This window comes from Natrix helvetica (genome assembly GCF_964273705.1).
Source record: "Natrix helvetica genome assembly, chromosome: Z".
NCBI lineage: Eukaryota > Metazoa > Chordata > Lepidosauria > Squamata > Natricidae > Natrix > Natrix helvetica.
In genome coordinates, this window is record NC_138554.1 from 30,524,398 (window position 1) to 30,584,052 (window position 59,655).

The 59,655-nt window shown below is 38.0% G+C and overlaps 2 protein-coding genes across 2 annotated transcripts; one reads left to right on the forward strand and one right to left on the reverse strand.

Moving 5' to 3' along the window:
- Window positions 1-1,829: 1,829 nt before the first annotated feature.
- LOC309401370 (butyrophilin subfamily 3 member A3-like) lies at window positions 1,830-11,014 on the forward strand (the record flags this gene model as incomplete). Its single annotated transcript, XM_081970440.1, has 10 exons — window positions 1,830-2,076; window positions 3,720-3,818; window positions 4,525-4,551; window positions 4,987-5,013; window positions 5,891-5,917; window positions 6,691-6,717; window positions 7,588-7,614; window positions 8,466-8,486; window positions 8,596-8,622; window positions 10,223-11,014. 10 exons carry the CDS (start codon window positions 1,830-1,832, stop codon window positions 10,762-10,764), a joined length of 1,071 nt encoding a protein of 356 aa, XP_081826566.1. The 3' UTR covers window positions 10,765-11,014.
- Window positions 11,015-22,652: 11,638 nt separating this feature from the next.
- On the reverse strand, window positions 22,653-47,029 carry LOC309401371 (butyrophilin subfamily 2 member A1-like; the record flags this gene model as incomplete). Its single annotated transcript, XM_081970441.1, has 7 exons — window positions 22,653-23,167; window positions 23,607-23,633; window positions 32,993-33,019; window positions 40,229-40,255; window positions 42,351-42,461; window positions 43,519-43,803; window positions 46,921-47,029. The coding sequence occupies 7 exons, from the start codon at window positions 47,027-47,029 to the stop codon at window positions 22,653-22,655; spliced, it is 1,101 nt and encodes a 366-aa protein (XP_081826567.1).
- Window positions 47,030-59,655: the final 12,626 nt, after the last annotated feature.

The following is a 59,655-nucleotide window of genomic DNA, read 5'->3' on the forward strand; positions in this document are numbered from 1 at the left end:
ATAAGACGCACCTAGCTTTTGGGGAGGAAAATAAGAAAAAAATCTGCCACTGTGTCTGGCCTCAGCAATTTGCCCCCTTGTAGCAAATGGAAAACAGTCTGGTCAGCTTCAGCACAGTCTGGTTTAGCACGAGCAGCTAATTGGCGGTTGGACCATCTTCCGGAATACCACCTATCAGCTGTTCCAGGTTGCATAGATCACCATCACCCATTACTGCCTCCATGTGCCCCATTTTTGGCCTCAGTGCACTCTGTTTTTGGTCCATTCCAGGCAGCGGGATCACCACTGCCTATCCCGCCACGTGGAATGGACCAAAATGGGTCATGTGAAGGCCGAAAATGAGGCATGCGGAAGCCAAAAACAGGATGCATAGAGGGCAAAAATGGGATGTGTGGAGGTGGCAATAAGTGGTGATCACTGCAGCCTAGAACAGTTGATAGGCAGTATTCTGGGAGGCAGATCTAACCTCCAATCAGCTGCTCATGCTAAATCAGGCTGTGCTGAAGCTGACTAGGCTGTTTGCTATTTGCTGCAAGGAGGCAAATTGCTGGGAGGAAGAGGCCAAAGAGTGGGGGCAGGCAGGTGGGCAGGGTTTTGTCAACATTCACTCTATAAAACACACAGACATTTCCACCCACTTTTTGGGGGGTGGGGGGAGGGAAGTGTATCTTATACATCGAAAAATATGGTAAGTCTTTTTTGATTTAGTTAATGAGGATGCAATATCATTCATGATATTTATTTTGTGAACACACCCACATATTATTTTAAATTTCCAAATATGTTTATTACTTCAAAATATCATACCTCCTATACTTAAGAAACTTTTTTTTTACTCTGTGAAATACTTTGCCCTAAAATTGATATTAATAAAACTGATCCTATGAATACTTCTGCTCAGCAGCAAAAAACTGGGTCGGATTAAGCATTAAGCATTAGTAATTTTCAGTCTTTTCAGACCCTGTAGCCACTTTTTATCCCTTTCATATTGTCCCCATCCCCAAATTAATCTCGTTACAAAAATCTAACTTGCTGAAAAATTCAGTATCTTAGAAATCAAAATAGAGAGCTCTTTTAGAAGACCTATCAATGTTAATTCTTGTAACAATATCAGAAAGAATTCAGTTGCACAAATATTTATAAACTGCAGATTCACATCTGATGGTAAAGTGGTGTTGACAAAACTTTATATTTAAAAAAAATTTCTTTCCAATGTAATAATTGGAAAAATTGCTGACAGATTCCTCCTGATTTGTTTTCTAGTACAGATTAATATAACTCTTCTGTTTCAATGCTTTGTAAAGAAACCCTGCACTTTTACCCTACACTGTAATTTTAATTACTGTTTAGATTTATAATCTCTTTGACTCAAAGGTCCAAGTCCTGATGTCTTTATGGATGCAGCAGCAGTTTACACGGGGCTGTACAATTTCTACCTACTGGCCCTCTTCTATCTATTGTACTAATTTAATATACAAATTAGGTTCTTCTTACGTAGCTAATGTAGCTTAAAAAAAGACTGGATCTCTGCCAAGAATCTCCTGGATTCCTCAAGGGAATTGCTACTTTTGTCTTCACTAAATGTATGCTTCCATTACCTAATAAGTAAATTATGAATTATGACTCATGAAATACAAACATAGCTGTGTATAATTCAAATGATGCACATCAACAGAATTTATGAACATCTAATCAATATAAGAGATGAGATAGATAGATGAAGGATAGTTAGAAAGATAGAAAGATAGATGATGGATGGATGGAAGGATGGATCAATAGATTTCACATTAAATCAACTTCTGTCTTTAGGTTTCAGAAGCCCACTGATTATGCTTCAGCAATATGAGGGCAGTGGAATCAAACTCACCTGTAAAACTCAAGTAGAAGAGTCACCTGAGCTTTTTCAGATTTCATGGATGGACAGCAAAGGGCAGGAACTTGCTTCTGCTCCAGTTGTTCATAACAGCACCAATCTGGATATTCTTCTAGAGCCAGGTGCTGGCAATGCTATCTCCTGCAGGATTGTCAAGAAATCTTCAAATCTAGTATTGGGATCAACATCACTTATTATTGAAGGTGAATAAGAAACAGTGTTATATAAAAGTGAGATGTTATCTTATGAACATTTTTGCATTATTTCCTATTTGCTATGTGAGCTGCTTGGGGAGGGGGTAGCAGTAGATGTATTGTCCTACATCTGTATATTGAATATAGTTTTACAGTATTTATACTTAGAACCAGATCCATATGGATATGATTTTCCTACCTGGTGAAGCTTAATTGGAAAATACAATATCACTTTGTAAAATAGGAAATACTAATAAGAGGATCCATGTAATTTTCCCATCTTACATATTGACTCATGGTTTTTCTTCATAGCTAATGTGAAAGTGCTTGGGATTTTATTGTTCACAGTTCCTTAATATTAGCTACAACCTTAAAAATATTAATTCAGATGTTGAATTTATTTGACAGTTACATTTAGCTCGAATAAATACTCATCATTTTAGAGTTATACATAAATGATGGGTTGATTCTAGTTTTAATCATGCTTACACTAGATGAGAGCAAGTTTGGTGTAATGGTTAAGATATCAGGCTAGAAATGAGAGACAGTGACTTTTAGTCCCATCTTAGGCACAAAACTAATGGGCTAGTCACTCTCTCTTATCCCTTGGAAGGAGGAAATGGTACTGCTGAAAAACTGTGCCAAGAAAATTGCAGGGTTCAAGCAATTGCAGGAGTCAAAAACTGACTAGAAAACACAATAATCAGTATGTATATATTTATGTTGCAATAGAACTTAGACTTATATGTTGCTCCATAGTCATTGACATCTCTGAGTGATTTAAAAATATCAGCAAATTGCTCCCAACAATTTGAGCTCTTATTTTATCGACCTTGGAAGGATGGTAGGCTGAGTCAACTTTGAGCCAGTCAGAATTGAACTCTGGCAGGGGGCAGAGTTAGTCTGCAATACTGCATTCTAACCACTGCACCACCATGGATCTATACAGTATGTAAACACATAATAGCTAATATAAATCTCATTTATTCATTTATTTATTCAGTACATAAATTCAGTATGTGTTCTTTGCTTCCTTCTAGATACTATTTCAGCATCAATGAGTCTGCTACCACTGAAAGTGCCATACTATGAAATTTGGCTATGTTCCTAATCCAACCCATTAATCATGATATTTGTTCTGTTCCATGGAACAGACACTCTCTTTTACATCTATCATACATACAATTTAATGCTTGTATTATATAATTTTATAAACCCAGGTTTAGATACAATCAAATGGAAAGTTCTATAGGGATAGATAATAATCATTGTGTGGAGCCAATAGCACGCTTTCAAAATTCTCCATCATTTGCTATAGTCCTGCTTTCATTTTGCTTTTTGTCAACCCTAATTTAGTTCAGTTTTGTGATATTACAGATATCTGCCATTTACCAATTAATAAAAGGTAGGCATAAAATAATGAGAAAATGCTGAGATCAGAAAGGGGAAAGTATGTATAATTATTTGTATGAAGTGAAAGTGTAGATGGTCAAAATTCTTAGTTCCTGAGGTTGAGCAATCTCCAGAATGAAAACATCAAATCTCTTAATTGTCTCTAACTTTTATTTCTTTTGCTTTCCAGTTATGAAACAACTGAAAAAATCAAGACAATAAAAAAATCAAATTTAATGACAATTTCTTTCTACCTACAGATATCTTTTTCCCTGCCACCTCTGGATACATGGTTGCCTTTTTTCTGATTGTAATACTTAGCATTCTTATCATAATTGGCACTATGTATAAATTAAAAAGTAAGTATTATGATAAATAATACTAGATTATGACAAGAATAGAATAGAATATGACAAGTATGCAGACACATGGACATCTGCCTGGCCAAAAAATGAACCAAATCTAATGCCTTATTTTGAAATGAAAGTTTTAACCTAACTATTTAGCTGTATATAGGATATGGTTGTTTATCGTCAGTTTAAAAAAAGATGGGTATGATGCCTAGCAGTTAATATGCTGGGCTTGTTGACCAGAAGTTGGCAGTTCCAAACCCAAGCACTGCATGACTGAGTGAGCTCACATTCTTGCCCCAGCTGCTGCCAACCTTGCATGCAAATGCAAGTAGATAAATAGGTACCACTTTGGTGGATAGATAAAAGCATTCTGTAGCTTTGCATATAGTCATGCTGGCCACATCATCATGTAAGCATCTTCAGACAATGCTGAGTCCCTTAGCTAAGAAATGAAGATGAACACTGCCCCTGAGAATCAGACATGATTGGTCAGGGAAAACTACCTTTTTTAAAAAATAGAAAAAGAAAAGAAGAATTTTCAAAACTATACTAGAATTTGGAGACCACCTCTAAGCATTTTATACATATACCAAAAATACTTTGCATTTGTCAAAATACTTACCTGACATGGGGATTCATTATCTCGTGATGCTTAGAATGCTTTGTTCTATGCAGCATACATTTATATTAAAAGACCTGCTTTTTATTTTAGGAGACAAACTGAAGATTGCTCAGGCAGGTGAGTTGTAATATCATCTTTCGAAGAATGATAAATGGGATGACAATGGTATGGTAGGAAATAATGATAAAAGGTGGTGGTAATGGCTCTAGGAAAATTTGTTTACAGTGTCAGATGATCCATGATGGAGATTCTAAAATTCTGGGACAAGAAGCAATGGATGGAAACTAATCAAGGAGACAACCAACCTAGAAGCAAAGAGAAATTTCCTGACAGTCAGAACAATTAATCAGTAGAATGATTTGCCTTTAGAAGTTGTGGGTGCTCTAATAATGGAGGTTTTAAAAAGGAGATTGGACAGCCACTTGTCTGAAATAATGTAGGGTTTGCTTGAGCACTCCAAGGTCCTTTCCAACTCTCTTATTCTGCAGTTAAAGTGATTTAAAGAATATAAATAATCATGTCTTAATTGTTGTTCCTATCCTTCATATGCAGTAAATGAAAAGAAAGCTCTAGACGATGGTAACTATATATTTTTCTTTTCCTTCCTCCCCTTAGTCCCATTTATTATTGTTATGATCGCAATACAGATACATTACACTTGTAAAAACATGGGTGTTTATATAGGAGGGAGGGATGTTACACATGTCAAGATATCACTGCACAAACAGTTTAAATTGTGTAATTTGCATAATTTGTTCAATAATTACTAGCCCTTCAACAGTAAACTAGATTAGTACTGTCTCTACTGTAGAGCTGTAGTAACATAACTGTGGAAGTATGAATGTGCCTGCTCTCTCCTTCCCTTTATCTTTATGTGAATTAGGAACAGGCTTATCTGAGATGTTTACTTACGTTACTTTCTTGGCTTTGGTCCAAATCCCTTTTATGCAGCTATTGCCTTGCTTGCAGTGCTTTTTCTTATCCTTCAAGGCCAGTGGTTCTCAATCTTCCCAATGCCGCGGCCCTTTAATGCAGTTCCTCATGTTGTGGTGACCCCCAACCATAAAATTGGTGTCTCAGTTCCTAAGACCATCGAAAATATATGTTTTCCGATGGTCTTAGGTGACCCCTGTGAAAGGGTCGTTCAACCCCCAAAGGGGACCCAACCCACAGGTTGAGAACCACTGTTGAAGGCCATTTCCTTTACTCTCTACCATAATGTTGAGATACACATAAAGTTTGTCATGCCTTTTACAGGACTCTTATGCATGCAAATATCTTAATGAGGCTAAAGTTGTAGTATGGGGAGGAATACTCCTTCCCTAATATGATGAAATACATGTATCATCTGTTTTGAATATCCACCTCATATCAACTAGTATTTAGTGTATGTTTTGTAACTTCATGTGCATTTTCTCTTGTTATTAACGTATAGCATGTATCTTATTTCTTGTAGAAATATTAAACCTAAAAAATTTACGAGGTAAGAACATTCTTTTATTCTGAAGGTTGAGTAATCCAGTTTATTGGATAATGTATTGTAGAGTCTCATAGCAATATCATCCACTTTCTTTTGTCAGAAACTGAGCTAGAATAGGATATGCAAAACATTCATCATGGAGAGCCAAAAACCCAATTTTCCTATTTTGAAATTTTATTTTCAGCAATGGATAAATGGATATAGATAGAGGGGGCATTTTGTTTCAGGGATAATATTGTGTTAGCAAGCTAATAGTTAGTAGAATAATTGCAATATTAATTTACTCGGTTGCTAACATTAAGGTCCTTAAAGTTAATGAAAATTGAAGAAAGTTCTCAATGAGTGATACATGCTTTCTAACAATCAGAGTGGATAATTTTTTTTCAAGATCTTGTTTAATTATGTAATTGAAAGCTGGTTTGTTATAGAAAGCTAGTTTATTATAAGAAATGTAGATTGTGTGGTGGGTAACAGGGATATTACCCCAACTATACTTATGGATTTAGAATAAAAACAAAAAATGACTGAGAAACAGGTTTGATTTAATTTTCCGTTGTTCCATAATGGGTAACAGTCAAAATATTACATTTTAGATTACATTGGAACTATTTTGTTCAAAGTTTGAAGTAACATTTTAACATTGCTCCTCCCTAGGATGGAATTGAATTTTACATGGAGATTTGAATCATATGAAATTAGAACACTATCTGATAATTATTTATTTAACGAGTAATGCTATACCAGCAGGTGGCTAACTCTACTCTATTTTCTCCCAGAAAGTGAAAAAAACAAATGTGAAAAAGGTAATTTCATAGTTGCTTAGTATTTCTTATTTAATATATAAATCCCTTTCTTCTTTATTCCAATTTCAAAGCAATAGAATAGGAAGTAAGAATAGTAAGAATATAAATATAAATAATAAACCTAAATTAAATTATTAAATTATTTAATATTAAAAGTTGAGTGAAATTTGCTTGTTTTTATTATTGTATTAAATGGGAGGACATCTCTTTAGGGAGCATATTTTATATCCTTGGAACCAGCAAAGAAAAAAATATTCCCTGAGTAATCAATATTTCAACTTCTAGCAGTTGAAATATCTTCAGAAAGATCTCTCTTGTTGATTTGATGTTTTATAGCCTATGCCATTCAGGGTTTTAAATGTTAATGGTAACCTAGAAGAGCAAAGCTGAACAAACAAGTGTTGTCTCTTATTATTCCATGTTTCCTTTCTTTATTCTTGAAATCAATAAATAATCCATATGAACCTAACCAGCATTTGCCAGTGTTACCTCTCTATGAAGTGTCCTAATGCTGGAGTCCAAGCTGAAGTAAATCTAATCTGTTTTTTTTCTGCAAAGAATGATGGAAATTGCTGTATATCCATTGCTATGAGCTACCCGGCAAATCAAAATGCTAGTGGAGCAATGCTAGATTGAAGAAAAACCAGATTATGTCCATTCTGGGCCATCTCTGCATTCCACAGAGCTGCCAGGACTGTAGCAGTATTGCTAATAGAGAAACATGAAATTATCTAAATTCCATCAAATGCCTCATCTGAAACATTTTAATGAGTCTATCATCCCTTCTGGTATTTAGTGGAATTAATAAATTAAAATTGACATAAATGGGTTTCCTGTTTTTCATTGATTCTTCAATTTGTTTGTTTATAGAATTGAAAGAAGCAGAAGATAAACTTGGTAAGGGAACAAATTGTAATGTAACTTTCAGTTGTTGGCGAATGAAAGTATGAATGGAATTACAGTATATCCAGCTATTTTCAGACTTCATCTTAAATCATGCTTAACTTAGTTCCATTATAAATTTAAATTCTGTATGACATAAACAGCAATAATGCTTAGGAAAATGGTGAAATGAAACCCTAAATATATGCATATGTAAATAAGATAGTATCTTCATATGTATATGTTTGGATATATATGTATATGCCCATATTAATGGATATGTCTCAAAAGTTGATTGTAGGCATGATTTTTCCAAATTGTTTTTCCAAAAACATAAGTGAAGGCACTTGTTCACTTAGGACTAGTCTTAAACATCTGTGGTACAGATAGAAAAACATTCCTGTCTCTATAGTTGGATCTATTCAGAAGTTTTAGAATGCATATCAATATATCATATAATGATGTTTCATATAACAATCTCTACTCTTTTTGTCACTGAATGGAAAGTTTAGTGAGAGAGAATTGGCGAGTTCTTCAAATGCATTATCGCATGTTAATCCTTCCAAAGGTTTAACATACATACTTTACCCCTGTTCTTCCAAAACTAGAGGATTCTAAAAGTACAATTAAGGCTACATGATCATCATTGATTGAGAAAAATAAGAGTTTGTTTAACTGAATTCAGCAAAACTTCCTTTAGCCCTTCCTTTTTTTGCTCATGTTTAATTCTAAGTTCTTCATATTAGTTGCTATATCTTTAGTATTTTTGTCAGAATCTTTTAAAGTGTAATTACACTTTTTTTCTTTTTACAACCATTGTAATTATACTATTACAATCAATGTAATATTGGATTTTTCTTTTTCAGTAAAAGAATCAACAGAATTAGGTGAGTTATATAGATCCTACTTGGCTTCAGCAATATGTTTTCTTTGATAATAAAGAAGTCCTTGCAAATTTCATCATTCTTATTTGTTTGATTGATTTTTTTATTGCAGATTTCAGGAGGGCAGCATCCAAAGCAGGTATATTTATTTGTGAATATAAGCCATGAAGTAATTGAATATAATCAAAAATTATAAAGAATCTTTATTAAAAATGCATGTAGCAGCTAAGATGGAAAGAGCATATGAGAAATGAGGAAATTCATATAGCAGGATAAGGGAAAGAAAGAGAATATCATTCAAATGATTAGTAGTTACCCTATAATAGGCTGTTTGCAATATAGAAACTGTAATATTAAATACATCACATCTTATTTGGGTTTAATTCCAATAAGAAATTACACAATACTTTCATAAATCTCATAGAGACCTTGAGGATATAAAAAGTTCCAACCATTTATTTTAGCTCAGGACCTATTAAAGAAAAATAGAAAAATGTTTATTTGAAAAAGCTTAATATGCTTTCCATTCATAAAACTAATTGTTGAATCAAGGTGTTAATACTTAAGATTAGTTCACCCAGCTGATTTAATGAAATGGAGGTTCCAATATTACATTGAATTGGAACAGTGATCCTAGATTAAAATTATTTTCAAATAAAATATGTCTGAATAAGTTAAAAAAAGATTTTTTAATATTAAGAAATAATGAAATATTTTTATTTAAAATATTTTATGTATTTGGTAGATTATATGCAATTGTAGTGGAGATCCTATGAAGCAAGTAGGCTACATATTAATCACAGTTGTTGTAATTGGACAGTTAATTGAAACAGAGTAGGAAATAACCAGTATATAAATAAATATAAATATAATATAAAACTTTTACACTATGTTATTGCATCTTAAAGAATTCTGTATTAATTATGATAAAGTCATAGTAAATTTATGATATATGCAAACATTTGAGATATGCTAACAGCTGAAAATAACATATTAGTATTTTAAAATACTAAGATACTCCTAAAAATACAGCATTCTAAGTTAATCTGATTAATTGAATTTATAAAATGTTTTGTAAATGTATGGATTTCTAAGTTTTTATATATTAGAAAGAAAATTTAGCAAAATATATATTTACAGATTATTAGTGAAGCATAACAGATTATCATTATTGTTGTTCATATATTAACATTCCTGAGGTAAAAAACACAAAGGTAATTACAGGTGGGAGGAGGGTGGATGGGCCTATCATGTGCACAATGGTCAAATTGATTAATGGTACATAAAGGCAGATATCTCTTTAATGGTAATTTTTACACTCTGACAATGTTAGCAGAACATTGGGCGAACCAGTAGTAATGGTGGAAGGCTCCACCCACAGCGGATGTGCAGAAGCGTCACGCATGGGAGAGCATGTGTCGGAGCGTGCCCGAACCGGTAGTAAAAAAATTATCAACCCACCACTGGATGGATAGCTTTACAAATATGAAAAATTAAATAAACATTTACATGGGTCATTAAACTGAATATAAAACTCTTTTAATGACCTTGTATTTGGAACCATGCATGATTAATAATCATTTTCTGAAGAGAGAATGAAAAATACTGACACACTGTACAGTTTTAAACAGTTTACTAATCTGCAAAAATTCTTATGTGTAAATAATGTGTTACAGAATTATGTTAGTCTTTCTTTCTATCAGTGATATTATTAATATTATTGTTTTCCTATTTTCTAGTCAATATCACTTTGGATCCTAAATGCACACATACAGAGCTCACCATAAACAAAAATAAAATCAGATTCAATCCATCTGGTTCAGGATCAAGGGATCTTAAAGGCATTCCAATTGCTGTGGCAAATGAGGGGTTTGATAAAGATGAAAAGTATTGGGAGGTGGAAGTTGGACAAAAAACAGACTGGGAACTGGGAGTACTTTCTGAGGAGGCAAGAAACAAATTAGTACAAGAAAAGCTGGAAAAGCCACTGGAAGATGGATACGTGTCTATGAGATGGTTCAAAGGTCAATATTACTGTTTAGGAGGAAATAGTAAAATCTGCAGTGAACATGAAGAATGCAAAGTTGTAGGTGTTTACCTGTACATGAAAGGAGAAGAGCATACACTCTCATTTTTTGATGCTGAGCAAATGTATCCCATTCAGTCCATCCCTACCAGCTTTTCTGGGAAAATGTTTCCATTTTTCAATCCTGGGAAGGATGAAATGTATTTAGAAATTCGCCCAGTGAATATCCCTTCATATTTAGTATCCCTTGGATAATAAGCTTAAGAACCTTATGATGCTTGCTTGTTTTTATAGGGTTTTCTTTTTGGGTAGAGATTGATTTAAACCTGATATGGCCTTTCTTGATTTCTTTCTCCTACCCATAGCTGAAAGATGTTGAAATGTTTGATGCTTATGTTCTGATGCATGTAAAAATGGTCCCTAATGTTCCAGGCAACCAGTGAGGATTCTACATTAGAACTCATCTCTTATGATTGATAATGAAACTTATTAATTGAAGAAAACATACTGCTGTAGTTTTAATTAAATGTATTTATTTCAAAATATTGTGTGTGTGTGTGTCTGTTGCAAAATATTCTTCTAATTCAAATTATGGTATAAAGCATTCTGTCTATTCTGGAAGCTGTACGTCCCAAAACTTGGTTTCTAATATCAGTAGAATAGGATTGTAGGCAGATTTGAAATGAAATATGGAAATATACTACTTTAAAATAAAAGTTATAGAACCTTCTTTGAATGACCATAGTTAGACTTTACACAATCTGCATTCATCAGTAGCAAAAGAAAACATGGTTATTTTGTACACAATAAATATATTGATACTTTGATTGCCTTTCTGTCCTGTTTTCAATGGTGGATCCCAACTCGAATTTTTATAGGAATTCTATATTCATTGCTTTGTGAATATAGAAACTAGAGCTTGAATGTATAACCATTATGTCATTCTATGTTGTGATTAAAACCTATTTTGTTTTAATCAAAGACATTATGATCAGGGAAAAAAATACTCTGAATGTGATTTATAAATTGGAAATAGAAATGGATTTGTGAAGGGACTTTTCTTATGCTTGTGTTTTAAACATTTTCTCTCTGTCCTGCAAAAAACTGAGACTCTCCTTTGCAAAGCATCTTCCCTTAATAACACTAATTTTCCCTGTTTCATCAGGGAAGGGCAAAGATTGCCCATAGTGTAGTGGAACTTCTTGATTGTTGAACAAATAATGCAAATAAAAAAAAGAATTATCTGGAAATTAAAGTAAAAAAGAGATAGATTTGTTTGTGTTATGTGGGAGATGACCAAGTCCCGAAGAAGGTTACCTCAGGCAAGGTTGGAAGCTATTTAATTAAGCTAAAACTGCATTATGTTTTTTAAAAATGTATTTGCTGTATGTGTGTTATGTGAATTTGAAATTGATCTTGTTGCCTTCTATCAACCACTTCAGCTTGGCTGAGCTACAGACTCCAAAAGTTTTCGTTTTGCTTTCCCTTCTGTATTTAGCTGAGGGGCTGAAAATGTCCCCTTTAGTTCTCTGCTGGGTCCCCTTATAATGAAGGGATGGCAGCAGTAGCGGTGCCTAATCTTCCAGTCATCATTTCCAACACAGAAGCAGTTATCTCAGAACTGAAGGATTTCTGAGCATGCCATTTTCCTTTCTATACCTGGTTATGAGATGAGCTGCAATTGATTACTCAAATTATATTAGCAATAATACAGTATTTATTTTTTTATTTTATACATACAAATTTTATAGAGTCATGAAATGGAAAGTTAGATGAAAATGTGCAATGAAGACCAGTCATAAACCGTTCCGTTTCTTTCTAGGGTATGAGCAATAAGATTCAGGGGTCGGTTTCAACTGATACGGACTTTTATAGCCGTATCGGATGATGAAATTTAGCATGTCTTCCCGTACCCATTGTTCTGGAAGCCCGCTCGCTCCCCCCGCCCGGTCACCACACGATCTCTCTCTCTCTCTCTCTCTCTCTCTCTCTCTCTCTCTCTCTCTCTCTCTCTCTCCCCCTCCGTCTGTCCACACCATGCTTGCCCCACCCACCCACTTCCTATGCTGGAGTGGAGAACTTGGCGGTTGGACGACACACGTGTTTCCTTCTCTTTGACAGCTGTATCGTTTGCAATGGGGTGGGGTGGGGGGAGAAATCCATGCATTAAAGGGAGGAAAGGCTGTCCCTAGCAGAAGCTTGGCCTTCTTCCCCCTCCAACCCATGGATTTCTCCCCACCCCACTGCAAACGATACGGCTGTCAAAGCGAAGGAACGGTAGAAGCCCATGCTGGATCGGGCTTCAGTGCTGCTTTGGTCTGGGCTCCCGAAAAAGCCTTCCTTGGCCGCTTCCTTCTCTTTGACAAACAGCTTGCAAAACGGGGCACTTCTCAAAGAGAAGGAATTGGGAGTGGGGGTGAAGCCCATGCTAGATCAGGCTTCAGCGCTACTTTGGTCTGGGCTCCTGAAAAAGCCTCCCTCTGCTGCTTCCTTCTCTTTGACCGCTGTCAGTGGCAGATATGAGAGAAATGGTGTATGTGTGAGTGAGTGAGTGTGTGTGTGTGTGTGTGTGTGCGCGCGTGCCCCATCTCCCCCCTTCTGACAGAGCTGCAGTGTTGGTGCTCAGAGGTGAGGTGGCGTGTCCCCCCCGCCATTTTGGAAGAAAAGAAATCCCGTGCAGAAAGAGGAGGTGGGGTGGCGTAAAACAGCACTCCCTTAAACCAAAGGCTCTGAGTAACTGGAAAAGAAAGCTGTGCTTTTCAAGCGGTAGTTTTCAGTAGGTTCCAAGCACAGCTTTCTTTCCCAGTTACTCAGGCTTACTCAGATGGCGCTGCTTTTTGCCACCCCTCCTCCTCCTCCTGCAAGCGACAGGTGCCTCAGACTCGACGGGCATCTCATGGGAGACAGTGGCCATGATGACTTTATTCCCAAGTAGTTGCTGCCCCCGCTCCCTCCTAAGCCCTCCCAGGAGCTGAGCGGAGCAGGAATGCAAAATGTCTCTCCTTTCCAGTCATCGCTGCCCGTTGGCCCGATTCCCTGAGGCAATTTGTGGAGCTGCTAGCGCTCATGAATACGCGGGGGTGCTGTTTTCAGGCTTTCAATGCCTATGGCTATAGGTAGGGAGCAATGATGTGCAGTGAGGTTTATGGCTGGTGAGGCTGGTGATGTCATCAAACTGCATGGTTGCTCCGATCGCACGGGCACAGCCCGAGCGGAAAAGTTTCTCTTCTCAGAAATGTCTTCTCAGTGGAGCTCCTGAAAGGGACAGGCAGGCTGCCACAGTGTCACGATGTTAAAAAGTTTGCTAGGCCTGAACTGAATGAACTGACATTCAAGAGTTAAACTAAGAAAGCTTTATTGCGCAGGTCATAAAACAAAATGTTATCTGAAAGTGATTTATTGCGCACGCGTTACACATTCCAAATTCTTTTCTTCTTTGTTCGGCTGCCAAACAGAACTTGGCAACCGAAGCTTTCATTATCAAAATGTAACCATTAGTTATTTCTGTTTCATTTACTTTTATTAAAGTTTGTTTATTAATTAGAATACTTTTAAAGACTTTTATTTTTCTCAATATCTCAAAAGATATGCGGAAGGGAATCAGCCACGGTCCATTGATCTCAGATATCAGGCGTTTTTTTCCCCCTGAAAACTTGGTAGCAGAGGATGGTTTTGATGATACCAGCTGAGATGGTTACAATTTATGGTTGTATTTTCTCTTCGCGCTATCTAAAGATAACCGACTAAGCCTAATTAGCAATGTCGGGGAAAAAGAAAAAAAAAGAAAAGGAAAGATGGGGCGAGCACAGATGAATCAGCTTCCTCTGACAAGGAGGCTCCCTCGGACACAGAGAAGCAAAAACCTTCAAACGTATTCCAGGAGCAACAAAGTGCCGAGCCAGATATGGGGGAAGGAGCTACAGGACGCGACATCCACGAAACGAGGTCAGTGGTTCCTCCTTCTAAAATATCTCCAGGAGATTATGAATTTTTGGGGGCCAAGCCAAAACTTCCCACTCTGCCAGAGCCACTCCATTCCCAGACCCTCGCAGATTATCAAACAATTGATGAATGGCAACTGCCGGCACAAAAAAAATCCTCCCACGCAGAAAGCAGATTTTATGAAATCCCCCCAGATGATGAGCAAGAAATGCAAAGCTATCTTGATCAAATAGAACGTTTCGAAAGATATGCTAGGGAGGCGAGAATGTGCTTTGAGGAAATAAAGCAAAGTAGGAGGAGCTCCCCCACTCCCAAAATGTCTGAGGACGCCATCTTGTCTTCAAAACAACAGCCTAAGACACACCCCACAGAGTTCATTGGTCAATTAGAACAAAGAGACATGTACACGTCACCGAGGTCACGTGGTCCCTTTGAGTCAACTGAACTTCCGCATACGTATAGAAAGGTGAGGCAGCCAAAAAGTGAAGCTGCACTGCCATCTGCTGGCGGAGAAAAATTATTACAGCAAAAGATGAAGCAGTTGGACCAGATTTTTAGAGATCTGTCTATGAGTTTTACAGAAGCCCAAACTTTGCCCTCAAAGGTTAAGTCTTCAACACCCCCTGGCGGCGTTGAATCCTCCCTAGATGGAAAAAGGCAAAGCCAAAGGCGAATTCGAGGAAGCCAATTTGATGTTGCCACGCAAAGGCCAATGATGCAACCCCAGCATCCCCTGGTTCAACAACCAGATTTGCAACCAGAGCAACAAATTGTTCCTCAGCAGGTATTCACAGTCACCCCCTTGACTGGTGAGTCCAAATTAAAGGAGTCAGGAGAGAATTATAAAGCCTGGGTCAGTGAAATTGCTTCGAAGAGAAGGCACATATTCCATGGTTTTTAATCCTTCCCGTCAACCCTGGACACCTGCAATGAGAGACCTCGAAAACAGAGCAATCACGACTTTACTCATGTCAATGGAAATTGAGATCCAAGGTATCTTTCCACCTGATGCAACTGCCCAAGAAATATGGGCTATTTTGGAAGATTGCTACAGGCCCATTTCAATTGAATCCTCATGTTTGCTCATGTCTGAGTTCCATGGTTCGAAGTTGAAACCTGGTGAACGAATTGGTGGACATTTGACCAAACTGAAAAGAATGAGAAGTGAATTGAGACAAAATGGCCATGTAATCGATGATATCCAAATGGTTAGCATCATCATTAACTCATTGAATTATGAATGGAAAGATGCTGTTGCAAAGATTAACTACGTGCCTATTGCTCAACGCACAGTTAACCACGTTTGCAAACTTTTAGTGGAAGACGAAGCTATCAGGTTAGCTACACCACATCTGCAACGGCCTCCAGCATCAAAGGCTCCAGCCAGACGTCCCTTCCGAGGAAGAGGCTACGCTCCAAGGATGCCAAAGTGCTACACCTGCAACCGTGTGGGACATGACACCCGGGATTGTCCCCAACAAGTTCCAGCTCCCGCCACGTACCAGCCCAGAGGAACAGATTCCAGAGGCAGAGGTAGAGGCGGAAGACAAGGTCGTCGTGGTCCAAGGCGTGATCCACAAACTCCACTTGTGACACTGGCCATAACCAACGTTCCACAACCTGATCCAAAGTTCGACAGACGTCTTTTGTGGACTTTAGATAGTGGAGCAGCTGTGCACGTTACCCACAGAAGGGAACTTTTCACAGAGATGGGCGAACCAGAGCCCGAGTATCGAGAACTGTATTCCTTCACCAACCACACTTGCAAGGTTATGGGAAAAGGAACTGTTTACATTGAAGAACTCGATACACACATCCCTGATGTTTATTACATACCTTCAGCAACCAGTAATTTGCTTAGTCAAAGTCACTTGTCTAGAGATTTAAAGTTCCAGGTTCACCACCTCGAAAAAGCAAGTTACTTAGTTAAAGATGGTGATATTGTTGCTGAAACCATGCTGATTGGTGGTGTTTATTACTTAAAGCCAAAGCCTAAAGGGCAAGCACAGGCAAGTATGCAAACTCCAAAAAGGCACAACGCAAACCCAGAGAGAGTTGTCCCAGAGAGAGAAAACGTTACTGTGCCAAAGGCTCCTAAAGCCAACAAACAAAGAAAACAGAAACAGATTGCTCAGAGCAAGCCTGAGGGTCCTCATGAAACTGTTAATGTTGAGAATTCACTAACTGGTAAACCTTTGCATTCCAGGTGTATTCACAAGTGGCACAGAAGATTGGGACATGCCAGTTTCCGTGTTCTTAGAAAGATGCCGGAGTTCGCAAAAGGTTTGGATCTAAAGGGGTGTAAGGTGTTTTTGGATTGTGCCATTTGCAAAAAGGCTAAATCCAAGGCGGCTCCAATTCCAAAACACGCTACACGCCTGTCAACACACATTTTTGATTTGGTACACACTGACATAGTGGGTCCTTTCCCACCAACACTTGGTGGCAGAAAGTATTTTTTAACAATTGTAGATAATCATTCTAGATATGGATTTGTATATCCTATGAGAGAGAAATCTGAGACCTTTCAGATCTTTAAAGACTTTGCAGCGTTTGTTTCTACACAATACCAAGTTCGCATCGCCAGAATCCAGAGTGACCGTGGTGCAGAATTCATGTCTCAGCGTTTCCAGGACTGGATGCGTAAGAATGGAATTCTTCATCAGACATCTGCTCCATATACACCGGCTCATAACGGAGTCGTAGAAAGAAGACAAGGGGTTCTACAAACCATGATGCGTTGTCTTCTAGAAGATGCCAATCTCAGTAACGCATACTGGGGTGAAGCAATCAAGTATGCAAATTACATTGTCAACCGTACTTGGAGCAGTGTAATCAATCAAACTCCTTTCTACATGCTGTATGGCTACAAGCCTGATCTCAAGAACCTCCACATTTTTGGTTCATATGCTATGGTGAACACTCCCTTAAGTCAAAGAAGAAAGGGAGGTATAGTAGCAAAGAGACTAAGATTTATGGGTATTGATGATAATTCAAAATGGTACAAATTCATTGATACTAAACATGTGATTGTCATTTCACAATCTGCTAATTTTGAGGAAGACATTGACTGGTCCAGGATTCATTCCAATGATCCTGAAGTTTATTTTCCTAGAGATGGTGTTCCAGATGCCATGCAGCCTGATGACAATTCACAGGCAGATGTTCCTTCTACCAGTTCTTCACAACCTGATGTTCCGTCTTCGCAAGCCGCGGATGCTGATGCTAGCGACGAACGTGAGGACGAGGATGATGATGATGACGAAGAAGAAGACTGGTCTGTTGTTCCTAGACGCTCCAAGAGGGCCACAAAAGGAATCCCTCCACAACGTTATTCATGGCAACTGACAAAAACACCAGTACCTTTGATTTGCAACGTTACTCTTCCTCCAGAGACATTCACACAAATCAAACAGCTTCCTGATTCGGAACAAGACAAATGGTATGATGCAATGCAGGATGAAATGGACAGTTTAAAGAAACTTAATGTATTCACACCTGCAAAACCTCCAGCAAACAAGAAAGTCATTGGCACCCGATGGGTCTACAGAATCAAAAAAAACCCGAATGGTGAGTCTTTATACAAAGCCAGACTGGTAGCTCAGGGTTTCGCTCAACGTTATCCTGAGGACTACACAAACACTTACTCACCAACAGTCAGAACTGAAAGTGTAAAAATTGCCTTAACCATTGCAACTATTCTTGGTTTAGAAGTTTTTCAATTTGATGTGGACACAGCTTATCTGCATGCAGACCTAGATGAAGAGATCTACGTGAGAAGCCCTCCAGGATTCCGAAAGCAAGAAGGGGATACCTGGTTCCTGAACAAAAGTCTTTATGGTCTGAAACAGTCAGGTTTAATGTGGTATTTATGTCTTACTGACAAACTAAATTCAATGGGCTTTATTAAGTCCGAAACTGATGAATGCGTGTTCACAAAAAGATCTAACAATGCATATGAGATAATTCTTGTTTATGTTGATGATATTGTTTATATTGGTCCAAATAAGAAAATGAGTGAGATTTTTGCTAAAAGTTTGCAGAGATACTTCACACTAAAATCTTTAGGACACATTAGCACTTATTTAGGTGTTCAAATTGAAAAGACACAGAAGGGGTTTAGTCTTTCACAAGAGGAGAAAATTGACCACATTCTACATCATTGCAACATGAAAGATGCTAGCACAACAAAGACACCCATGCAAACAGATTTTCACAACTTAACACATGAACCAAGTCCTGAGTTCGAGGATCAAACACTTTATTGTTCAGTCATTGGTTCACTATTATACATTAGTAGTTGGACCAGACCTGACATCGCACTTAGTGTTAATCTTTTATCACGACACATAGGCAAGGCAACACAATTTCATTGGTCATGCATTAAGAAGTTGTTGAAATACCTAAAACACACTAAACACATGAAGTTATTGCTAGAACCAACACACACTGATCAACCAAAGTTGATTTGTTTTGCTGACGCCGACTGGGCGAGCGACAAGAAGTCGCGCAAAAGCACTTCTGGTTACATGATGTTCCTAAATGGTTGTCCTGTTTACTGGCAAGTGAGAAAACAGAGTTTTGTTTCATGTTCATCTACTGAAGCTGAATATGCTTGTGTTTCAGATGCTTGTAATTCTCTAACGTGGTTTGATGCTTTGATCACAGATATCTGGACACGTCCGATTCGACCAATCACCGTGATGGAAGATAATGTATCTGTTGTTTATATTTCTGAGTCACATTTCACAGGTTCTAGGTCCAGACACATTGACATTCGTTATCAAAACACAAAGCAATTAGTTAAGCAAGGTTTTGTTAAATTGCAATATGTTTCTACACATTATCAGATCGCTGACATGCTTAACAAACCACTTGCCGCAAATCAACACGAATATCTGCGAAAGAAGATGTGCCTTAATTGATGATTTGATGACGTCAGCCCAGACTAGCAAAAGAAGGGGTGTCACGATGTTAAAAAGTTTGCTAGGCATGAACTGACATTCAAGAGTTAAACTAAGAAAGCTTTATTGCGCAGGTCATAAAACAAAAAAGGTTCTTATCTGAAAGTGATTTATTGCGCATGCGGTTACACATTCCAAAATTCCTTTCTTCTTTGTTCGGCAGCCAAATTGGCAGACGTAGCTTTCATTATCAAAATGTAACCATTAGTTATTTCTGTTTTCATTTACTTTTATTATTTTATTATTAAAGTTTGTTTATTAATTAGAATACTTTTAAAGACTTTTATTTTTCTCAATATCTCAAAAGATATGCGGAAGGGAATCAGCCACGGTCCATTGATCTCAGATATCAGGCGTTTTTTCCCCTGACAACTTGGTAGCAGAGGATGGTTTTGATGATACCAGCTGAGATGGTTACAATTTATGGCTGTATTTTCTCTTCGCGCTATCTAAAGATAACCGACTAAGCCTAATTAGCAATGTCGGAGAAAAAGAAAAAAAAGAAAAGGAAAGATGGGGCGAGCACAGATGAATCAGCTTCCTCTGACAAGGAGGCTCCCTCGGACACAGAGAAGCAAAAACCTTCAAACGTATTCCAGGAGCAACAAAGTGCCGAGCCAGATATGGGGGAAGGAGCTACAGGACACGACATCCACGAAACGAGGTCAGTGGTTCCTCCTTCTAAAATATCTCCAGGAGATTATGAATTTTTGGGGGCCAAGCCAAAACTTCCCACTCTGCCAGAGCCACTCCATTCCCAGACCCTTGCAGATTATCAAACAATTGATGAATGGCAACTGCCGGCACAAAAAAAATCCTCCCACGCGGAAAGCAGATTTTATGAAATCCCCCCAGATGATGAGCAAGAAATGCAAAGCTATCTTGATCAAATAGAACGTTTCGAAAGATATGCTAGGGAGGCGAGAATGTGCTTTGAGGAAATAAAGCAAAGTAGGAGGAGCTCCCCCACTCCCAAAATGTCTGAGGACGCCATCTTGTCTTCAAAACAACAGCCTAAGACACACCCCACAGAGTTCATTGGTCAATTAGAACAAAGAGACATGTACACGTCACCGAGGTCACGTGGTCCCTTTGAGTCAACTGAACTTCCGCATACGTATAGAAAGGTGAGGCAGCCAAAAAGTGAAGCTGCACTGCCATCTGCTGGCAGAGAAAAATCATTACAGCAAAAGATGAAGCAGTTGGACCAGATTTTTAGAGATCTGTCTATGAGTTTTACAGAAGCCCAAACTTTGCCCTCAAAGGTTAAGTCTTCAACACCCCCTGGCGGCGTTGAATCCTCCCTAGATGGAAAAAGGCAAAGCCAAAGGCGAATTCGAGGAAGCCAATTTGATGTTGCCACGCAAAGGCCAATGATGCAACCCCAGCATCCCCTGGTTCAACAACCAGATTTGCAACCAGAGCAACAAATTGTTCCTCAGCAGGTATTCACAGTCACCCCCTTGACTGGTGAGTCCAAATTAAAGGAGTCAGGAGAGAATTATAAAGCCTGGGTCAGTGAAATTGCGCTCTTGCTTCGAAGAAAAGGCACATATTCCATGGTTTTTAATCCTCCCCGTCAACCCTGGACACCTGCAATGAGAGACCTCGAAAACAGAGCAATCACGACTTTACTCATGTCAATGGAAATTGAGATCCAAGGTATCTTTCCACCTGATGCAACTGCCCAAGAAATATGGGCTATTTTGGAAGATTGCTACAGGCCCGTTTCAATTGAATCCTCATGTTTGCTCATGTTTGACACACAGCTCCACTGAGAAGACATTTCTGAGAAGAGAAACTTCTCCTTTCTCCTCCTCCCCCACCACTCCCTTCTAGCACTGATGATGTTACCTAGGCATTTTTTGCATCAGGCAAGTCCGGGATCCTTGCAAGGGGAATGGGACCACGTGTGCAGGAGGCTCCTCAGTGCCAGCCTCAGATCAGCGTGAGCCGCTATCCCCTTCCCCTGCACATGTGGTCCCATTCCCCTCCTTCTTGAGCCAACATGAAGGGGACCGCGGCTGCGCTGATCTGAGGCTGGCGCTGAGGAGCCTCCTGCACATGTGGTCCCATTCCCTTGCAAAGATCCCGGGCTCGCCCGATGCAAAAAATGGCGAGATCGTCGCACTTGGGGCTGCTGCTGCAATGTCCAGGGAGGCTAAACCAAGCCGCGCGTCTCTCCCAGCCACTTTCGCGGCTTCCCGGAGTAATTTTTTTTAATTTTCATGATGAGAGCGGTGAGGCTCTGCCTCCCCTGCCTCCCCTGACTGCACATCACTGGTAGGGCGACCGGGGTGTCTTGGGAGTGAAGCCTTCAGTGCCAAGTGCCGATTCCCCCTTCTGCCCCCATGAAAATCACTCCCCATCCCACTCTCTCCAGTTAAATGTGCCTAGGGTGATAGGGTTATTTTAAAATGGATTGTGAGACTTACTTGCCAGCCTCCCAACTGGCAACACAGATTTTTTTGCCAACTGGAAGGTGTGTGTGTGTGTGAGAGGGGAGGTGGGGGAGAGAGAGAAAGAAAGAGAAAAAGTAAGAGAGAAATAAAAAGAAAGGAAGGAAGGAAGTTGGAGAGACACAAGAAAGAATGACTGAATGAAGGAATGAAGGAAGGAAGGAAGGAGGGAAGTGGGAGAGAGAGAGAGACAAGAAAGAAAGAAAGGAAAGAAGGAGGGAAAGAAAAAGAGGGATAGACCCAATAAAGAAAGAAAAAGAATGGAAGGAAAGAAAGAAAAAGGGAGAGAGAGACACACAAGAAAGAAAAAAGGAAGGAAGGAAGGAAAGAAAGAAAGAAAGAGAAAGGTTGCTAAGCAAGAGCATTGTTAAGTGAGTTTCACCACATTTTACAAGCTCGCCACTCCCACCCGGTCACATGACTGCCAAGGCACTCCCACCCGGTCACATGATCACCAAGCCACTCCCACAAAACAGGCCACACCTACAAAATAGGTTCTAAAAGTTTTGGAAACCCACCACTGGGCTGGAAGATCCCAAAAAGAGCTCTAGCTATCCTAAAAGGCTTCAGGGTATTACTGAACATATGAACACATAATGCAATACTTTTTTTTTTACCATAAATGAAGAAAATATCCACTTGGATGAATCTTTCTGGAAGTTTTGACACGGTACTAATTATTTCTGGTACTGTATGGAAACATACTTCTCAGAGAAATCTGATTAAGTTCTTATTTTAAAAAAAACTGAAAGAGAAATGGGATTTTCATATGGGTAATTTATAAAGGATTTTGCGCATACTCTAAGGTACACTTAACAAAATTTAAAAATGGGTACAATTTCTCAGTTGACCGAATGGTAATGGTGGTTATAAGAAATGGTGTCTGCGTGCAGGATCTATAGAAATACATTTTTCTGGATTCTTGATCCAGAAACAAGCCAATATTTGAATAAGGGAAACTCTTTTTTTCTATCTTTTCCTTATTTTGACTAGAAAACAAATCTCCTCTGACACTTCTTAGTGCCCAGTGTTCTTCTCCAAGTGGCACAGAAAATGTCTCCTTTCTGGCTCTATCCCTTTGAGCCTGAGTCAGCACCCCCAGCTCCCAGTCCAGCCTCTCTCCCACCTCTACCTCCCAGTAGTGCTTCCCAGAAACATAACCCTCTTTCCCCACCACCATTAGAGAACCCACAGCAGGTTTTGCTTCTCCAAAAGCCCCAAGAGTGGCTCTCTTGTTGTCATTGCTGATTCTGATGGATGGATGCTTGCAGTCTGAATCCAAATAAATGGCAACTACAAATAAAAAGGAGAAAACAGTGACAGAGAGAAATAGCTTTCATAAAAGTAGATACATTAGTTAGCTTCACCACAAGCGTTTGTTTTTATAAATGGCTTAATTGCATCTCTGATGCATTTTTTTTTGTTCACAACTACAAGCATCAAACGAGCTAATGCAGCAGCATTTTTTGAAGCGTTCCAAAACATAGTTAATCTTTAATGAAAAGCATGTATGATGCTTCTTATTAGTAAGATCATAATGCCACCAACTGTATCAAGACTTTCATGCACTAGTATTTTCACAGAAAGTAACTTGGATGTGATCAATCACATTTCCATTATTCTCTTCTGCTGGTAGAGAGATTGTAAATAGAGACAGATATTACTTTAGGATACATTTAATCAAGTCTCAATAAATCTGGATTTTATACCAGTATCTATGGCAACTTCTTACCTGCATGGTTCTGAGCTCTTCTAAGTACTATAAAAAGAAAAAGAAAACAAAATCAATAACTGGCAATAGTAAAGTATATAAACAATATTAAAATTTATTCTGCAGTAATGTGGCATTCAAATTCTTAAAAAAAGAAAGAAAGAAAAAAAGAAAGAAAGAAAAAGAAAATCTTAAAGAAAGGAAATGGCTTGAAAGAATAAATTCCAGACTGGCTTAAACCTCATCATAATTGTTGGACAATTTGACTTGATTAGAGATATTTCAGGAGGACTATGCTTTAATTCAAAACTGAGTTTTGACATTTTGGCAATCATTTTACGAACACTTCATGCCTCATAAAGTAATTAATTATAGTTGATCACACAGTCAGTCAGATGTTTAGATTGGATTTGATATTTTCGTGCAATATCTTAATCTTTCCTAAGGACATGGGATAGGTAGAGTTGTTTATGGTATGAAAGATATTGTCACAGGATGTAAACTGTGATTTTGCAATGCTTATGACTGTTTACTGTTTATTGGATTTATATGCCGCCCTTCTCCCAAAGGACTCAGGGTGGCGTACAATATTAAAAAAACCCACATATTACAAAAGTTAAAAAGAAATTAGATAAAGTATCCAACAAACCAATTAGTATAAACAATAACATTTTAAAAATTGGATTAAAATTAACAATTAAATCAAGCATTTATTTCATTTTGTTCAGGCCAGGCCGGCTTGTTGGACGTTCAAGTGGTGCTCCAAATATTTTGGGATTGCATTAAGGCACCTATTACTGTTGGTACCACCTTTGCTTTCTTTTGGCACAGTCATTCAATTCTATTTTCAGGTCTTTGCCTTTTGTGATTTCTCCAGTTCTTTCTTTTCTATTCCAGGTACTGCAATATCCATTATCCAGATTTGTTTCTCTTTCTTATCAACAGTTGTAAAAATCTTAAGTGTTATTTGGAAGGAGTTTGTCTGTTTGAATTCTAACGTTCCATGACTGTTTATTTATTTATTTATTTGTCACATTAGTTCTTGCTTGTAGGTATTTTGGGGCAGATATGAAATGCATCATTATTGCTACTTTGCCATGCCATGGTTATACTCATTATTATTACTATTAACTCAGCCTGCTTAGTGGCAATTACATTGGCCTAATATGCAATACAGCCCTGGTTTGATTCCCAGTAAGGGTATGGCTAGCTGATGAGAGCTAAATAGCTTGAAATAGATCTATACTAGTCTCCCTTTATTTATTTATCAGCACAAATACAACACAAATATAAAAAGGCAACATTAAAAATAAAAATATGGTTTTCTGCCTGGATGGTCCTCTGTGATGAGCTGAATGACAGAAAGGGGGAGTAGTGAGCTCCCTCCCATATTTGGGCATATCAGGGGTTGTAAAACAAATACATACCTATTTCCCTGGCCTAGCTGATAAGGAAGAGAGCCTGTGGCCTAGTGGCAATTACATCGGCCAAATATGCAATACAGCCCTGGTTCGAATCCCAGTAAGGGTATGGCTAGCTGATGAGAGCTAAATAGCTTGAAATAGATCTATACTAGTCTCCCTTTATTTATTTATCAGCACAAATACAACATATATATATGTTCCATCATGCTTGAAAGCAGTCACTATTGTCCCAATCCCGAAGAAAACAGCAATTAACTGCCTAAATGACTACAGGCCTATCACACTAATGTCTGTAGTAATGAAATGCTTTGAGATTGGTTCTTCAACACCTTAGGATATGCCTCCCACCAGACGTTTATAAACATCAGTTTGTCTACAGTGGAAATAGGTCAACAGATGATGCCATATTTACTGCTTTACATTCTGTAGCAAGTCATCTGAAGAAACCGGGAACTATGTCAGGATGCTTTTCATAGATTATAGGTCAATACCATTCTGCAGAGCATCTTTATTGAAAAACTGACTGACTTGGATTTTCCCTCTTCCATCTGCGACTGGATCAAAGACTTTCTGAGGGACTGGCCACAAACAGTGAGGGTTGGGTCTGTCATATCCACTGTCCTGAAGCTTAGCATTGGCCCCCTACAGGGCTGTGTGCTCAGTCCCTACCTGTATTCAATGTACATACATGATTGTGTATCATCTGAGCCATCCACTGTGATCATTAAGTTTGGAAATGATACCACCATATTGGGTCTTATTAGAGATGAAACAGCATAGAGGAGAGAGGTTCAAAAACTCTCCACATGGTGCTTGAATATCAGCAAGACCAAGGAGATGGTGTCAAACGTCTGGAAGAAGAGAGAGGAACCTGCTCGACTTTACATTGAGGGAGGATATGTGGAGAGAGTTTCCTTCTTTAAATTCCTGGAAGTCCATCTCAGTGAAAATTGTACCTGGAAAATCAATATGACCCAAATGGCCCAACCGAGACTCCACTTCCTTAGGGTCTTGCAAAAAATAAATAAATAAAGTGGAACCACAACTGATGACCACCTTTTACTGGTCCATAATAGAAAGCATCCTCACTTATTGCATTATGGTGTGGTATGCTGCCATGGATTGAAAGACATTACAGAGAGTGGTGAGTACAGCACAAAACCTGATACCACTAGACGACATTGCTAGGGCTCCCTGCCTTAGAAGAGTGAGGAAAATGTTCAGGGATGACTCACACCCTGGTCAGCTCTTGTTTATTCTCCTACCATCTGGAAGGAGATATAGAAGCATAGGCAGCTGCACATACAGGCTGAAGAACAGTTTTTATCCATGGGCAGTCAGCCTCCTGAATGAACAATAACTACAGCAACATAGTACACCTGACTTGTGGGGCCACCGCGACGTCCAATAAGTTCACATAGTGCAATAGGACTGGGTGTTTGTTAGTAGGATTCACTGTGCTAGGGATTTTTTTGTCTTTCACTGTGAGTTGTATTGTGTTGGGGGAAGGCTCAGCCAATCTCAATGTACACATGTTGTACTCTGACAATAAAGGTTTGAATCGAATTGAATTGAACACCACTTCACAATGCTTTACACAGCCCTCTTTAAGCAGTTTACAGTGTCAGTATATTGCCCCCAACAATCTGGGCCCTCATTTTACTGATTTCAGAAGGATGGAAGTCTGAGTCAACCTTGAATCGTTGTGTTTTGAACTGCCCAACTGTTGGCATTCATCAATTAGCAGAAATAGTCTAACCTGCAGTACTGCATTCTAAACACTGCTTTGCCACAGCTCTAGATTAGATTATTGTGGAATTATTAAAAAATAATTTATCTTACCCAGTTCTTCTGATAATCTTTCTGGAATAGAAAATTATTTCAATTAGCCATGCTATTTTTTTAAAAGGACAAGTTATAGAGCTATATATACCTATAGACTTAAATAACATAAATTAGATCAGAAATAAATTAACAAAGAGCTATTTCTAACCTATTACCATAAAGGAAGTTGTGATTATATCCTAATTCCTTGTCACCCACAAATTCAATCCTTGATCCCTTTACCATAAGTATATAGTGAATTTTCTCTTACCTGAATATTCTTGGATTTCAGCCATAGCTATAAAACAATAGCTTAAATCAGTAGAATGAATCATTGAGATAAATTAACAAAGAAAGATTTTGTTCCATTTAGAAAACAAGTTACCAATTCTGGGGATGTAATATTTTTAAAGCAGTTGAAATTTTGGATGATATCAAGGGGAATGGTAGCTGATGACATTGAATTATCTTTTGATTCTTTTATTGCTTTGTTAATTTGAATATGATTAATTTTTTTCAGAATCATCCTGATAAAATGAACTATGCCAAATTTCACATATTTACATACACACAATGAGATGCTGGATTTTTACAAGGTTCATCAGGATTCTTCATCAACATTTACAAGATTCATTCTCTCTCCTTCCCTCCCTCCCTCTTTCTCTCTGCACACACACACACACACACATACGAAATGGGAAAGATTGAAACAGAAGCATAAAAACCAGGTTGCTATGAATTGCATAGAGAAATATTTTCTTTTATAGATTCTAATCATCTGATAATTTGCTTCAAAGAATGGCCTTGAGTTCTAATATTGTGAGACAGGGGTAAAACAAGACATTTAGTTTTTAGTAAACATTAATAACAATATTTAAAATTTAAGCCCACGCTTGAAGATGGCAAATGAGATCTTGCCGAAACGTTGCAAAGACAATCTCAACCTTACACGGGAAAAGACCCGAATACAACAAAACTAGCATACCTACACCCGTGAAAATCTACGAAAACAAATATATATATATATGTAACACAAATACATACATACATACATACATACATACATACATACATACATACATACATACATACATACATACATATATATATATATATATATATATATATATATATATATATATATATATGCAACATTAAATATATATTTGTTGTATTTGTGCTGATAAATAAATAAAGGGAGACTAGTATAGATCTATTTCAAGCTATTAAAGCTCTCATCAGCTAGCCATACCCTTACTGGGAGAGCTAAATAGCTTGAAATAGATCTAATACTAGTCTCCCTTTATTTATTTATCAGCACAAATACAACACAAATATAAAAAGGCAACATTAAAAATAAAAATATGGTTTTCTGCCTGCATGGTCTTCTGTAATGAGCTGAAGGACAGAAAGGGGGAGTAGTGAGCTTCCTCCCATATTTGGGCATACCAGGGGTTGTAACACACACACACACACACACACACACACACACACACACACACACACACACACACAGACATATATATATATATGATTTATCCCCTTTTGGATAATTTTGAAGATTACATGTTTACTTTTTCACAAAGAAATAAAGTAATACCATAATAGCTTATTGTGCCCTTTTATGTATATCATGCAAATGTATGCCAGTTATGTAAATGTACAGAATTTGCATAAAAATGAATACAAACTTAACAAATTATGTTTACATTAGCATAAATTACATAAAATGGAAAAAAAATCAACATTCATTATTTCATCTGATGTTTACTGAATGGAAGCCTGTATAACAGATTTTACTATAGTTTGTTAAGATATTTAAATTTAATAGCTGGAGCAGAGGGATTGTGTAGTGAGCCAGAATGTGGTTGGTTGGTTGGTTGTAGATTGCTGGTTCCTGCATGAGGCAATTGTGCTGTGATTGGTTGCTATGGATGTGGAGGAGGAGTTCCCCTTTTTCCCCACCTTTTTCCTGTGTATGCCCTGAATGATCTGTAATTTACGCCATGATGTTCCTGCTGTGCTGATTTACCTGACAATGCTCCTCTTTGCCCGATTATATTATTTGCTGTAAATATATTTATTTATATAAAACTACAAGTTCATATCAACGTCTCTGACTTCATTTGGACACCTCTGCTCAATTCCCTAACATAGTTGGAAATTCGTAAATTAATTTTACATTTCTTTATCACTTTCTGCTAGAGTGCTAGAGTGATCTGGGAATAGGGGATTTAGTTATCACGCCCCTGTCATGGTCAGACCACTCATCCCTCTGGCTGGACTTCCCTGGCGCTATCCCCCACCGCGAGGAGGCGGAACCAGACTCTATAAACTGGTACCGCCCCAGGCACCTGATGGAATCTGATAGATTCCTGACGGAGCTTGGGCCAATACCTGTAGCCTTGTCCCGCTCCCGTTCCGAGGACCTAGTGACGGCCTGGAATAGGGCGACGACTGGGGCCTTGGACCGGGTTGCGCCTTTGCGACCTCTCCTGCGGCATCGACCCACCCGGGCTCCTTGGTTTACTGAGGAGCTCAGGGTGATGAAGCGCCACAGGAGACGTCTAGAGAGCAGGTGGAGATCCTCACGCTCCGAATCTGACCGAACACAGGTAAGAGCCTATTTGCGGACTTACCTTGTGGCAATAAGAGCGGCCAAACGTAGACATTGTGCTGCTCTTATTGCATCCGTGGATAACCGCCCTGCCGCCCTGTTTAGGGTGACTCGCTCCCTTTTATCGCAGGGGGCGCGGGAGACACCCTTACAGGGTAGAGCAGAGGAGTTTGGGGAATATCTTCAGGACAAAATCGATCAGATCCGGAGCGGGTGGACCTCCGTCAGTGGACCAGACGAGCCGCCAACAGCGAGTCTTGAGAGACCATTCTGGGAGGAGTTTGACTCTGTTGCCCCCGAGGATTTGGACAGGCTGCATGGACGGCTGCGACCCACCACTTGTTTAACGGACCCGTGCCCCTCCTGGCTGGTACTGGCAGCCTGGGAGGTGACACGAGGCTGGCTCCTGGGCCTGGTGAGCGCCTCACTGAGTGAGGGATACTTACCAACCGCCTTGAAAGAGGCGGTGGTGAGACCCTTGCTCAAGAGGCCTGCGCTCGACCCAATGGAGCTAGCTAACTATCGTCCAGTCTCCAACCTCCCCTTCTTGGCGAAGGTTGTCGAGAATGTGGTGGCGCAGCAGCTCCCACGACACCTAGACGAATCCGACTATCTAGACCCACGCCAGTCCGGCTTCCGACCCGGGCACAGCACTGAGACAGCCTTGGTCGCGTTGGTTGATGATCTCTGGAGGGCCAGAGATAGGGGTTGCTCCTCTATCCTGGTCCTATTAGACCTCTCGGCGGCTTTTGATACCATCGACCATGGTATCCTATTGCGCCGGTTGGAGGGGATGGGAGTCGGAGGCACCGTTTTGCGGTGGTTCGGCTCCTACCTCTCCGACCGGAAGCAATGTGTGTTGACAGGGGGGCAGAGATCGTCCCTGAGGCCACTCACTTGTGGGGTGCCACAGGGGTCGGTCCTCTCGCCTCTCCTGTTCAACGCATATGTGAAGCCGCTGGGTGAGATCATCCGTGGTTTTGGGGTTGAGTACCATCTTTACGCTGATGATACTCAGCTGTATATTTCAACCCCAAACCACCCCAACGAGGCTGTCGAAGTGATGTCCCGGTGTTTGGAAGCCGTCGGGGTCTGGATGGGGGACAACAGACTCAAACTCAACCCCTCCAAGACCGAGTGGCTGTGGTTACCGGCACCTCGGTTCAGCCAGCTAACTCCATCGCTGGCCATAGGGGGCGAACAATTGTCCCCTGTGGAGCGGGCGCGCAATTTGGGCGTCCTCCTTGATGCCCGGCTGTCAATGGAGGACCATGTGGCAGCCGTGGCAAGGGGGGCGTTCCACCAGGTTCGCCTGGTGCGCCAATTGCGCCCCCTACTGGACCGGAGTGCCCTGCGTACGGTCACTCATGCGCTGGTGACGTCTCGCCTGGACTACTGCAATGCCCTCTACATGGGGCTTCCCTTGGGACGCATCCGGAGACTGCAGCTAGTTCAGAACGCAGCCGCGCGGGTTATTATGGGAAGTACACGTTACTCCCACGTAACACCTCTCCTGCGCGAGCTGCACTGGCTACCTGTGGCCTTTCGGGTGCGTTTCAAGGTATTGATCACCATCTTTAAAGCGCTCCATGGCAGAGGACCTAGTTACCTGCAGGATCGCATCCTACCACACACGTCCCTGCGACCTATCCGCTCACACAGAGAGGGGCTCCTCCTGATGCCGTCTGCTAGGCAATGCCAGCGGGCGACACCTAGGAGTAGATCCTTCTCTGTGATGGGCCCAACCCTCTGGAATGACCTCCCTCCAGACATTCGAACTACCACCGACCTCCGTTCCTTCCGGCAAAAGTTAAAGACTCACCTGTTTCAATCAGCTGGCCTGGCACTTTCTTAGTTTTACCTCCCAGGGATTTATTTTATTTTAGGGTTTGGGGTTTTAATTGTGATGTTTTAAGATTAGAATTATTTATTTCTTAGTACAGCCTATCTCCCCCTCCAAATGTATCTTAAATGTAGTTTAAATGTATTTAATTATTATGACTGATTTTATTATATTGACTGTACACCGCCCCGAGTCCCTTTTTGGGAGAGGGGCGGTCTAAAAATCTAAGAAATAAATAATAAATAATAAATAAATAGTTGAATCAAGGTTAGCCCAACAAATGACATTGAAATAAGAGTAGAATCTTCTGGACAACTGGACAAGAATACTTTTACATTTCCATTTCCCATAAGTATTTTAAAGGATAAAAAGGTAAAGGTTCCCCTTGCATATATGTGCACGTTGTTCCCGACTCTGGTCATGTGGCTGGCATGACTTAACATGAAGGTGCACAGAACACTGTTGACTCCCCACCAAAGGTGGCTCCTGTTTTTTCTACTTGCATTTTTACATGCTTTCAAACTGCTAGGTCGGCAGAAGCTGGGAAAAATAAAAGGAACTCACTCCATTACGCGGCACTAGGGATTCGAATTGCTGAACCTTTTTGATTGATTATCTTAGTCTTAGCCACTGAGCCCCGTGTCCCTACTTGAAAGGATAGCTGTTTAATAATGGTAGTAAGCATGACTCATTAAGAAAGGTTCAAGTTTCATGAATATATAAACCATTCTTTGATTACTCCTTATTTAAAAGAATACTAACCTCCTTCATATATCTTCTGGTCAATTTCTGCAACAAAGATTACATATATAAGAAATTTTGCTGTTATTGTTATAACTAACCTCTCTGATAAGGTGTAATTGTCAGCAATCATTTGATAATAGGTAAAAATGTGTTAATTATCAAGAAATGTCAGTGATCCTATCCATTTTCAGGAAGGGAAGAATTTGAAAATGCAAATATTTCAAAATTATTGTACATCATTGAAATCTTATTAGTCTAAATTAGTCTGGTATGAACAGAAAGGGTCAACTCACATGAAAACAATACCATAGTAGGTTAATAGATTTCAATTGCATGATTTGTAATAGTGGAATCTGCTGCTGCTGAAACCTGGTCGGTCTGTCTGTCTGTCTGTCTGTCTGTCTGTCTGTTTCTCTCTCTCTCTCTCTCACACACACCAGAAGTGATATTCAGCAGGTTCTAACCAGTTCTGGAGAACCAATAGTGGAAATTTTGAGTAGTTCGGAGAACCGGTAAATATCACCTCTGACTGGCCCCACCCCCATCTATTCTCTGCCTTCTGAGTCCCAGCTGATTGGGTGGAAATTGAGATTTTGCAGTAACCTTCCCCTGGAATGGGGAGCGAATTGAGATTTTACAGTATCCTTCCCCTGCCACGCCCACAAACCATGCCCACCAAGCCATGTCACACCCACCAAGCCACACCCACAGAACCAGTAGTAAAACAATTTGAATCCCACCACTGACACACACACACACACACACACACACACACTTCCAGAACACTTAAAATGTAATGGTAAAAGTGCAATTTGAAATGAATCTGAAGTTTGACTCCTGATTCAGGAGGGTTTTTTTTAATTAAAAAAATATTATCAGACTCTTCCAAGCATAGCAGAGAACACTATCCACATGTATAAAGGAAATAAGAGGAAGGAAAACATTCCAATCTTACCAATATCACTATTGGTCTTATCTCGTTCTGAAAAGAATAATAATGAAATGTTATAAGATAAAACATGTTAATAAAATGTTCCTTTAGTTATGCCATTTTAATATTTATATGTACTTGGGATAGATAACCCCTCCCCCCACCTTTTCCCAAAGCAGGAAAAGGATCCATCCTTCTATTTGACCTTTTGGATAAAATCATTTCATTATTAAAGCCAAAGTGTACAAAATGAATTATTCATGAACAAGTTTGCTTCCTGCTATACTAGGGCTCCTTAAGATGATGCAATGTTTCTGAATAGAGCTAAGCAATCTGATAAATTGAATACAAATCACTTTGATGATATTTAAGATAAATATGGCCAAATGGATACAGTAGGTTCCCTTCAATGTACAAGGTCATAGTTTTCTTTCAATTTTTGACTGAATCTCCCTATACACTTTGCATTGAATGTGCTCTTTCAGCAGGTTTGTGACTTTTTCTTCTTTTCTCAGCCTTAGTACTTCTATTTCATTTTTCTAAAGATATAAAAGACAATGAAATATTTCTGTTATTCTTGGTTCTTGGATGTTTCTTTATCACTGATAAGTGAAGGAAGAAGACTTACCTCTTGCCCCAGTGATAGAATTTACTAGAAATCCTTTCTGGGCAGCTGAAATGGATGAGCTCATCCTCTATTGATATAGCATTCCCTCTAAAAACTATGCATATTTTCCTAGCTTTGTTTCAAAAGTAAACATTTCTTCCCTGTATTGCTCCTATGTCTTTTTGCTCAGGGTTTTCAGTTGGCTAAATGTTAATTTCAGTATGTCATGAGCCACTTTGTAAAGGGCTACCAGTTCAAATTGAACCATACTTATCACTTAGTCCCAATAGATTCTATATCTCCTTTTAGAAGCAATAAAATTAGAATAAGCATTTTGCTTAGTAGATTATCAAGCCCTTTGATTAGTAGATGTGAACGAGATAGTAGATAGGAAGAAGATATTAGATACAAAAGTTTAAATTTGAACCCTTGTAGGATCTTTTTTAATTGAAAGCTTGGTGTTCATAACTAGGAGAAGAAAATAAATAAATGAATAAATAGGTTTCCAAGTGGCTGTTCCCCACATTTGCAGGTCCACTAAAACTGGAAGATGTTTTGTCTATGATACGATATGATATCCTCTCATTTATTAAAACAAATGTGCTTATTTTAAATCAAAGAAAACAGAACAAAGGAAAACTACTTATACTAGCAATACCAATAATTTATACAAAAAATTGCTAAATTCCCTGAAGCTGTAAATTCAGTAACAAGATTGAAATTGGATCTGTAGGTATGGTCCAAATTGATATTTGTTTTTGTTATTTAGAATGTGTATTACTTTGTTTCTCTCTGTCTACAATAGTGTCTAAAGTTATAATCTGCATATTTAATAAAACAATATGACAATACTAGAAAGTCCAAAAATATTCCCAATATTCTCAAGGGACTCAAATCTTTCTGTACTAGAAAAAAAAATACAAACTTTTAAAAAATTGAGCAACTTTGACCACTGCTGGCTCTGTACTTAGAGAGGCCTGTAAAAGCACAGTAAAGTGACATATAAAGTGCTATTTATAAGTGCTATTTTTAAAAATTTCAGGATTTTTCAGCATTTCAGACTAGCAACCTTGTCTCTGCTACCTGAGTTTATTAACCTATCAACCACTGGCAACTGCATTCCCAGTACAGAAGGCTGAAAAATCTCCCACAAGTGGAGAATTATCAGTGGGAGAACATGGTAGCTAAGCTGCTGATTGCATCTGCACTGCATTTGGATTTACCAATGGCTGCTGGGTAGAGCTGCTACCTCCCCCTCAGTTCAGGGGGATTGAGACAAAGTCTAATGGAGCAAGGCAGCAGCTGAATCATATAACTGAAAATCTAAAAGAGGAGTAGTACATTCCTGGTAAGTGCATCTGTGATTGTAATTTTATTTTAGAATGTCTGGCTTAATTCAGTGCAATACTTGTTTTGTAGCTATCTTTCATTAAATTAGATACTTTCCTATTTGTAAACAAATTACTACTCTATAGGGACAGATTGCTTAATTAGGGTCTCTAATTTGTGCTCTTCAGGCAGAAATTAGGTGTCCAACTCAATTGTTATGTTCTATTGAGCTTCCCAACTATCAGCCCCCTCTACCACAAAGACCCTGCAGAAAAGGGGCAGTAGGGACAACTGTGGAAATTGGCAGGGTGAGAGCCCAGAATCATAAGCACAAAACTTTCACTGTGTCCCTGCATAATAGATATAGTGCTCCAGCTGACCTTAATAGGGGATACTAAGGTGTTAGGTCAAGCTGGTTGTGATGATGAAGATAACTCAAATGAGCAGGAGATCATGGTCTGAAACAAAGAAGTTGGTTTGGATAGGGGAAAATCTGAATCAGGTATTACACATCAGCCATGTGAAAAAAGCAAGTTATCTAACGAGAAGTCATCTTCTGGTTGGTAATTCAATTGTAAGAGATGTCAAATTAGGAAAGGATGTGGATATTTTGAAGGTATCTGCCTAATGCTACTAGCATCAGAGAAAAGAGGTGCATTGTTAAGATTCAAGAAAGCTAGTAAGAACTGTGGTGTTGTTGCATATCTTGGCACTTGAAAAAGATGTATTCTCTGTGCAGAATGATTTCCAGAGTTTGGGACAAGAACTCAGCAGGATAGGCTGTACTCTTACCTTTTTAGAGGTTTTACTTGTATATAAGGAGAAAAAAAGGAAAAGGCAAGCATATAGAGTTGTTCAAGATGTAGCTACAGGAGTAGTGTAAAGTGGAAGGCTTTGGTTATATTAGTCATGATGTCTAATGAAAAGCTATACAAAAGAGATGGTTTGTATCCATCAAAGAAAGGGACTGAATTACTTGGCATTAAATTCAGGTATTTTCTGGACAAATATTTAAAGTAAATGATGGGGACAGAGAATTTATTGATACAGAACATTTCTGTCTTCAGCAATTTAAATTAGTAGGGTTATCATACTTATAAAATAAATGTTTTTGGGGTAAGAATATCAACCTTGCTGTCAAGAAAAATCAAGCTTTTGATAGTGTGTGCAATACTATGTGCACTAATCAAACAGATGGTAAGGAAGTAGGGAAACTCAGACACAAAACAAGTTATGTAGAAAATAAACACAAGGTCAGTCAAAAAGGACTCAAATGACTATACATCATCACACAAAGTTATGAGATATAAACAGAGTTTATTAGAAATTCAAGTAAATGAGGGCAGATATAGTATTATTGACATTATAGAAACTTAGTGGGATGAACCCCACAAATAGAATATGCAGCTAGGGGGATTTAAATTATTTAAAAGAAACAGACCAATAAAAGAGGAAGTAGAGTTGCACTATATAAAAAAATAATAACAGTTCTATAGAAACAGCACAACAATGATGAAAACTGTTTTGAAGGCATTTAGGTCAATATAAAATGGGGGGGATGACATTGTCATAGGTGTATACTACAGGTCCCCCAATTAAACAGAGGAAATAGATGAACTTTTTGCTAGTCAGTTAACTAAGGTATGTAGGCAGCACATTACAATAGCCATGGGGGACTTCCCTGACATTAACTGGGAGACAAACTCTGCACTAAGTGGAAGTTCAAACAGGTTTCTGACAAACCTAGCAAACAACTTTGTCTTCGAAAAAGTAGAGAAGGGAACAAGGGGATCAGCCATATTGGATTTAATTCTCACTAACAGAAATGAAATGATAGAAAGTGTCAAAGTGTCAAACTTTGGGCGGGGGGAGTGATCATGCAATATTGGCGATTCAACATTATGCAAGCATGAGCAATAGAACAAAGTCAGACAAGAGTCTTGGACTTTAGGACAGCTAATTTAAAAAAAACTTAAAGAGAGCTTGGGAAGGATTCCATAGATGAGAATCAACAAGGGGAAAACAATCCAAGAAGCTTGGGAAACTTTGAAAAATGGGATTATAAAAGCCACCTCTAACACAATACCAATGATGAAGAAAAATAACGTGTCTCAAGAAAAGGATAAAACAAATGACAAAAAGGACAAGTACAAAAAGTGGAAAGAGGGGCACATAACTAAGGCAGAATATCAGCAAATAGTCCAAGCCTGCAAGGATGAAATGAAGAAAGCTAAGGCTCAAAATGAACTAAGGTTTGAGACAAAAGTAAAAAATAACAAAAAGAGCTTCTTCCAATGTGTAAAAAACAAGAAAAAAGTTAAGGAAATGATTAGTCTATTAATGGGAGAAAGTGGCAAGAAGGTGACAAGCAACAGGGAAAAAGCAGAACTGCTTAACTTGTTTTTTTGCATCTGTGTTTACACAAAAGGAAAAAAAAAACTGTCCAACCTATCAAAAACAGTATCATAAAAACATATTAGGAATACAAGTTAAAATAGGCAAGAACATGATAAGAGAGCACCTGTCCATCCTAAATGAGTTCAAATCACCAGGACCAGATGGATTGCACCCCAAGTTTCTGTAGTAACTGGCAGATGTGATCTCAGAACCACTGAACTATATTTCAAAGATTCTGAAGCACTGAGAAACTACCAGAGGACCGGAAAAGAGCTGATGTGATTCCCATCTTCATAAAAGGAAAAAAAAAATAGATCCAGGAAGTTACAGACCTTTCAGCCTAAACTCAATACCTGGGAGGATTCTGAAAAAGATAATCAACAACGAATCAGCAAACACATAGAGGCAAACAAAGTCATAACCAAAAGCCAACATGGGTTTGTCAAAAACAGATCCTGTCAGATCAAATCATATTGCATTTTTGACAAAGTGACAAAATTAGTGGACTAGAGAAATGCTGTGGATATTATTTATTTGGACTTCAGTAAGGCATTTGATAAAATAGACTACAACCTACTACTTGAAAAGATGTGGGTTAGGCAGCATCACCACCAGATGGATTTGTAACTGGCTGACCAATTGCACTCAACATTAATCCTTACATTGGAACTGCATCTATATGGAGGGAAGTATGGACTGGGGTACCCCAAGGCTCTGTTTTTGACCCTGTACTCTTTAACATCTTCATCAATAATTTGCATGAGGGGATAGATGGGAAATCATCAAATTTGCAGATGATAGCAAGTTAGCAGGAATACTCCAGAAGTTAGGCTTAAGATACAGAAGGATCAAAGACTTGAACACTAATGCTATCTAACAAAATGAAATTCAGTGTTAAAAAAGTAAGATTCTATATTTAGGCAAGAAAAAACAATACACAAGTACAGTATAAATGATACCTGGCTCAATAGTAGTAACTGTGAGAGGGATCCTGGAGTCCTAATGGACACTCATTTAAATATGAGTCAGCAGTATGCTGCAGGTGCCAAAGAAAGCCAACACAGTTGTAGGCTACACAAACAGAGGGATAGAGTCAAGATCAAGCTATTCTCCAAAGCATCTGAAGACAGGACAAAGAGCAATGGATGAAAATTAATCAAGGAGAGAAGCAACCTAGAACTAAAGAGAAATTTCCTGATAATTAGAACAATTAATCAGTGGAACAACTTGGTTCCAGAAGTTGTGAATGCTCCAACATTGGAAGTCTTTAAGAAGAGATTGGACAACCATTTGTCTGAAATGGTATCGAGTTTTCTACCTGAGCAGGGACAAGAAGACTTCTAAGTCTCTTCCAATTCTATTATTCTGGTAGACAACGATCCAAACTAAAAAAATTGAAAGCTGTTGCCCAATTCTGTCCAGAAAGAATTGTCTTTAAGCCAATTGAGAATCAAGCTGATATCAGCTATCCAGCACAGGATAGAAGTTGCTTAATGTAGATAATGTATGCCTTAGGGCAGTGATGGCAAACCTTTTCGACACTGAGTGCCAAAACCGGAATGTGCATGCATGTGTGTACATATGTATATATTGGAAACCCGAAGACCAGCTGGCCAGTGCATGCATGCTTGTTTTTGGCTGTTTTTTAGACTGTTTTCAGGCCATTTTTGGGTGTTTTCAGGGTATTTTTTCAGGGCATTTTCACGCTGGACTTTTGGCAATTTTCAGGTCATTTTTTTGGCCTGAAAACAACCCAAAATACAGCCTGAAAATGCCCTGAAAAACAGCCCCCCAAAGGCCCACAAATGGCCCACGAATGGCCTGTTTTTTTAAACCAGAAGAGCAGCTGATGATGGCAACTGTGTCCCCAAAAAGGACTTTCCCTGCCACCTCTGGCATGCGAGGCATAGGTTCGCCATCCCAGCCTTAGAGTACAAAAAAAGAGGAGTTTCTGCTCCCTGCCCTGAAAATGTGCCTAATTACTAAACAAAAAGTGGTTAATCAGCTGATCTACTTCACTAGTGTCAGAGCTGCCTTTCATTTTTCCTTGATAATTAATCACTAAAACTAACCTTAGTAAATAAATCTGAAACTGAATAGAGCTCATTTGTAAATTGGAAAAGCCTTCTCAGTTATGACCTGAAAGCATTGCTATTTTGCATTTGAGAAGATTTCTCTAGTATTATTTTGAATTTCAGTAAAATTAGTTCTGTATTTTCCTTCAATAAGTTTAAAAATAATATGTATTTATTTTTATTCCTGTAGTCAGATATTTACTGCTGCTCCAGCTGAACATTTTTCATTTTTTTAAAGTAAACTCAAATGCTACACATAAGCTGACAGGAAAGGTGCACTACTATCACAAACATCTCTTTAAAAAGGACAGGTATGAATACGATGATAAAATATATTAATTTTTTTAAAAAAGTACTTACCATTTTTCATTTCATTTATTTCTTTTTCTGTAAAAATTAATGTAGTAATTATTCATTTAAGACTAGACTACATTACTTTCAATATGCTATTTCCAGAAAGAGAAATCAGTGTGGATGAAGTTGAAAAAGCCATGTTCATTTTATTATTGCACAAATTGTTTTATTTCCATTTAGTAGTAAACATTTTCTAGGGAGTCAATTTTTGTATTTTGACACTCCTTTCCTCGAACACTAAGACTTGATGATGATGAAGATAGTGTTACATATTTCCTTCTTATAGGAATGTATCCAACCTTTGAAAACTCTAAATTTGCAGAGGTAAAGGAAAACACATCTCACCTTTATTACAGTGATGATATTGTTGCTCAGGCTCTTTCTTCCTCTTACCCTCTTGTTACAGCAAATTACAGGTATTGCTTTCAATTTTAATAATATATCTACATAATTTCAAGAACTTTTATAATATAAAATACACGACTGACCATTACTTACCAAATTTTGAATCTTCTTGGAAGTTCTCTGAAACAAAGTGCGGAAATAAATTGAAATTTGTCAGAGATCAAAGTGCCCTTCTCTTTTTGATAACACCCTCTCTCTGATTATTTTGCAGAGGAAACTTTTAAAATTCCTCCTTCAGATCCAGAGAAATCAATGTGATAGAAATGCAGCCAGCTTGAGTTGGAATATAGGGGATAAAGTATTTGCATTGGTCAACCCTGTATAAATTGTCAGAACCTGACCTTCTACCTTTTTCTGTCAAAGAAAGAGCATATTCTGTTTGGCTGAATATTCTTCATCAAGATGTTGGAGGAGAAGAAGCATTTTCTACTATGTTTTCATGAACTACCTACTCCATGTTGGGGAAATGACTCATTCAATAAATCTACAATTTATTATTAAGATAATATAATTAGATCAAAGTACACCTTGTGTTATAGAGACAAATCAAACTAGTATGTACAATGTAACTAAGTACCTTTCTTTATTCTGCCAAGTGCCACACTCTTATGAAAAACATAGAAAAAGAGGAATTTCCTGTAGACATAATTCACAAGATAACCCAGTAATGTATTTAAAATACTCACTGATCAATTTGTATGCCGCAAAAGTAATGATACAAATGAAAAGCACCAAAATTAACACAAAAGGTCCAATCCAAGAGGAAGTAGTTGGATAAAAAACATCTGAAAGACAGATTGCAATCTTATTTAGCTGATGTTTTCTCCAGAATAAATTCAAAATTGCCAAAAGGAAAAAAAATGTTTACTCAATATTTTCCCAGTGTTCAACAAGCTGATTTGGTTCTTTTCTCCCATGATTGTCCCCAACTGGAGACAGATTTGCCAAAATGATTTGAAACTTAACAAATAATGCTGCTCCAACATGTCCTGCTGGAGAAGATGGCAGCAGAGAAGATGGAGTGTTGCCAATGACATCATTACAGATGTTGGATAAGACAATGATCTCACTGGCAGTACCCTTCTAGTATTCACTATGTATCAGGCCTTGAAGGTAGATCACATTGGGAAGCCAATTCCGTGTAGGTCAATATTTGCACTGTAAAGTTATAGTATGACAACCGACTCAAGCTCAACCCCTCCAAGACGGAGTGGCTGTGGGTTCCGCCCCCCCGGTTCAACCAGTTAATTCCATCTCTGGCCATTGGGGGCGTACAACTTGCCCCGGTGGAGCGGGCGCGTAATTTGGGCGTCCTCCTGGATGCTCGGCTGTCCATGGATGACCATGTGATGGCCGTGGCAAGGGGAGCGTTCCACCAGGTTCGCCTGGTGCGCCAATTGCGCCCCCTATTGGACCGGGATGCCTTGCGCACAGTCACTCATGCGCTGGTGATGTCTCGCCTGGACTACTGTAACGCTCTCTACATGGGGCTTCCCTTGAAATGCACTCGGAGACTACAGTTGGTCCAGAACGCGGCCGCGCGGGTAATTATGGGGAGTACAAGGTACTCCCATGTGACACCTTTCCTGCGTGAGCTGCACTGGCTCCCTGTGGTCTACCGGGTGCGTTTCAAGGTCTTGATAACGATCTTTAAAGCGCTCCATGGCTCAGGACCTAGCTACTTGCGGGATCGTATCCTGCCCCATACATCCCTGCGACCAATTCGCTCGCACAGAGAGGGACTCCTCCAGGTGCCGTCCACCAGACAATGTCGGGGGGCGGCGTCTAGGAGCAGAGCCTTCTCTGTAGCGGGCCCAGCCCTGTGGAATGACCTTCCCCCGGATATTAGGACCACCTCTGACCTCCGCTCCTTCCGGATAAAGCTCAAGACCCACCTATTCCAAGTAGCTGGCCTGGCTCAACCATAGTTCGTTCACTCTGCTCCTGACGGGTTTTTTAATTTTTGTGGTTTTTGGAATTTTATTAGGGGATTTTAAATTGTGTTTTTAATTGTCTTTATTCATCTGCCTACCTCCTCCATGTACACGTATTCGTTTATTTTGTGTGTGTATTGTCCATATTGTATTTTATGTGTTTTTTTACTGTACGCCGCCCCGAGTCCTTCGGGAGAGGGTGCGGCTAAGAAATAAATTTTATTTTTATTAAAGTAACAAAAACTTTACTTCTGCTTGACTGAGATTGTTACTTTTATTACTTTCTTGATCTGGACTCAGAACCCTTTTATCTGACTGTTGCTTTGGTAGTTGCTCTTTTTGATCTCCTTGAAGGTCATTCCCTCTATCCTGTACATTGCTATATGCTTGTTCTGAAGCATTTGAAAGGGTGCCAGTAAACTGTTAGTTTTCTCTCTCTGCATTTTCCAATTCTTTACTGATCTTCCTGCCCCAAAATATAGGACACGGCTGAAGAAGGTGCATGCCAGTTGGCATCAGAGGTGGTATTCAGCCAGTTCACACCGGTTCGTCTGAACTGGTGGCAGAAATTTTGCCTAGTTTGGCAAACAGGTAGTGATGGCTGGCTGGCCACACCTCTGAACAGTTCCCTCTGTCACCAGTTAATACCCCACTCGTCTGATCGCTGCTCACTTGCACAGCCTCTTTGCATACTGGCTCTCAAAAAGGCTGGCGGCTGGCCGCAGGCAACTGAAAAGTCCCCTAGTTGGTGAAAAAGCGACTGCCATCGGCACCATCTTATTTGCATATGCACATCCCATTGCCTTGCAAGTCCACATGCATGCGCAAAGAAGATAGCGGCAATGGCAGATGCTTTTTTGCCAACTGGAGGACTTTTAAGCAGCTGCAGCCAGCCGCCAGCCTCTTTGAGAGTTGGTATGCAAAGAGGCGGTGGCTCTTTGTCAGCCAGCGGCTTCCCAGCAGCAGTGGCTGGCTGGGGGCTGCTGAAAACTCCGGTCAGCTTGCCTTCCAGACTGTACCAGCCATCATGGAAGGTAAACAACCAAAGAGGCAATGGTGCGGGAGGAAGCAGGGAAACAGGGGTGACTAGTGAAGGGAGGGCAGGGATAGATAGAAAAAATCCTAAAACTTTTCCCATCTTTTCCTGTGGGTGTGGCTAAGTGGGGGGCATGCGACTGAGTGGGTGTGAGTGATATCATGTTGGTATTGCCCACTCAGTCATATGCCCCCCACCTAGCCACGCCCACCGAACCAGTAGTGAACATTTTGGAATCCCACCACTGGTTGGCATTATCCATTTTCCAAGATACTATATCATTTCCTTTTTACTGTTTACTATTCTGACAAGTAGATATTGAAGTACTTTAAAAAAAACTCAATTAATAATAATATATCTAATTCTCTAACAGTATTTTTCAAAGTAGCTCTACCTGATCCATCCTTACTTACCAGAAATGAAGATTCGGGATTCTCTCTCATTCCTTACCAGGTTGTTGATGATTTTGCAGGAGACTTCACTATCGCCTCCTGGCTGTAATATAAGGGAACCAAAAACCTGAAAAATTCCTGTCACGACCTTTGTATCTGATATGGCTGAATTCTCCGTCCAGATTTTTCCTTTGCTGTCTAGCCAGAGAGCCTGTGGTCTTGGGTACCACCCCTCTGAGGTGCAGGCAAGTCCAATACCTTGGCCCTTGTAATCTACCAAGGCAATAGTGGGATCTCCTCCATTTGCTGCAGAAAAATAATGTGTTAAATTTTTACTGTCATAGAAAATCTGTATGAACTAGAATTTTCAAAACTATGAGATATAGCTCCCTAGGGCTGCCAAGTCTAGGGGAAGCGTGAAGAACCTTGCAATTGGATTGCTACAAAAAAAAAAAAAAGCTCATTATACAAATTTTCATTCTATTATTTTCATTGTTCATTTGTGTTCATTTTGGTGTTTGGATTTTTTATGGTAGGTGTCTATATTAAGATTATATTAAAGGGAGGTATAATGGCAAAATATTTAGTAATCACCAACCATGAATTTTAAAACTAATACAGCCTATATATGTCTGACTTTAATGCCATTTTTAAAGAAAGAGGAATTTTACGTGTTTTATGATAGATTTTACATTTTTAAAAATATTTTTTTTTGTTTTTAAATTGTTTTTCTCATTGAGTGTGTGCTTGTATTTGTTTTATTGTTTGCAGGACACTAAAAATCATATATATATATATATATATATATATATATATATGTATGTATGTATGTATGTATGTATGTATGTATGTATGTAAAACTGAATTACACAAACTCACAAATGTATTAATCTCCAAAGGATTCCAAAGAAAAACAATCACCAACCTAATCCAAAAGGAGACTCCCCCAAAAAACCAAGATACAGAACAGGAAAATGGCATCGCCCTCCTCCCTTACATCAAAGGCACCACAGATAAAATCAGCAAAATTCTCCACAAGCACAATATCAGGACAGCCTTCACCACTGACCAAAAAATAGCCAACATCTTAAGAAACCCCAAAGACAAAATCCAGCTAGAAAACCAAGGAGTCTACGAAATACCATGCAAAATCTGCCCAGCAATATACATAGGACAAACAAACAGGAGAATAAATGCACGCATCACAGAACACAAAAATGCAGTAAGAAAAAAAGAAAAAACTTCTTCCCTTTTCCAGCACCTTAAAGCTACAGGACACGAAATCAACCTTGAAGGAGCCAGGTTAATCTCCAAAACAGAACACCTCCACAAGAGAATAATCATGGAAGCCATCGAAATAGAGAAACACCCCCACAGCATGAACAAACGTGATGATACCTCCCGCCTACCAAACATCTGGAAACCAGCCCTAGCCAATAAACGAACACCACCCACCACCCAAGCCGTTAAAATACAAAACAACAATGCACACACAACCTGCACCAATCAGCACCAATCTACCAATCATGATACAACCACACAACCAATCATTCCACTTACTGAAACAAAGCCAGCACCCCATCCCCTCCCACCAAGACTTACAGAAAGATGGCAGCTCCGTTCCCATTTTAAGCCCACATTTTGAGCCCACGCTTGAAGATGGCAGGTGAGATCCTGCCGAAACGTTGCAAAGACAATCTCAACCTTACACGGGAAAAGACCCGAATACAACAAAACCAGCATATATATATATATATATATATATATATATATATATATATATATATATATATATATATATATATATATATATATATATATATATATATATATATATATATATATATATATATATATATATATATATATATATATATATATATATATATATATATATATATATATATATATATATATATATATATATATATGTAAATATATATATATATATTTGCATATACATATATATATATATATATGCAAAATACAACACACACACATACATTATATATATATATATATATATATTTGTTTTCGTAGATTTTCACGGGTGTAGGTATGCTGGTTTTGTTGTATTCGGGTCTTTTCCCGTGTCTCAACCTTACACGGGAAAAGACCCGAATACAACAAAACCAGCATATATATATGCTGGTTTTATATATATAATTATATTATATATATAATATAATATATATATAATATTATATATATATAATGTGTGTGTGTGTGTGTGTGTGTGTGTGTTGTATTTTGTACTGATAAATAAATAAAGGGAGACTAGTATAGATCTATTTCGAGCTAATTAGCTCTCATCAGCTAGCCATACCCTTACTGGGATTTGAACCCCGGCTGTATATATCTTAGGCAGGAGTCTTAGCCACTAAGCCACGGGCTCTGTTCCTTATCAGTTGAACCAGGGAAATAGGTATGTATTTGTGTTACAACAGTACAAAATAGTAATAGTTCAGTACAAAATACAACACAAATATAAAAAGGCAACATTAAAAATAAAAATATGGTTTTCTGCCTGCGTGGTCTTCTGTGATAAGCCGAAGGACAGAAAGAGGGAGTAGTGACCTTCCTCCCATATTTAGGCATACCAGGGGTTGTAACAGAAATACATACCTATTTCCCTGGCTCAACTGATAAGGAGGCGAGCCTGTGGCTTAGTGGCTAAGACTCCTGTCTAAGATATAATACAGCTCAGGCTCAAATCCCAGTAAGGGTATGGCTAGCTGATGAGAGCTAATTAGCTCGAAATAGATCTATACTAGTCTCCCTTTATTTATTTATCAGTACAAATACAACATATATATATATATGATTGACAGATGCCTAAATATGAGATAAATATATAATACTCAACACTGCAAGTATTTTATTTGGTGAATGTCATTTTTCATGGAATCTTTATCTTCTCTTATATATATGAAATATTTGTTATATGAAAATAATGTAATAAATATTAATTTAATAGTACTACAATTAATAAAAGTAATAAAGACAACACTGGAAACTGACCATCCAATCCCAGGTAACAGTTTCTTGTTTGCTAGCCACCTATAATTGAATTTCTATCATTAATCAATCACCCATTGATCTCTATCCACTTATTCCTTTTGAGGTGAGGTAAAGAGCCATGGAACCCATTTATGAAAGCTTCAATACATTTTTATTTTTAAGGAGTAAAAGGCATTTTCCATCGAATTAAAGAAGATTTTTAAAAAAGGACAAAAGAAATGTAAGGATACTAAAATGTGCACTGTCTTTGTAGTTTGGTGCAACATAGGTGTGCAGTTTGATGTTATATGGTTTGAGATTGATGAAGTTATTATGAAAGGGTTAAGGTTAAATATTGTAATTGTAATACCATCCTTTGCATTCTAATGTTATTTATTTTAAGAACATACACAATAATCTCACCTGTTAAAACCAACTGAACCGCCACCTTATCATACCAATCATCAAGGTAGATCCTACAAGTGTAGAGTCCCTGGTCAAAGAGACTTATACTCCTCAGAAGCAGAGACATGTTGCCTTTATTAATCTCAGAAGCAAAGAGCTTTGTCCGATCCTTATATCTTCCATCCTGTGTTTCCCCCTGGTTTCTGTTATAATTTTTCACTTCAATTTTTTCTGATTTTTCCAAGATCCATTGAATTCTAATGTTGACCTTTGCAAGTGGTTCTAGAATGTTTATCATACATGGCAGTATTACGTCTTTTTCAAGATATCCAATTACAGGATTATTTGGAAGTCTCATTGAATATTTACCTTCAGAAACAAATCAAGAAATCATCACAATGCAGAAATAAAACTTTTGCCATCTTTCCCCAATTTCCTCTAAATTTCATTATCTTGCTTGTAGGATATGAATGCCCAGAAATAATCTGGAATATTTTATTGATCCAGAGATTCTAGGTGAACATAACTGAAAATTGCATTCTTATGATCTCACTCAGAAAGTCCTTGCTGTATGTGTATAAACAAGTAAGACAGTACTAATATATGTTCTGGATTTGAATAGACAATAAGATCAGTCCTTCCTATCAGAAATAGTTTCCTAAACAGTCACTCTTCTCTGATTAGATCTGCAACATACATACATTTCATCAGTTTCCAAAGGGAAACAGCCTTTATACTGCCTTGATTTAATGCTTCATCTTCAGCTACAAGGGAGATGCAAGAAAGTACCATGCATATTTGGATACTGACCTTGTGATAGAGAGGATTCAGAATCTATTGCCCATTTATTACTACATTACTAGTTTCATAGAAACATTAGGGTCTGTTTTATTTCCTTACATTTAATATACTTTCCAAACTGTGACAGAGAGAATTGAAAAGAGATTGGAGAATATGGAATACAAAACAGAAAAAAATGGTGAAAAAACTGAGGATGTTTATCAAATGAAGAATGTGGAGGACAGAGTTCAAAAAATGGAAGAAAAAAATGAGCAAAGAGATAAGAAAACTGTGGATACTGACAAAAAAGTGAGCGTGGTTGGTAATGGCAAGAGCGGAATATGGAAAGGGGAGATAGATGGATTGGAACTCTACCCCAGACTTCAAAGCACAGAAGAAGAAAAGAGAGAAAAATTGACAGAGATAAGGAGAGAAATCTTGACAGATGCACCAGTGATAACCAAAGATAAGATGATGGAAAGAGCAGATGCTGGGTTTTGAGCTTTTATGAGATACGAAAGGAACAACATGTTGCGAAGAGAAGTTCATACAAGATTTATTAAGAAAGTAACTAGAATATTAATGCTACAAATGGTAAGAGATATAAGCCTGTACTATTACTGGAAAGATACAGGTTGATGCAATGAAAATGTATAATTAAAAAATTAAACTAAATTTAGTTTACTAGCAGTATGTATAAAATTAAGCAACAATAGCTATAATTAAATGATGATTAATAATGATAACAATACATAAATATATATTAGTTTGATAATATGAACTTTTATACAAGCAACACATGGAGATTATGAGAGGAGGTTTAAAAGCTTTATCTTGAATATCTTATAAAAATGTATTGTGATTGGATGATTTTAGGGTGATTTAATGGAATGTTATCATATAATCCTATTCTAGATTTTGAATATTATATATAAAAGGACATAAAAACTATTATAGTCAAATTAAGGTTGAGATATAATAATCGTGATATACATGAATATATGTGAACTCAAAATATCTGATTTGATATGAAAAGCAGGTAATGACTATGGAAGAGATGCATGGAAATACTGTAACCAACTGACACATTTTCTACAATTTGTAATGGAAGATGGCTTTTTTATTTTTATGTTTGTTTGTCTTTGTTCAAAAATAAATAAAAATTGTTTAAAAAGTACCCCAGAAGCATAGGGTTCAATATGCAGTCCTTGACTTACAACTCACTTGGTGAGCATTCAAAGTTACAACGGCATTGAAAATAGTAAAATGACCATTTTTCAGACTTATGACCATTGCAGCATTCCCATGGTCATGTGATTTACTTTTGGATTCTTGACATCTGACTCACATTTATGACTCACAAATATCCTGGAGTCATATGATCCCCTTTTGCAACCTTCTGACAAGCAAAGTCAATGGGGAAGCCAGGTTCATTTAAACAACTGGGTTACTAACTTAACAACTGCACTGATTCACTTAGAAATGTGGCAAGAAAGGTCATAAAATGGAGCAAAAAACTCACTTAGCAATATGAATTTTGGGCTCAATTGTGGTCATAAATGAAAGACTACCTGTATTTTGTTCTGACTAAAGTGTACAGTGCAATGCAGGTCAATGACTGAAATAAATATTTTTATTTAAATGAATTTCAATAATGTAATGTGAGAATGAGAATAAATTTTGGAATAAAGTTGATGTGATGTGAGAATGTTCCCAATTACTGCCACATTTTCCCCTTGAAACTGATATGTTACGTAGAAGGCAGAGTTGTAGTATCCCAGGGTCACATGACAGTCATTCATGACCTTCCCAGTGGGCTTTCAACAAGATAAGAAAAATAAGGAAAAACTGGATTTGCTTAACAACTGTGTCAAGAAAGGCCTTAAATCAAACACGACTCACTTGATGACCACTTAATGATGTGCAAGAAGCAACAAATAGAAACTAATCAAGGAGAGAACCAATCTAGAACTAAGGAGAAATTTCTTGACAGAATCAGTGGAATACCTGCCTCCAGAAGTTGTAGGTGATCCAACACTGGAGATTTTTAAGAAGAGATTGGACAATCATTTGTCTAAAATAGCATAGGGTTTTCTGATTGAGAAAGGAGTGGGACTAGAAGATTTCCAAAGTCCAACAGTTGAAAAAACTGTTATTCTGTTAAATTATGTTCCCAATTGTGGTTGTAAAATGAGGATTATCTGTACCTTGAAATCAAATTTGCCATTGACATAGACATTGTGCAAAACAATAGTTTACCTGCAATAGGTGAGACCTTCAGAAGCATCAAAATGCAAACAACAGAAAATAAGGAATACATGGAGCTGGAGAAAAAAAAGGAAAAGAGTTCAGGTGCAATTCTGTGGAAAAAAATACTCTGTTTAAAATGCATTAGTTGATCTTACTATTTAAACACCCTCATAATGCATTAATAGTAAACATTCATAGATATTTTTATAACAAATAAATATTGAAAATGTCTTCTATTGTTGAATTAATTCAAAACTAACAGTAGAATGTATATATTAATTTAGTTTAGTTAATTATTTTTTCTCAATCAATTAAGAGTGAGAAATTCTGATTTTTTTTATTTTTGCCAAAATTATTTATAACATGGATACACTAACAAACAAAATATAACTTGAAACTGCAATCCATGGAGTTTAATTTCATTATTTTTATATGTTAAGATACATTACTGAAAATTAAAATTTGGATACCAGGGCTATATTTTCTTAAAAAGTTCAGTATGATGAATTATACTAGAATTAGATGTATATATATATTATTTTCCCCACAATAGGTCAGTTGAAAATTTAATGCACCATTTATTGCAGCTCTTTTTCCTATTGTCATCTCTATTACTTTTGCTGTTTTATAATATGCAAATTTTTATTTCAGTAAAATAAGGCACAGCTCCCTGAGAAATCTACAATGCTGGGAAAAGTAGAATTATAGTGATGGTCAGGGGATTGTTGGGAGAACTGGAGGCCAGATTATCCTGGATTATCAATCAATCAATCAACAACTAGACTTCAACTGCTTTTTTTTATTTCTGAGCATGGCATCAAATGCTGCTTTCCTAACCACTACTAAAAACAATGTTCAGAATCACGAGATCTAAAATATTTGAAAGAAAACAAAGAAACAGTATTCTTAGCTTTTTAAACTATAGAATAAGTGAATATTTCTTTGGTGTAGAGTGTTGAGAAGACACACAGAAATAGTCACATGCATTAATAGAATCAAAGATATTTCTAGAATCTACACCTGCCAAATTTATCAATGTATTATAATTTAAATACATGTATATTAGAATGCTTAAATGAAAGTAGTTCATATCAGCTTACTGGGTCTACTACATTTGATCGTTAAATATATTCATGTTTAAAAAGAAATAGCATTTTCTCTGGAATGTCATATTAATGAAAACTACAGGACAGTTCCTGTGGAATGAAAAATCTGCGTGAGAGAAGACATAATCTGAGTACTTAAGACAATATGAACAATCAAGAAGACACTATTTCCTTACTAACAGAGAAGACTGCTTAATTAAATATTTCACAGTGATATTGCCATTTATAGTATATTTACATTTCTTTTCATTGAAAAACTGAGCTATTTTTCTAATTTTAAAAATGAAGTTTTTCTACCTGAAGAGCAGAACTCCCATGATATATTCTTTAGATTCTGTACTTCATTTTCTGATAGATCTTTGTCTCTTGCCCATGTTGACTTTCATTTTCCAATGCACTCTATAGAAGAAAGGCAAAATTCCACACCCTTTTCTCTAATGTACAAAGGTTGACCTGTTGTTTCAGCTCAACAGATAATTCTTAAATTAGTGCAATTAAAGAAATTTATACATGCTTTGTTCTTGTTTCTTTACAAGTTTTTGTTTTGTTTTGCTTTGCTTTTCTGATCTGTTTAAAATGTATTTCTTTCATTTTTAAAGAAATGTTCATAACATCCATTATCTATAGAACTTCTGATAGCTTACAGGCCACAAGAACAAATACAATAGAATAATAAAACAAGTAAAGTAGAAAACTGCATTAGTTAAAAACATAAATTTAACACACAGAGTATTTATTAATTGGATTTGTATTTTGCCTATCCACTTTAGAGCACACTCAGTAATAAAGGAATAACACTTTCAGAGGTGTCCCAGGGACAAAAAAAATATGGTCAGTTTCTGATTACCATGTTCCAAATGTATAATGCAAAGTCTGATTGCCACTATGCATTAAATTACAGATTACTAGCACAGACCTTGTTGAAGCATGTTGGAGGCTTCAGCTTCAATTTTAACATTTTTTTCAGACTTATTTATTAATTAAATTTATATTCAAAGGGACTCTGGAGGGTGTACAATTAAAATACTGGGTAAAATAATAAAATATTGGTATCGGCTGCAAATGAGGCGCAACTTTTAAAACGTGTCAGGGCCGTTTTGACCAGAATTCGAGAAAAGGGCCTCCGCCTCAAAAAAGAAAAATGTAAAATTAATGTGCCCAGGCTAGAATTCCTAAGGTAAATGATTGATGGTTCTGAGATCCACCCGACATCCCAAAAAGTTAAAGCAATCCAGGACGCCCCTACACCTCACAATCAGACCGAGTTGCAAGCTTTCCTTGGGCTCCTTAACTTCTACAGCATCTTTCTCAGGCAGAAAGCAACCGTCGCTGAGCCCTTGCATCGACTTCTAGCCAAAAACGCTAAATGGACCTGGGGAAGAGCCGAGGCCGCCACGTTCGCCGGAGTAAAGCGCCTACTCACAGCCGACTCCCTGCTGGTCCAGTACAGCCAAACACTACCGCTAGTTTTGATGTGCGACGCTTCACCTTTCGGCATCAGCGCAGTCCTCAGCCACCGGATGCCCAACAGCGCTGAAGCCCCCATTGCCTTCTACTCGAGAACCTTGTCTCCCGCTGAACGGAACTATAGCCAACTGGACAGAGAAGCCTTGGCTGCTGTAGCGGGAGTCAAGCATTTCCACGAGTACCTCTACGGCCGCGATTTCGAACCTGTGACAGACCACAAGCCGTTGCTGGGGTTGCTGGCTGGGGACTGACCCACCCCGGTATCCCTTTCCCCACGCATGACCAGGTGGACTGTTTTCCTGGCTGACTGGTACACCGACCAGACTCCACGCTGGGACATGCCAACGCTTTGAGCCGCTGTCCCCTACCCGAACTGTTGGCCAATCCCACTCCTGAGACTCCGGTCCTTTTGATTGACTGTTTGGATTCTGGACCTGTCTCCTCTGCTGATGTTGCCCGTTTTTCCGCGAAGGACAATGTAATCAAGCAAGTGCTTAACTGGGTATGGAGGGGGTGGCCCAAGGGGCCTGTTGGGGCTGAATTTAAAATGTTTTATGCAAAGCATGATGAACTGTTGGTTCTTAAGGGATGTTTACTGTGGGGGGACCGGGTGGTTGTTCCAAACAGACTGCGACAAGCAGTATTAAATGCATTGCATGTGGGGCATCCTGGCATCGTCAGGATGAAGGCATTGGCTAGGAGCTACGTCTGGTGGCCTAACATGGACAGGGTAATTGAAGATTGGCTGGCCACTTGCACTCCTTGTCAGGAATCCAGACCAGCTCCCCCAGAGGCGCCCGCTAAGGAGTGGGAGCGCCCTGAGGCACCCTGGTCTAGGGTGCACATAGATTTTGCAGGCCCAGTTCATGGCCAAACGTTCCTAATAGTTGTGGATGCATATTCAAAATGGTTAGAGGCAAAGACGTGCAGTCAGATGAGGCAAGTGAGGCACAGCCTTACCGCTCTCATCATGAAAAGAAAAAAAAATGTAAAAGGAAAAAGCTGAGCTAGTTGCTGCCTCACCGTGGATGACTCTACTTAACTGTTTAAAAAAGCCTCTAAAAAAGCGCCCTCTACTATGAGGCAGGAGAACTGCATGCCTCATCTAGTCTGACTTTAGGCATTTTATGATCACTCGAGCAGAGTTAAGCAAGGGTTAAAAGCCTAAAAATTCCTGATGTAGGTGAGGCACAGAGTTTTCCTGCCTCATAGTAGAGGGCACTCATTTGCGGGGGGGGGGCTTCTTCAGAGGACCCGAGGCAAGAGCAGAGTTGAAATCCTCTCTGAAGCAGCTTGAAAAGGTACGTGTGGGTGAGAGGGAGGGGGAGGAATTCAAACTTCATCCTCCTGGTGCTATGCGGAGCTTTGGGCAAAGGCTGGAGGGAAGGACCCTGTCCTCTCATTGCCCTGATCTAACAGATTCTTTATAATTTTTTATTATATTCAATTACTTCAGGGCTTATATTCACAAATAAATATACCTGCTTTGGATATGCCCTCCTGAAATCTGCAATAAAAAAATCAATCAAACAAATTGGAATGATGAAATTTGCAAGGACTTCTTTATTACCAAAGAAAACATATTGCTGAAGCCAAGTAGGATCTATATAACTCAACTAATTCTTTTGACTCTTTTACTGAAAAAGAAACATCCAATAGTACATTGATTGTAATAGTATAATTGCAATGGTTGTAAAAAGAAAAAAAAGTGTAATTACACTTTAAAAGATTCTGACAAAAATACTAAAGATATAGCAACCAATATGAAGGGCTTAGAATTAAACATGAGCAAAAAAAGGAAGTGCTATAGGAAGTTTTGCTGAATTCAGTTAAACAGACTCTTATTTTTCTCAATCAATGTTGATCAGGTAGCCTTAACTGTACTTTTAGAATCCTCTAGTTTTGGAAGAGCAGGGGTAAAGTATGTATGTTAAACCTTTGGAAGGATTAACATGCCGATAATGCATTTGAAGAACTCTCCAATTCTCTCTCACTAAACTTTCCATTCAGTGACAAAAAGAGTAGAGATTGTTATATGAAACATCATTATATGATATATTGACATGCATTCTAAAAATTCTGAATAGATCCAACCATAGAGAGAGGAATATTTTTTCTATCTGTACCACAGATGTTTAAGACTAGTCCTAAGTGAACAAGTGCCTTCACTTATGTTTTTGGAAAAACAATTTGGAAGAATCATGCCTACAATCAACTTTTGAGACATATCCATTAATATGGGCATATACATATATCCAAACATATACACATGAAGATACTATCTTATTTACATATACATATATTTAGGGTTTCCTTTTACCATTTTCCTAAGCATTATTGCTGGATATAAAATATGCTCCCTAAAGAGATGTCCTCCCATTTAATACAATAATAAAAACAAGCAAATTTCACTCAACTTTTAATATTAAATAATTTAATAATTAAGTTTAGGTTTATTATTTATATTTATATTCTTACTATTCTTACTTCCTATTCTATGCTTTGAAATTGGAATAAAGAAGAAAGGGATTTATATATTAAATAAGAAATACTAAGCAACTATGAAATTACCTTTTTCACATTTGTTTTTTTCACTTTCTGGGAGAAAATAGAGTAGAGTTAGCCACCTGCTGGTATAGCATTACTCGTTAAATAAATAATTATCAGATAGTGTTCTAAATTTCATATGATTCAAATCTCCATGTAAAATTCAATTCCATCCTAGGGAGGAGCAATGTTAAAATGTTACTTCAAACTTTGAACAAAATAGTTCCAATGTAATCTAAAATGTAATATTTTGACTGTTACTCATTATGGAACAACGGAAAATTAAATTAAACCTGTTTCTCAGTCGTTTTTTGTTTTTATTCTAAATCCATAAGTATAGTTGGGGTAATATCCCTGTTACCCACCACACAATCTACATTTCTTATGATAAACTAGCTTTCTATAACAAACCAGCTTTCAATTACATAATTAAACAAGATCTTGAAAAAAAATTATCCACTCTGATTGTTAGAAAGCATGTATCACTCATTGAGAACTTTCTTCAATTTTCATTAACTTTAAGGACCTTAATGTTAGCAACCGAGTAAGTAATATTGCAATTATTCTACTAACTATTAGCTTGCTAACACAATATTATCCCTTATGAAACAAAATGCCCCCTCTATCTATATCCATTTATCCAGTGCTGAAAATAAAATTTCAAAATAGGAAAATTGGGTTTTTGGCTCTCCATGATGAATGTTTTGCATATCCTATTCTAGCTCAGTTTCTGACAAAAGAAAGTGGATGATATTGCTATGAGACTCTACAATACATTAAACTGGATTACTCAACCTTCAGAATAAAAGAATGTTCTTACCTCGTAAATTTTTAAGGTTTCATATTTCTACAAGAAATAAGATACATGCTATACGTTAATAACAAGAGTAAATGCATGTGAAGATACAAAACATACACTAAATACTACTTGATATGAGGTGGATATTCAAAACAGATGATACATGTATTTCATCATATTAGGGAAGGAGTATTCCTCCCCATACTACAACTTTAGCCTCATTAAGATATTTGCATGCATAAGAGTCCTGTAAAAGGCATGACAACCTTTATGTGTATCTCAACATTATGGTAGAGAGTAAAGGAAATGGCCTTCAACGGTGGTTCTCAACCTGTGGGTTGGCTCCCCTTTGGGGGTTGAACGACCCTTTCACAGGGGTCACCTAAGACCATCGGAAAACACATATTTTCGATGGCCTTAGGAACTGAGACACCAATTTTATGGTTGGGGGTCACCACAACATGAGGAACTGCATTAAGGGGCCGCGGCATTGGGAAGGTTGAGAACCACTGGCCTTGAAGGATAAGAAAAAGCACTGCAAGCAAGGCAATAGCTGCATAAAAGGGATTTGGACCAAAGCCAAGAAAGTAACGTAAGTAAACATCTCAGATAAGCCTGTTCCTAATTCACATAAAGATAAAGGGAAGGAGGGAGCAGGCACATTCATACTTCCACAATTATGTTACTACAGCTCTACAGTAGAGATAGTACTAATCTAGTTTACTGTTGAAGGGCTAGTAATTATTGAACAAATTATGCAAATTACATAATTTAAATTATTTGTGCAGTGATATCATGACATGTGTAACATCCCTCCCTCCTATATAAACATCCATGTTTTTACAAGTGTAATGTATCTGTATTGCGATCATAACAATAATAAATGGGACTAAGGGGAGGAAGGAAAAGAAAAATATATAGTTACCATCGTCTAGAGCTTTCTTTTCATTTACTGCATATGAAGGATAGGAACAATAATTAGAACATGATTATTTATATTCTTTAATTCACTTTAATAGAATAACAGAGTTGGAAAGGACCTTGGAGTGCTCAAGCAAACCCTACATTATTTCAGACAAGTGGCTGTCCAATCTCCTTTTTAAAACCTCCATTATTAGAGCACCCACAACTTCTAAAGGCAAATCATTCTACTGATTAATTGTTCTGACTGTCAGGAAATTTCTCTTTGGTTCTAGGTTGGTTGTAGGTTGGTTGTCTCCTTGATTAGTTTCCATCCATTGCTTCTTGTCCCAGAATTTTAGAATCTCCATCATGGATCATCTGACACTGTAAACAAATTTTCCTAGAGCCATTACCACCACCTTTTATCCTTACTTCCTACCATACCATTGTCATCCCATTTATCATTCTTGAAAGATGATATTACAACTCACCTGCCTGAGCAATCTTCAGTTTGTCTCCTAGAATAAAAAACAGGTCTTTTAATATAAATGTATGCTGCATAGAACAAAGCATTCTAAGCATCACGAGATAATGAATCCCCGTGTCAGGTAAGTATTTTGACAAATGCAAAGGATTTTTGGTATATGTATAAAATTCTTAGAAGTGGTCTCCAAATTCTTTGTGGTTAATATGTAACTTACATTTCTTGTTTATCTTGCCAAAGTGCAGTTTTATCTTTTACTTATGTCTTTATATTTTTTTGAAATTAAGAGGATACAAAGATCAAATTCAGTTTGTAATGTCATAAACAGGATATTTTCAGCTTTCTTCCATTAAAGATATGCTTTTTCTTGCTTTTTAAAAAGGTATAATTTAAAACATGAGCAGGATTTCAAAAGAATGGGTAAAGTTTGCTTTATTCTAATAAACTAAACCAATAAAGTTTAATAAATTATATAAACTTCTCTAATTTTTTTCTTTTCCAAATTATATGGAATTGAATTTGCATATTATATAATTAAACAATAGCAGTTAGTACAATGCACGATTGATATTGTTTAATTACATAAATGAAGGTGAAATTTATTATGGGTTAGTTCTTAAGTTTCCTTAGAGTCATTAGCTTAAAGTTTTTTTAATATTAAAAAGTCATAAATATGGAATCTAGTAAAGATTAATCATTTCTAAATCATGCTATGTTAAAGAAGAATATTAAACATATGGGATGGGAAGGTGAAAACCTACCAGAGCCACTTGGTTGAGTTGGGTGGCTTTAGAAATTGAATAAATAAATTTAAAAAAAGAAGGATATTTTTCAGTGCAATTAAACACAGCGTTTCAGATTGCTAATAGAAAAACAATGTACCTTGTCCCCAAATAAGAGATCTAGGCTTCCACTCCAGTTGATGAGGGCATTAAAGCGCATCACTTCTAATTAAATCTAAAAACATGTGCTATTTATCTCAGAGTCTTATTTATAACATAAAGCATTATTGTTCTGTAATCATTTCAGAATGCTTCTCTTCCAAAACATTCCAAAACCACAATTTACAACATGTACTCATTTTATTAAAAGACTTCACTCTCTTACATATGTCAAGCATATTTTTGAGAATTGGGACCTTCAGTGCAAACAATAACTTAATGCCTCTAAAATGTTGAAGACATGCAACAATTGCTCACATTGCCATCAACATTATATAGTCAGAACATCCCTTATTTGTAAGAATTTAGATTAACAAATAAACCTATAACTGTAATGTCATATGATCCCATTTTCTTAAACTAGGATAATCATGTTTCCTATGCATGGTATGATGATATAAGATTACTTTTAGGTCTAAGCAGCTAATCTCTAATACAGTTTTCTGCCTACAGACTTTATTTTCCTTGCAGGCATCTTGATAGTTACAAATAAAAGCAGAAACAGAGAATATTCATAGAATATTATAACCAGCTCCTGCAGTTGAAAGAACTGTAGTAGCATTGGAGAAGGTAGATAAATTAAACTGATGCAGTAAGACAGAGCTGTCAAACTCAATTTCATTGAGGGCCATATCAGGGTTGTGTTTGACCTTGAGGGGGATTGGGGGGGGGCATGGCCAGGACGGGCATGGCCAGCCCAATGTCACTCATGTCAGGGGCACTTGCAAGAGCTGGGGGGACCCACTGTCACCAGCTGAGGAAGGTGGAGCAGGGAGAGTGCCAAACTCTTGTCCTCTAGAGAAGCTTCACCATCCCTCTCATGCCACATGGAGGACCCTGGACAGTGGCACAGGCTGTCCAGAGCCCTGGGCAGTGAAGGGCAAGCACCCAGACCAGCCCTCAAATTCCCAGGGCACTGGGACCCCACAGCCTAACCCAGTCCCACTTCTCTGAGATGATGCCTGGCTGCACTTACCTCGTCCTCGAGGCTGCCCCTGTTCTCACTCTCCTTGGCCAGGTTGCTCATGGTATGTGTGGGAGGGCAAAATGTGTGATCAAATACCACTTTGTGTGATCAAAATGCCAAAGTATATGATCAAATGCATGCAGCTCTCCTGAGCTCTTTTTTCGACGGCAACAGCTCTCCTGCAGTACTCTACCAGCTAAACTCTCTCCCAAGCTCCTTTTTTTCCTGGCAGAGGCACTGTGAGCCGGCCCTTTGCTGTTTCCAGGGCAGCCCCTTGGGCCAGATCTAAGGACCTTGTGGGTCAGATCATTCCCGTGGGCCTCGAGTTTGACACTCCTGCAGTTAGAGAACCTAACAAGCAAAAACAAGAAAAATCAGACATATATATGAAGATTTATTGCTTACACATGTCTCTCAAAGTATCAGAAATTATTACAGCTAAATTCAGCAAAATAAATAGCCATTTATCATTTACTAATTGTTTCTAAGTATTCACTTATATTTTAAAC